Raw genomic sequence first — 72089 nt, 5'->3', positions numbered from 1 at the left:
ACTAGATTTATACTGTTCTGGTTTATTTATATTGTTCTGGTAGCTTCCACACAGCACAAAGCTTTGGTAACAATGTTGGTCTGTAGATTTAATGTGAAGCACACTTTGTCCTGCTTCTGTAGGTGTTAGTTTTTCAGGAGTGTGTGTGTGTTTGTGTGTGTGAAATCTAGTTCTTCTATAGCCTGGGCACTGCAGAGATATGACAGTCTACAGTCAAAAGAATCCAAGAACAGGAACACAGGAGACTTTAATCTGTTTTCTGAAATCTGCCACTTGCTCTGAAGCAGAAAAAGACAATTTCTTGTGCAAGCTTCCAAGCTCCTAAATTGCTTGATGCTCACAGAAAAACTTACCTGGTTGAAGGCTCACAGTTCTTGTCAGCAGTATATTAGATTTGGCATCACATCAGATTTAGGTCATAAGAACCTACATTATAAAGAGATTCAAATATAAAATAGATGAAGGAAATTAAACCAAATTTTCAAAAGAATCTTCAGTTCTTCTACTTCTATATTCATACAACATTTTTTGTACAACACAGAATTTGAAAATATGATAAATACTGGCTCTCTTATTTATTGCTGGCATTATAAATTATTAAATGATTTCCCAAGTTAAACTTTGAGTTCACAGATCATGTCAGAATCTAGTGGTATAATTTGGAACACAATTGTCATTTTCCTGGCAATTTAAAACCAGTAATGATTAAAAGGTGCTTACTCACTGAACAGCATATCAATTAGTGCAAATCATAAAATACAAATATTTTATATTTGACATGTTGACAAATTCACAATGATGATTCTTCATATTTCTTTCTATTTACCTTCATTAGGAAAACAGAACAAATCTGTTTTATTTTAAAAGATTAAATTTAGTAACAATTTCAAATCAACATGGGTAAGGTTTTCTTTCCCTCACCAAGTACAACCTGTTACATTCATCCTCCAGGCAGATTCTCCTATCTGTGTGGCACGGAAGGACTTGATCCTTCTGTACTAACAGGTAAAACTACTTCCTGGTCCAGAATGACTAGTCCTGATGAAGCTCTTCATGTGAATTACAGTTATATCTAGAAAGGTGACTGGAGACACTTCAATGAAGATTATTAACCACAAGGAACAGCTAAAGTAACAACGTATAATTGAACTTGCTCTTTTTATGTAGTGGTAAAACTTTAAATTCTGTTTGTTCTGAAGGAAACATAAAACATTGACGCAGATGTGTGTTTATGAAAATTGCTTATTACTATTATAGAACGCAACATTCTAACCAATGACTTCTATCATTTGATGTTCTTCATAGATGTTTATTGCTAGAAAAGAGGTTCTACACAATCACTATGTAAAAGTAGGTGTTTAAGGCATTAAGATAATAAGTATAACCTGACAAAAGAACTGTATGTGTACTGTACAAAACTATAACGATTTAAAGATTTAAATTAATGTTCCTTAAGATCTGCACCTGCGCCAGAGGTAGTCCCAGAGCAGCCTGCATAGCATTCCAACCCACAGATCTGCATGTATCCAAAACATACTCAGGAGGCTTGCTCTAACTCAAGACACACAGCTTCACCTGCATTCCAGGAGGCCTGCTCCAACAATGAACACTCAGGCAAACAAACACTAAAGACAACTAGATGGTGAAAACAAGTATGAAAACATAATCACTAGAAGCCAGTACAATTTGGCACCATCAGAACCCAGCTCTCCTATTAGAGCAAGCCCTGGAAATCCTAAAATACCTAAAGAGCAAGACAGTGACCTTAAAACTCATCTCATGAAGATAATAGAGATCTTTAAAGGAGATACTTTAAAAATTCCTTTAAAGAAATACAGGAAATCCCAATCAAACAGGTAGAAGTACTTAAAGAGAAAACAAGTCCCTTAAAGAAACACAGAAAATGCACAAGGGATAGATACCCAGGTGGAGCACTCTCTGGACGGACTCTCCTTCAGTTTCTGTCCCACGTTTTGTCTCCGTATTTGCTCCCATGAGTATTTTGTTACCCTTTAAAGAAAAGTAGAAGCACCCACACTTTGTTCTTCCTTGTTCATGAGCTTCCTGTGGTCTGTGAGTTGTATCTTGAATATTGTGTATTGTGAGATTTTGGGCTACTATCCAATTGTCACTGAGTACATACCATGTGTGTTCTTTTGTGATTGGGTTACCTCACTCAGGATGATATTTTCTAGTTCCATAAATTTACCTAAAAATTTCTCGAATTCACTGTTTTTAATAGCTGAGTAATATTTCATTGTGGAAATGTACCACATTTCCTGTATCCATTCCTCTGTTGAAGGGCATCCAGATTCTTTCTAGCTTCTGGCTATTATAAATAAGGCTGCTATAAACATAGAGGAGCATGAGTCCTTGTGATATGTTGGAGAATCTTCTGGGTATATGTTCAGGAGTGGTATAGCTGGGTCTTCAGGTAATGCTATGTCCAATTTTGTGAGGAACCACCAGACTGATTTCCAGAGTGATTGTACCAGCTTCTAATCCCACCAACAATGGAGGAGTGTTCCTCTTTCTCCACATCCACACCAGCATCTGCTATCAACTGAGGTTTTGATCTTGGCAATTCTGACTGGTGTGAGGTGGAATCTCAGGGTTGTTTTGATTTGCATTTCCCTTATGACTAAAGATATTGAACATTTCTTTAGGTGATTTTCAGCCATTAGAGTTTCCTCAGTTGAAAATTCTTTGTTTAGTTCTGTACCCCATTTTTAATAGGATTATTTGGTTGTCTGGAGTCTAATTTCTTGAGTTCACCAAAGGTCAACACTGATGTGGATGCCAGGAAGTACATGCTGACAGGAGCCTGATGTAACTGTCTTCTTAGAGATCTGCCAGAGCCTGAAATACACAGAGGCAGATGCTCACAGCTAACCACTGACCTGATCATGGGGTTCCCAATGGAGGAGTGAGAGAGAAGACTGAAAGAGCTGAAAGGGTTTGCGGCCCCATGAGGAAAGAAACAATACCAACCAACCATAGCTCCCAGGGTCTAAACCACCAGCCTGGGAGCACATAGGGAGGGGCCCATGGCTCCAGCTGTATATGTAGGGGAGGATGATAGTGTCAGGCATAGGTGGGTGAGGAAGTCCTTCGTCCAGTGAGGACTGGACACCCCAGTTTGGAGAAAACCGTGGGTAGGGAGGTTAATAGTGAATGGGTGGGAGGGGGCATATCCTTATAGAAGCAGGAGGAGGGGGGATGGGATAGGAAGTTCCTGAGTGGGGGTGAGGGGATTATGTCTGAAATGTAAAAAAAATATGCAATAAAAATTTTTCAAAAACGAAATACAGAAAAACATAATCAAACAGGTGAAAGAAAAGAATAAAATGGTCTAAGATCTAAAAATTGAAATAGAACTAATAAAGACAACACAAATGAAAGCAATTCTGGAGCTGAAAAACTAGGCAAGAGAACAAGAAATACATATGCAAGCATCACCAACAGAGTACAAGAGATTGAAGAGAGAATCTCCAGCATAGAAGATACCAAAGAAGAAATTGATACATGGTCAAAAAACAATATCACATGCAAAATATTTTCTACTCAAATCATCCAGGACATTATGGAAACTATGAGAAAAACAAACCTAAGTATAATAGGAAAAGACAAAAGTGAATATTCCCAGTACATGAGCCAGAAAACATCTTCAACAAAATCAAAGAAGAAAACTTCTCTAACCTAAAGAAGAAGATGGCCCTAAATGTACAATAAGTTTACAGAACACTAAATAGACTGGACCATAAAAGAAAATCTTCCCACTACATAATAATCAAAACATTAAATATACATACAAAAAACTAATATTAAAAGTTGGAAGAGAAAAAGGCCAAGTAACATATAAAGGCAGACCTATCAGAATTGCACCTGATTTTTTCAACAGCACCCTAAAAGCCAGAAGCTCCAGAATATATACCTTACAAACTTTAAGAGACTAGAGGTGTCAATCCAGACTACTGTACTCAGTAAAACTTTCAATCACCATAGATGGAGAACCTAAGATATTCCATCACAAAACCAATATTGATCAATATCTCTCTACTAACTCACCCTACAGAAAAAATTAGGAGGAAAACTCCAAAACAAATATGGTAACTACACCCAAGAAACACAAGAAATTAGTCACAGCAAAAACCAAAAGAAGAGAATCACAGAACACACATATACTAACATTTCCAACATCAAAATAACAGTCATTGGTCATTAATATCTCTCAATATCAATGAGCTCAATTCACCAATAAAAAGACAGAAGCTTATAGACTGCATATATAAACATGATTCATCGTTCTACTACTTACAGAAAACATACCATAGATACAAAGGTAGATAATACCTCAGAGTAATAGGCAGGGAAAATAGGTTGTCCAAGAAAACAGACAAAATAAACAAACAAAACAAAACAAAAAAACAAGCTGCAGTAGCCATTCTAATATCAAATAAAATGGACTTTCAACTAAAAGTTATCAAAAGAGACAGAGAAGGACACTTCATACCCATCAAAGGAAAAATCTACCAAGATAACATCTTAATTCTTAACATCTATACCCCAAATGGAGGGCCACCCATGTTTGTAAAAGAAACTTTACTAAAGCTCAAATCAAACATTGAACCCCTGAAAATCATAGTGAGGAACTTCAGCACCCACTCTCAGGAATGTACAGGTCATCAAAAGAGGAAATAAAAATCCTTTTATCCCAAAACAAATATATATTCTGTGAGGTTCTAAGCACCTCACAGAAACTTTTCCAAAATTGATCATATAATTAGGCACAAGGCAAGCCACAACAGATATGAGAAAACTCAAATAACCACTTGCATTCTATCATATCACCAGGGATGAAGGGTGCATTTTAACAAGAATAGAAAGAAACAGACAAAAACAAAACAAACAAAAACAGAAAGCCCACATTCTCATGGAAACTAAACAAATCTCTAATCAATGATAACTTGATTAGGGAAAGAAAGAAAGAAAGAAAGAAAGAAAGAAAGAAAGAGAGAGAGAGAGAGGGAGGGAGGGAGGGAGGGAGGGAGGGAAGAAAAAGAAAGAAAGAAATTAAAGAATTCCTAGAATTCAATGAAAATGAAGGCACAACATACCCAAGCTTATGGGAAACAAAGAAAGTAGTACAAAGAGAAAAATTCATAACACTGAGTGCCTTCAAAAAGAAATTGTAGAGAACTCATGCTAGCAATTAATACTACATCTGAAACCTCTAGAATAAAACAAAGCAAACACACTCGAGTGGAATAGACCACAAGAAACAGTCAAACAGAGGGCTGAAATCAATCTAAAAAAAAACCCACAAGGAATCAACAAAATCAAGAATTGATTCTTTTAGAAAATCAGCAAGCTAGACAAACTCTCAGATAGTCTAACTAAAAGACACAGAGACACTATCCAAGTTAACAAATAAGAAATGATAAGGAAGACATAACAATAGAAACTGAAGAAATCCAAATAAATTGTTGGGTCTTACTTCAAAAGTTTCTACTCTACAAAAATGGGAAATCTGAATGAAGAGAATAACTTTCCAGTCAGATAGGAATCACCAAAATATAATCAATCAAAGTTAGGTAAACTATCTAAAGAGTCCTATAACTCCTAAGGAATTAGTAGCAGTCAAAGCTCAGAGACAGACGTTTAAGTGCTGAATTGTACCAGACATTCAAAGAAAAGCTAATACCAACACTCCTCAAACTATTCCACAAAAAAGAAACAGAAGGAACACTACTTAATTTATTCTATGAGGCCACAGTTACTTTGATGCCCACACGACCCAAAGCCTCAACAAAGAAACAGAGCTTCATACCAATTTCACTTATGAACATCAATGTACTATGAACTATCTTCACATAGCTGAGAAATTACACATTTTAGAACTCATACATTTAGAGCTCTTTCCCATAGCCTTAAGGGCTGTCTTGAAGGTCATAATGTTTACCATTTTTCTGAGACATAGATATACCCTTGACTCCTGGACTTGTGTTGTTTCTCATTATCATGAAGTCATTAACATTAAGAGGGAAGACATTCCTCTGAAGGAAAGAATCTTAAACTAGTAGTGCTAGTTACAGAAAATACGTACATTATTACACAAACTAGTCTTATGCCCACAGTAGCCATCGACACTCAGGGGGACCTACACCAGGGCCCTGTCCCATGTGCAGGAACCCTGTCACTCTGTCTTCACCAATGCTACTCAGGGATCAGCAGAAGACAAAGCCAGAGTAGATGTGATCTTTCCTGGCTAGACACTGTAAGAAAAAAATAAAGATTACCTAAGCAAATCTTTTATCCAATGTCATTTATTTCATAAAGTTGGTAATATAAATAATAAATTTGGGATAATTTTTAGATGAGGACAATTTCCGAGTTTTTTTTTTTTTATAAAGTAGTTGTTCTATGTTGCATGCTTATCAGTGAATCAATGTTCAAAAACCTGGGAGAGAGGAAGGTACTTAGCTGAAATTCATCCCAGTCACATTAGCATGTATTCTGTTCGACTTACCAATAAGAACAAAGTGCAGTTAACCATTTATAAGGCAAAGAAGGTGATTTGAATAGTCTCTGTCTAGCCTTGTCCCAGGTGGATGAGGAGGTCTTCTAACATACCAAACTAATTCATACAGGGAAGGCTGACTCCTTGAAGAGAAATATTTTTTGGAACCAAATAAAAAGAGAGAGATTTCTTAGCCATTTCTATTTTACAGAAACACAGGGCTTAATAAATATTAAAGTGTGAAACTATCTTAATTTCAAAAGGAAATGAGCATTGTTTGTGAAGAGGAATGTGCAGTCACAGTGGTCCAAGGTAACTTTGGTTGAAACTGAAGATAATAGTTGTTCAGAAAATGGACTCAGAGTCAGCCTTTTAAGGAGCTGACTGGGTTAGCAATGGTGGAACTGAATGTTGTCTAACTCCAGTGTTTGAAACATATAATACCAAGGCATCCCTGGAATGGAAATGTTAAGAACTCCAGAGATTACCACTACCTTTTGGATATATGCCTTTGATTTTTGACAATTTTCTTCTTAACTCTGTAGAAATCAAGACTGACATTTACTGACTACTAGCAATGAAGATCATTGCTGTCTATAGCTATGTAAATGAATTTAAATCTTCCTCAGTGCATTGAAAATTCATCTCAGTAATATCAGTGATAAATAAATGTATAATAATCTTATTCATATATACTGATCATGCTTTTGGTATATATTTCTTCTTTAAACAATGTCCTTTTATCATGTAGACAAAAATTTCACCAAAAAAATTAAATATGCCTGTTATTGATATAGACACAAAACCTGGTCCCATGTCCCAGTGATCACTACATGTGCAAATAAAAAAAAAATGTGTCCTTTTCATCTTTTCTTGGTGTATAATTATTCTTCTGATGTTGTGATAAAACACCATGACCAAGGCAACTTACAGAAGAAAGCTTACTTGGACTTCTGCTTCCAGAAAGATAAATGTCCATCTTGGCAGTGAGCAGGAGGTTTGGTGGCATGAACAGCTGAAAGCTCACATCCCAAAATGAAAGCAGAAAGTAGAGCATGTCATCTAGGAATTATGCATGGTCTTAAAACCTTAAACTCACCCCAACTAACACATCTCCTTCCACAATAACACATCTCTTAAATCTACCCAATCAGTGCCACTAGCTGGATATTAAGCCTTTGAGCATTAGAGCTTCTGGGGAACATTCTCCTGTAAGTCACAACACTTATGATTTTTGGTGGTTGTATAAAATCACTCCATGGGATAAATATACTATTTGGAAATAACTCTAGAAAATTAGGAAGGTTGTATTAATGTCCCAAGAATTAGCAAATGTCATCTACTCTGTTTTTAGGTAATAGTTTAAAACTTAAGAAAAATCTGCTCCATGTAAAAAACGTTTTGGTGGTGAAAATTGCTATAACAAGGAGATCCCCTATAACACTGAACAAGCAAGTCCATTAGAAACTGGGATGGTGTCTTATGGCAAGGCAAAGCACTGATGTGCAGGCTACATAGTAGATCTGACCCATCACAGCATCACTAAACTAGCAAATGTCATAGATCTCTATTTGAAAGACCATCCATCTCTCTGGAGAAATCTGATGCAAAGAACTACTGCTGTAGCTAAGTAGGAAACAAAACCATTCTATGAAGCCTGTGGGCAGAACCACTGAAGTGTAAGTGCCTCTAATTATCAGTCTATCCAGTAGCACTTTCTATCATTATCCTGAGAAGCTGAAGGAAAGTGAGCAAGTCTACATCTGTCCCTTATATGTCCCTGGCACTTTCTAAATGCTGTCAAGAAATATACAAAAGGCAGTCCAAAATATTGGCCACTTAGTGTCTTAATCTTTTTCTGATTGAGACAGCAGGGCTCTGGGTACAGCCCTTATATATCCTTGCTCTGGCTTCAATAGCAGCAGCCAAAAATGCTGTCAACCTACAAAATTGTAAACCTTACCCCTAGAATGATAAAACCATACTCTGCTCATGTTACATGTCTTTCAAAATCACTTAGTTGTCCCTTTATCCCTATTAACTCACATAAAAACATTGCTCTGGTTTAGGTATAATTCTTCTCCACTTCATTACACTTGCCTCCCCCACACACACAACCCTTTTGGACTTCCCTCCTGATATGTGCCATGAGCAGTACTACCTCCTTTGCAGCCTCTCTGCTTTTAGCAATAATTTGCACATAATGGAACAGCCAGAGGGGGGTTGATCAATGACCTCTGTCTCGGAGATGCTGTTCCTAGGGAAACACATCTGCCAACATAAAGTATTGGAGCAATCACAGCTCAGTGAACGCAGTAATGAGCAACTGTTACTCTGGCGCCATCAGTCATGTTCAGTTACAGACCTGAAAGGAAATGGTTCCACGGGGAGCAATGTCCTTCCATAAATTTGGGCAACAATGAAGAATGATTTGCAATCAAGTAATAAAAGACCCAGAAAGGGTCCAGCATGCATACTAACATCCAGTACAGCTGACAAAGGAAATAGAAAACCTTGGCATTGTTTGCTCATTATGTAAACTACACAGCTGTCTAAGCAATTAAGATATGATTTTGGGAATTCTCTCATAAAAATTTGCTAACAGTGCTTCCACTTGTGAAAGTGACACTCTTCTTTATCAGTAAAGTGCATTTCATTAGGGTAATGCAATTCCATCAAGCTTAATAGTAGGGGCTGTTTAACCTTATGGCAGGAGTACATAAACAACATAAAATTAATGTGCCTCCATGTGTGGGGCATAAGTTTGCATTAGTGGCAGGGTTGATCTGATACTAAAGTAATGCAGTACAGAGTGCAAGTCCAGTGGCTTCATAGCCAACAGCGCTGTTCTTTTCCCGTGCTGGGAACATGTGCAGCAATAAAGTGGCTAAGGTTAACCTGAGTTCAAAGCATTGACAATGGAGGAAAAATATATCTAACTACTGAAAATCTGCTAATTATGTGCTTGATGTTATAACAAAACAAGGCCCCCCCTGCCCCACTGAAAAAGGTCACCTCCGTATACATGTGTAAAAAAAGGACAATAAATGCATATTCCTGATACATCATATTCAATCTGCTCAAGAAGAAATGAATCTGTCAACCTTTTCTGTGCACTAGCAGTCACCTCCTGTCCTGGAAATCATTGCTAACATAACAGTGTTAGAATATATCAGATTAGAAGATTATCAGAAGAGTTCTATTTGGCCACTTGTTATCGTCACCAAATTCAAGAAGGTCCAAATTCTTATCACCAAAAACAAATGTCACTATGGAATTCACACAAAATGTGTCAGTGCTTCGAAGTCAATTTCAGCGGAATTGCTAACCCTTTGTTATATCTAGTCTGGAAACATGGTTTGTCCTTGAAGTATCTCAGTCTTCTCCTCATTATAAGTTCTCATCAAAATTTCATATGATAGGTATGATTAAGTCTTCTCAAATCCTCTTCTGTAATCTTTCATTCATATGAAAGGAAGACATGAAGCCTGCAAGACTAACATTTATATGATTACTTCATTTATTAACCAACCAGTAACTATGCTGTCCCAAAATACCATTTCTACACTGGAAGCATAGCCATTGATTGCTTAAGGGTCTTTGTGTGTGTGTGTTTTAGAAACATTGAGATCATAATTACATTTTTCCATTCCCTTTGCTTCCTCCAGATTTATCTCCAAACCTCTGAGTATTCTCTTTTAAAATAAGTCTCTTCTCTTATTGTTATTGCAAGCATATATGTATATGCATATATACTCCTAAATTTACCCTGCTCAAAATGCAACTTATATGAGCATTTATAGTGTCTTAAAAAGTATCTTCCAGATTGAAGGATGCCTTCTGGATAAAAGTAACCTCATATAGAAGATCGGCTTCCAAATAATAGGAAAAAAATAAAATAATTAATATGCTCTGTATTGAATTTGATAGTATGAGCAGAATGGAGTGGTTTTAAATTGAACTGTGAAGTAGATGGATCATGAGTCTAGTGAACACACTATTCTTGATTGATGAGGATAAAATCATAAGAGATGTTTCTTGAGTCCCTATTTGAACTTGCTCTCTGGGTTTCAATGAAGCAATTGAGAAAAGTATAATCAAGGAATATTTACCAAGGTGTAGACAGGTAATGGAAATGTTTAAATGGAAATTCAATACTCTGAGGCTGATAATAGTAGGAGGACCTTACCCTCTTAAGAATAATGAGTCAACGGTTCAGAATCTTAGAACAAAAATGGTATACAGCAGCACAATATTTGGCAACAACTGAAAAGAACATGAAGGGATATAGCCAACAAGAAAGAAGGCAAAAGAAAAACAGTGTCTTAAAAGTCCTTATTCAAAGGTCAAATTAAATCAAAACCAGGGCTCTAAACGAGCCCAATAAACTAATCAATGTCAGTACTAAGGATACAAAGGAGAGAGGAAAAACGTGTGGACAGTATGCATTGGAAAGGAGCTTTGGTTTGCTTACATCCTCCAAAGGTATTAAAGCCTTGATCTGAGATGCTTTTGGTGGACAATGGTGGACATTGAGGACTTTGATGAGGCATACCTATGAGAAGACTTTTTGTCACTGAAAATGAGTTTCTGAAGCAGTATCTGACACTTGACCAAAATTCCTCATTGCTTGCTGGCTGACTGGGAGATGAATGTTTTGTCACACTACATGGTCCAGTCAAGACTTGTTTCAACCTCAGAAGCAGGTGGCAATTTATATCCCTTCCTCAATCTTAAGTTTAAAATTTTCATAACCACAATCTAAAATAAAGCTCTTCTCTTTGAGGTTAATTACCTTCGGAGTTTTGTTAGAGTAATAAAGCACTTAAAGTAAGAGCAAGAATAACAAACTTGTTCACTATGGTAAGCAACTCACACATTGCTTTAATGCTCAGTTATAAAACTGATAATAAATTTATGTGAAATTAAAATTCCCCTCTGAAATTCTAAGATAAAATTATTTACATCTTTATTATACATAATACATCTTCCTTATATTTAGCATAGGTGAAATGAAAGTAGCTATCTGAGGACTCAAAGGTCCAAGTACTAAACAATACTGGTGATGTAGACAGGTACTAATGTTGTGGTAATTTTAGATTAGATTATGTCTTTGAAAATTGACAATTCTCACCTGAACAAGAATACCAAAGAGAGGATGTCAAAATACAGAATGTGTTATCGTGACGCCATTAATATTTGAAGACAAGTCCTGAGGAAGTTTATCAAATTTTTAAGTGAGATTACAGTTCTACCATAATCACAGGCATCTACTTAATAGAAAGAAATATGAAAATCAGCCATTGGGCCCAGGATCCAATTTCTACTTTAATTTATTGTGTGACTGATGCAAGCTGGGGCCATAAAGAAAGGCAAAGCACACTATACGAGTTTCTTCTACATGTGGAAAGCTGAGTTGTGGAAGAAACATTCCAGAATCACTTAACTCTGAGGATAAAAGAAAACAGTCAAGGTAGCAGCCTTGTAGAAAAGGAAACTATATACTCAGTATGCACAAATCCTGGTTCAAAGCCCAGACAATACATGTAGTTCATGTTCTGACTGTACATGACACTGAATCTTACTGAGCTCAGTCTTTCCATATATCAAAGGAATAGAATTTTCACATCAACTATTTCTATGGATGGCAGTGAAATAGTATATGGAAAGTAGGATTGAAAATCACCACATAATATGTGAACACAAGATGTCATTCTGGATGCTACCTTTTTATGGGATATTTTATTTATTTTCATTTCAAATGTTACCCCCTTTCCCAGTTTCCCCTCTGCAATCCTTCTATACCATCCCGTCTCCCACTGCTTCTATGACAGCGTTCCCCCACCCAACTATCCACTTCCACCTCACTGCTCTTGCATTCCCCTACACTTTGGCATGGAGCCTTCACAGGACCAAGGGCCTCTCCTCCCATTAATGCCAGCTAAGGCCATCCTCTGCTACATATGCAGCTGGAGTCATGCAAACCCCTTCAGCTCCTTCAGTCCTTTCCCTAACTCCTCCATTGGGGTCCCTTTGCTCAGTCCAATGGTTGGCTGCCAGCATCCACATCTATATTTGTCATGCTCTGGCAGTGTCTCACCAGAGACAGCTATATCAGGCACCTGTCAGCAAGCATTTCTTGGCATCCACAATAATGTCTCAGTTTGGTGTCTGCTTATGTGATGGATCCCCAGGTAGGGCAGTCTCTAGATAGCCTTTCCTTCAGTCTCTGCTCCACATTTTGTCCCCATATTTCCTTTAGACAGGAGCAATTCTGGGTTAAAAATCTGGATTTGAGTAGGTTGGCCCCATCCTCTAACCAGAGGCCTTGCCTAACCTCTGGATATGGTCCCTATAGGTTCTCCCTCCCCTCTGTTGAATATTTCAGCTAATCTCATCCCTGTTGGGTCCTAGGAAACTCTTGCTTTCCTGGCATTTGGGACTTTCTGGTGGCTAACCTCAGTTCCCCATCCGCCATTGCTACACAGCTCTGTCCAATTATCTGAATTCTACTTTTTAATGTGATGACTGAAGCCCACAAAACACAACATCCCCCTTGAGAAACATTGGAGAGAGAGAGAGAGAGAGAGAGAGAGAGAGAGAGAGAGAGAGAGAGAGAGGGGGAGGGCGAGGGAGAGAGGGAGAGAGAGAGGGAGAGAGAGAGAGAGAGAGAGAGAGAGAGAGAGAGAGAGAGAGAATCCAGCAGTGTGGGAAGCCATGGCAAGGCCTAACTCCTGGCAAACACTCATCCTTGGCTCTCATATCTACTATTCTTCTTTCTGTTTACCTTCTATGATTTACTTGCTGTATTTTCAGTTCTCAGAGCTTCAAATAAGGCCTCATAGCAATCCACCCTGGTAACTCTACCTCCTGACCTTTAGATTTAGCCAACATCCTGCTAGATAGATGTTATTAGAACCCTGGTAATGGCAAAGCTTTGTGAGAACAACAGGTATAACCTAGTTAGATCCCACAGCTGCAGCTACTTTCCTCCACCTGCAAAGCCCCCTTTCCCGTCCTGCCCCTCCCCATATCCTGTTTTTTAGCACATATAACCTGTGTGAACATTAAAATCTTTGCCAGCTTGATCCGACTTCTTGACTTGCAGTGCCTCTTTATTTTTCTCGTGCATCTCAGTCCTCTCCACAGGGCCTGGGGACAATCCATTTGATTGTCCAGCTGGACTAGATACAGCAGGTTGGAGGACTCAATCAAATCTCTTCCCTCAGAGCTACAGGAATCCTGAAGAAGGTGGGGATGATGAATTAATGGAACCAGAGGGGTTGAGGACACTGAGAAATAACTGCCTGTGAAATCAACTGATCAGAGCTTATGGGGCTTGCACAGACTTTAAGTGGCCATAACAGAGCCTGTGTGGGTCTGGGCTAGTCTGTCTCCATATCTGACTCTATCTAGAGCAATAAGGCAATTAAAGGAAATAAGGGGATACAAATTGAAAATGAAGAAGTCAAAATATCACTATTTGTAGATGATATAAAAGTATACATAAGTGACTCCACAAATTCTACCAGAAAACTCCCACAGCTGATAAACACCTTTAGCAAAGTGGCTGGATACAAAATTAACTCAAAGAAATCAGTTGCCCTCCTCTACAAAAATGGTTTGTTGGGCTGAGAAAGAAGTTAGGAAAACAGTACTCTTCACAATTGCCACAAATAACATAAAATACCTGTGTACAACTCTAACCAAGCAAATCAAAGACCTGTATCTGTTTATCTTAATAACCACATTGGAACATGCTTTCTACAAGTTCACCAACAACTAACTCTACAGAATAACATTAGACTTAAGTGCTTGGATTTCCTCAGCTGTTTAGAGCAATCCACTTAATGATCTTGAAGTGAATTTTCTTACTTTAGTTAATGCTATAAACAGAAATGTTTACAAATGCTATAAATCTGGCAGCACTGTTTTCTTAGGACTTAAAGATGCATTAGAGAACTCAAGGACAGAAAGGTAGCTAATAAGTAAGGGTGGTGATTGTTAAACAAGTTTGGCAACATGAGACCGATCTTTGGAATGCATGTAAGCATTAGAGAACTTAATTGATTCCACAAGTTGTCTTCTGACCTCATGCCCCACCACACAGATATCTTATATGCACATACATGTACACTACACAATAATAATAAAAAAGAAATTTTGGAAGAGTAGTTAGAGAGGTCAATGAAGCTCTAGAATTTCTTTACACAGAATCAGAAAAATATCTGCATTGCCTAAGCATGTTAGGTCAAATCATGACTTCAGGATTTTTGGTTTTGGACATTTCTCTCTCTCTCTCTCTCTCTCTCTCTCTCGCTCGCTCGCTCTCGCTCTCTCTCTCTCTCTCTCTCTCTCTCTCTCTCTCTCTCTCTCTGTGTGTGTGTGTGTGTGTGTGTGTGTGCGTGTGTGTGTGTGTGTATGTGTGTGTGTATGTGTGTGTGTGTGTGAGTGTATGTGTGTCTCTGTGTGTGTACCACAGAACTCAGTGGAGATCAGAAGGCAAATTGGTTTTGTGTCTTTCTACCAATGGATCCAGGGAGTCCAACTCAGTTTAACAGGCTTGACAGCAAATACCCTTTTTCTATTGAGCTATCTCACTAGCTCAAGGCTGCAAATTCTTGTGCCTTCTGGAGCAGTGAGAAATTATTTACAGTGAAATAAATGTCATAACATCAATCTTGTGAGAGCTCTACAAATTTAAAAATTAATGAAAGGAAACACACCAAAAATGTCAACTGCCTTTAATTTTAAAAGCACTAAGGCAGAAAGATGCTGACACCAGAAGCTCATACATCTTATCAGCAGTGAAGTCCTAGATACTCCAATGCACCTTGAGGTAAACGTGATATGATAGAAAGGATCTTAGGCAATTTGAGCCCTGGTATGGAGACCACTTTCATAAAGTTCACAAAGAAATTTTTAAAAGTATTTCTCATAAAATTTGACAGGATGGATTATGGCATGGAGTTTATATATCTTCTACATTTTTATTGGCTATTTTATTTACATTTCAGATGTTATCCCCTTACTCCATTTCCCCGATGCCCAGGGACCTCCATCCCATCCCGCCTCCTTCTGCTTCTGTGAGGATGTGCCCCCACCCACCCACTCACTCCCACCTCCCCACCCTTGAATTCCCTCACAATGGGGCATCCAGCCTTCATGGAACCAAGGATCTCCTCTCCTGCCTATGCCCAACAATCTCATCAACAAAAATGAGTATCTCTTTTATGAAGGTTTCTTTTTATTACATAAGCTAATATCTTAATAAGTTTTGAAGATGATAACATGGTCGTCATGGGGGGGGTCAATTATTTTACAATATCAATAGTGCTTTACATTGGCATAGATAATTAATGACCTTTCAATGAAGGTATCAGAGAACAAAGCCAAACTACCAATAGAATATGAATGTCTGAAACAAGGAAATACCAAAGGACCAAGTTGAAGTGGAAACTTCTTATTGTGTCATGTGATGCTTTCCTAATGTTTTGCTGATGCAGACTCATATAATACTTTGCTGAAGTGGACCCATAAGAGGACAGATGATGTTTGGAGAGAGGATAAGTTGAACCCAATAGACAGTGATGTTGTGCTTGCATTGCCAGCCCTGCAACACATCATTTGTCTCACATCTTCAATGATCTTCACTGTGTTGAGGAAGGAATGGAAGAGAACTTCTCCTGGCATTCTGGCTTGTTCTTATGGCTCCCACTGACTCCTACCAATATAGCAGAGGACTGGCTGTTTCTGCTGGATCATGCTGTCACTGCTGATTCATGTTTGATGACACTTTTTGAATTGTACTGTTGTTATCCTGAAACTACTGAACTGGACTGCTGGTATTCTGAGAATGGAGATTGAAATTGCCCCCCAAAAAATACTCCTATAGAGGTCTACATCCCCATTGTCTACTGCCCATCATTTCTCCTTTACCTTTGGATAGTGAGCTAGAAGAGGAGTTGAAGTATTTAAAACCCCTTATTAAAGTAGGTTTTGAAAAATGTAAGTCTACACCAAATGGCCTCCCACCCTCATAGTAATATTCGGGATGCTTAGAAACCTAATTATGGCAAAATAAAGCAAGGAATCCTAAAAGGCATTTAGAGAAATTAGAATCTTTGTTAGTATGAAGCAAACCATTACTTTTAGAGGTATATACCAAGCTAGTCCATAGGAAAAAAAACTAGTATATATATTGAAGATATATATTGAAGATTAATTGATGGCCATTCCATGTCATTGTTATGATGTTTCCTTGGTGAAGGGAACCTATAAAGTGACATAAAATAAATGTCATTCTGCAAGACTATGAAGGCACATGAATGCATTATCCCAAATAGGGTTCACTGAGTACACTGAGTGATAAAATGAACTCAGCTCTGGGACAGTTTCTTTGGTAATTTAACAAGGTGTGATATTTCATCTAGAAACTTAATTTATGATAGAGAACAGTAGATGAAACATGTGTTAAATAAGAAAAACCGCTCTATATTTACATCTGCACATACACCATGAGGCAATATATAGTTTTAATTGTGCAGTGATACAGGATTGACAGACACAGTCCATGTTATTCTAATGGAATGAAGTCAGCAAAGGACAATTTTTCAGCTTGAATCAAGCTGGGATCTAGGATTATTTACTTTATAAGGTTGCTGGAAAATTGCATAAGCACTTAAAACACAGTGCTAGATGCCTGGAAGTGTCCAGTCCAGCTCTGGTGGCATAAGCAATAGTGTACAATTCCCTTTCTCTGTTTCAAGATGGATATTGTGTTTGTAGATTTTTCCCAAGACAGTTTTTAATTCTAAAAAGGAAAGAAAGTGTCCTTCCCTAGTGGACTTCAGCAGTTAAAGGCAAAGCTATAAAACTGAAGATTAATTCTTTTAAGCCTAGTAAGCCAACAAATTTAGGGCATAACAATTTAATTTCTAATGCTTAATGGTTCACTGCTAAAATGATAGTAATTTGTATACAAATGAAGAAGTCAAAAACAATGAGACATTTTCAATTATGACAGCATAATCCTGGGAAGGCAATAAGGACCATCAAAGGACACAATGGGAGAGATATAGTCTGTTGTGAGTCTGTATACACACACATACACACAGAATAATAAAAACAGAAGAGAACGTGGAATGTATGTCTTTGGGTTGCAGGTATGCTGAAATTTGGGGAAATTAGCTAAATTTTATAATTTGTGGAGTGTGTGTTTGGGCTAGGTTTAGATTGCGGCTAGAGGCCTCTATTTTCCTATCACATGAAAACCATCTAGTCACAGAATACTTTACAAAATACACAGCTGAAGAGCAGAATCTCCTGAGGTGTGTATCTAATGAGGGAAGGAGCTGGAAGCTTCAATTAATATAAATTTTCCTCTGAATTATTCATTCACTTACATTCTTTGAGCATCTCCACTGCTTAAAGAATTGAATTAAGCCAACAGATTTGTCTTCTTATGTAACACTGTTTTCCCACATGTGTTTTTCTCAGAGATGCTTTGAGCTATGGAAAGACTGAGGTGATTTTTCTAAAGCTTCTGACATTGCCATAATGTATATTTACTTCTTAAATTCTCCTTCAGGGTACAATCAAGTGTTTCAAATAATTTGAACTATACATAAATTGTGGGACTGTTGGTTATTTCCTCTATGACAAAACAGCAGAGCTTCAAAAAGAAAACTTCTACTAAAGCTTATTTTGCCTTGCAATACCTGTCTTTTCCAGTCTTTGATCTATTATTGGCTTTATGTCCCAGTGTTACAATTCTATATTTAAAGTACACTTTTAGTACATTGTTTAAAATTATTATTTAAAACCTTTGTTTTATCAGTAGAATCATAAGACTTGGAAGGAGCTTGTCATGAAAGAAAACAGAAGTAATACACAGTTTCCAATATATAGAGCAAGGGAGAGATGGACTAAGGCAAAGGAAGGGAGAGAGGAGGAAGAATGAGAATGGAAAGTGAGATTCTGGAGTTTTCAGCTCTTGAGGATAAAGAAACAGTTTGGATATTTAGAGTACCACCTCTCCTCCATACTTCTATTGTTTCCTTTTGTTTATAAGTCTCTGCCATCCTTCTTTGTGAATTGAATACTAAACTCTCTCTGGAGAGATATTATATTGAGTACAGAATGTTTGGCAGATGGTGTTTTCTGTTGTAACAGAAGGCTGTGAGTATACCTGAACTCTTCAAGAACTTGAACATGGAAAACAAAATAAATGAAAGTACTGAAAAGTTTTCTTTTCCCTTACTATTTACTGGCTACCCTATTCCATATCCTCCAAATCAAATACAATTTTGCCTCTTATAAAATGTCTCTGTCTCTCATCACTAAAGTTTGTGAAAGAATTGGTGAGAGTGTTATATACTCAGAGTACTAGTCACAGTGCATTAGGATGGTTGAATGCCCTGTTACAAGCAATGAAAGAAAGAGTACTTCATCAGGAAATAGCCATAAAAATAGACTGAAATTGAAGACCACCTGATGACCAAATCTGAGTCCTATGATGTTTTTATCCCTGTAATGGAGAAAAAAAAATCATTCTTTGCCAAAAAGGACGGACTGTACTCTAAACATCCAACCTGCTTCTTTTTTTAAATTTTTTTTATTAATTGTTTGCCTCCTAAAAGTTGTCATCATCTCTATCCCGTTTCACAAAGTTCTTTTCCCCAATCTCCTTCATTTTGCCTCTGAGAGGGTGCCGTAGCCCGTGTATCACCCACCCTGGAACATCAAGTCTATGCTGGATTAGTTGAATTATCTCCTACTGGGGCCAGACAAGGCAGTCCTCTGCTACATAACTGCTGGGGGGAGGGCTTGGATCAACCTGTATATGCTCTTTGGTTAGTGCTCAGTCTCTGCGAGCTCCCAGGGGTCCAGGTTAGTTGACATTGTTGGTCTTCCCATAGGATTCAACTCCTTCAATCCCTCCCCTAGATCTTTTATATGAGTTGCCAACATCAATCCAATTCTTGCCTGTGACTATCTGCATCTGTCTCAGTCAGCTGCTGATAGAGCCTCTCAAAGGACAGATATGCTAGGCTCCTGTGTGCAATTACTACATAGCATCAGTAATAGTGTCAGGGATTGGTGCCAGCCCATAGTATGAATCCCAAGTCAGGCCTGTCTCTAATCGGCAATTCCTTCAGTCTCTGCTCCATTTTTATCCCTGTATTTCTTTTAGACTGGAGTATACTCACTGATGAGTGGATAGTAGCCAAAAGTACAGAATACCTTACAACCCACAGACCTTAAGAAGTTAAACAATATGGAAGGTCCAAGTGAAGCAGAGGGAAGAAGGGACCTGGGTCCGAGAGGGAAGGAAAGAGGTTAAATGGTGTAGGATCAGGTCTGGGTGAACACAGAGGAGAGACCTAGAAGGCTAGGAGAAAGAATGGAAAATGTAGCTGTTAGGAGTGAGAGAAAAATCCCAGAGACCTGGGATGTGATCAACTCCCAGAAATCAATGTGGGTAACTTTAGCTGAAGTGTATAACAATGGAGATGAGGAAGCTGAAGATACAACCTATGTAGTCAGACAGGACTCCCAATAGAGGAATGGGTACATCAACCCACCTACAAAACATTTAGCTCAAAATTGCTCCTGTTCAACCTGTGTCTTTATAGTCAAGAACTGAAAAATCCAGAATCTTTCCATTCTCATTCTCCTCCCTCTTTCTCTGTATTTGCCTGGGAAGCTGATGAGGGCTTCTCCAAGAGTCTCAAAACCTTGAAAACTTTTCTATTTTTCTCTTCCTAATGGTCTCTGGGTTATTTTCTGGGATGACTTATTCAGTCCTTGTCCAAATTAATTCCTCAACTGTTCTATCTTCTATAGACAAATTAAAGCTGCAGTGGCATAGTAGAATAGATGGTAAACAAGTTCAGTTAAAAAGAATTCCATACGCTACAGAATTACCTCAGATATATATTAGAAAGTAGTCTAGTTTCCTTTCTATATGTGTTCTCTCATACACAAATGAATGAACGAATGAATGAATGAATCCTGCAATAAAATATAATTTGAAGAATAAATACCACCCTCATGTACTCTTACTACATTCCTTTTCTCTAGAAGATACCTTTAAAAAAAAGTGCTCTGTTAGAAAAGATTATACTGTTGGTGATTTGATCTTAAACCGTTCAGTTTCCAGAACCATGAGGCATAAATTTCTGCTGTTATGAGTACTCAGTACTGTTGTATTTTGTTAAAGGTGACAAGACAGATCAAGGCATTACTTGTATATACACATATAAAGAGTGTGACAAGGCATAAATATCACTGGCACACTGAATAGAAAGAAATTGTAAGCTACATGCATGATTCCAAAGTTTGCAGAGTCTTCACAAACCTTCAAAGGAATGAGGTGAAGCTGATGTTAGTAAAATATTTTATTTAATCCAATAATAGTAATCCTATAATAGTAATATTTCAACATTTAATAACCAAAACATTAAAGAGATATTTTATATTATTCCACATTTCCAAAATCATTATTAGTTTTATAATTTCAGAAGATCTCAGCTCAAACGAGTTACATTTAAGGAGCACAATAGCTACTTCTGACTGCTATCTCTGGGAAGTTGGAGTTGACAGTGTAGTTTTCTGATGCATCTTTTTAGTAAATGAAACTAAATGTCATTGTCATGAATTCTTCATAGATTTTTTTGTTTCCTCCAATATACTCTGACCTTACGCTGTATAGCATATTTAATATTTTTATGAAGATTATTTTGAAATCATTGTTTCCTATGTTGTCATACAAAACAATTCCTCTTCCTTATCACTCTTTATCATTTCCATAAAGGAAAAGGCTTTGCTCTTCTACTGTCATGAATCTTATATCTCCCATCTCCTTAAAAATTAGAGTTCTTTTGTTCTTGTATCATCAGGTAGACTGAGAGGGAACTAATACAAAGAAAGTTTACCACTAACAAAAAAGGAACATGGTAATGGTAACACCTAGATTCATCTGATTTGAAAAATAATAATCAAAATGCATGCCTTGCAGGGCATGCAGAAATGGCTCCAAACAGTAGTCTTAATTCTAAATGGTTTTACCTGTCCCACTGACTGTGGAAGATGGAAGAGCTGCCCATGGGTGTTGGGGGCAGCCCTGCTTATTTGCTGAAGGCCTAAAATCAGCCATAGACCTGATATACATGCCTGCTGACACAAAGTGTTGGGTCTTTGTGGAAAAACACTGAAACAGATAGCTATAAGCTATTGTAAACAAGCATCTTTGGTGGAAAATTGCCAGCATGAGTAGTCATAGACCTTGTAGATAGGTAGCCTTGGTGGATAGTACCAACTTAGATAAGGACAAGTGAATCATAGGCAGAGTCATAGTGATCTGTCCTCTGAACCTTCACCCAGCTTATACTCTGTTCTGGAAGATATCTGTACTCCCCCTGAACACCCATGTTACAGTGTCATCCACTTCCCCACATCCTGCCTCTATGTGCATATAACCCCTGTGTGAAAAAACTAAAATCAGAGGTTTGATCAGACTATAGACAAGCTGCTTGTTCTTTGTATCCACCTGTCTCCCCCACTTTCTCTTTCAGGTGACCTCCCCGGACCCCTGTTTAATGCCCTGCTTGACAGGACACACGGGTAAGAACTAAAGATAAACTATGTCCATGAAAACTGCAGGAGTCTAGGGCAGATACTACTGAACAGAGGACAAAGGGGAATTGAAAAACAGAGACAACAATGAACTGAGAAGGATAAAAATAGCAGAGAAAGACTCCAAGAGGAGAGGAGAGGAGAGGAGAGGAGAGGAGAGGAGAGGAGAGGAGAGGAGAGGAGAGGAGAGGAGGTATTTGGAGGAGATGTGAGAAAAGGTGAAAAGAGATGAGATTTCCTTGTTAACCAGATAAACTCTAACTGAATGTAGAAAATTTCTTTCTGTACTGTCACCCAGGAAAATGGAGGCCTGTCCTAAGTCTTGAATGTGTGAAAGGCCATGCCCTGTTTCCCTGGAATTCCTTGTTTCTCTACAATAGAACAAATGTGGGGGCCAAAAATATTCATGGCCTAAAACCTGTGCCCTCCTCCTTTTAGAAATCATGTGTTGCTTGTTTATCTATATGGTATATAAGGACAATTTTCTTGTTTCTGTCTGTGACAATACAGTGAAGCATCTGGTGGCTAACCCAAGACTGGCTATTGGATGGAGAGACAGAATATGAAGGGAGTTTGACATTTTAAGGATGATTGTCCATGGGTATTCATGAAAAGACGTTAAAGGTCTCTGAGGTAGCCAAAAGCAAGATGATACAGCCTAGGATGTAGCCCCACTTCATGTACCTTTTTGTTCTAGACTCTACAATTGTCCGGGTCTGGTGAGATTTCCTGTAGAAGAGTCAGTTCAGACAATTATGGTAGTTTTGCCAAGCACAATAAGTGAAAATATATGCTCATTGGGTAATATTGCTCTTAATGATAGTCATCTATTATTTGCAGCATCTGTGGATCTCTGTCTACAAAATTAGTTTTAACTAATTTAACTTCAGTTTTAACTTCAAGATACATGGAGGAATGCAAGGCCCACTCTTTATTTCTCAAGAAAATATAAAACCACCTGTAAAAAAAGTTCTCTATTGAAAGCCTGAAATCAAGATCAAAGATATTCCTTCAGTCTGTCAAGTCCAGTGTCAGTCATCAGCGTGTGCAGACATGCTCTCAACACAGAGTAGGCAGACAGAAAAAGTTAGAGTTTGTAAGCGATATATGGAGGAATCACTTAAAAAGAAGAAAAGTTAAAAAAGAACTACCTGAATCCAACTCAGAAATCTTAAACACCATTTTCACTCAGTGAGTTACTTGGGCTTTAGGGATATAAAGGTAATTCAGAGACAAGAACCTCTGGTGATTTAAGCATATGGAGTCCTGAGACACATATCCATTTTAGGTTTCTTCTCCACTCACATTTTGGAAAATTGATCCTACCAATTGCTTCTTGATGGAGACATGAATTATGCTTCCTGAATAGTGATGAGAAAATTTAAAAGGGTTCAGGCCTGAATGCATGAATAGCCAGACAGTCAGCTTTTTCTTCCTAGCTCATATTTCCATCCTTCCTAACCACTAACATCATATGAGTGACTTACATAAAATATAGTTGTGACTTCAGTGCAATTTGCTTTAGGCCATGTATCTCACAGAACAGCATCATAAAACAAAAGATCAAGACAAAAGAAAATGCCAAGAATAAGTTAATATCCTTGGTTAATTCTTAATACAGATATTAATCTCTAATAAGTAGCAATAAAGTTGACTGTCAGACTATTTACTAAGTAAAATATTGTTCTGCAGAGTGGTCCCTAAGTTACTTATCTGTTTTTTCATTCAATGTTCATATTCATTTAAAAATTACAGGAAAAATAAAAATATCCATCTCTTTAAATGTCTGCTAAAACTTTTGAACAATTTTGCAATCAGTACAAATCACACTACAAAGGCTATGTGTTCACTGCTTAGCAGCAGCCTAAAGAGTATAGTTTGAATACTATTTGTCAGTTTTTTGTTTTCTGATATGCTTGTATGTATGACTTCTGTATGTGTATATGTGGCCTCTGACTTCTGTATGGGAACATGTATATTTCTATTTTTATGCTTCTGTCTAAAGGTCTTCAAGAAAGTAAAGATGCACTTAAATTCAACTTTTGACTTTTACTTGAATATAAGATTTATTTCTTTTAATCAACAAATGCTGTGGAATCTAACTGGGTAGCATTCTATTAACATTAACTAAATATAATATAGATAATAAAATGTGAACAAATGGCTATTATCCTTTGCATGAAATAATTTACTCTTGCTAGAAGGAAATGTAGAGTGCTAGATTTAAAGAATAGGATAGAATGAAGTAGATATTACACATTTCATGGGGGTTTATTTGGTTGTATTATTTAGTATCTGTAACTTCAGGAGAAAGAAATATAAGGAGTATGAGCTACAGGTCTAAATTTTTCAGGTATTACAGTAATAAGTTCTATAATGTATCAAGTAAATAAATGAAATACAATATTACTCTAATCACTCTGTAACCCCTATTAGTCATATGGAGAAAAAAAAAAGAGCTTTGATCCTTACAGACTGTCTAAAAGGATAGGCAATAATGCAGCTACTTGAAGTACCTCACCCAGAGTTCTGAATGATACCCACATATACTGTGATACCACCTCTGTCTCATCCAGAGTCAGTAAGAATATAAGAATATCATTGTATCTTCCTATGCCTGCTGTACCAAGCTGCAGTACACCTGGATATTTAAAAGAATAGAACTTAAAATCCTATAATCCTGAGTGTAGTAAGCACTTATAGGATTGCAGTCAAGGTGTGTGTGTGTGTATTTGCAGATGTATGTCTGTTTTCCTGTGTCTATTTCTGTGTCTGAATTTGTATGGGAGTATGTTTGTGCATCTGTGTGCATATGTAGGTGAGTCTGTGTGTTCATGTGTATGTTTCTCTCTGTGTATGTATAATATCAAATCTATCTCTACCTTATGTGCAAATATATGGCTCTACAGAAACAATTGGATTTATGGTCTCAAGGTTGAGTGACAGTTCTTTGTACTCCATCTATATACACTCCTAGTCCTCCTTTGTTCCGGTATTCCAAACCTCCTTGCTGGTTTACTTGCCAGGGTGAGCTTAGATCTCACACTTCTCTTCTTATTCTCTCCAAACTCTGAAAACTTAAAGCTCTTGATTCATCCAACTATGCTTCTCAAGCCAGTAGTCTCTGTATAATCGTCCTTGAATAGCTAAGGAGAGACTTACAATTTCTCTCATAGATCCTGACTTCTCTCCAGAGATATCCAGGAAGTTCCACTATTCAAATGATTCTGATGCCTGAGATACATAAGCCAATGTTTGAGAAATGCTATTCTGGGTATTACACACCTGTGGCTGAAATATCTTACTACCATAGCCAAGTAAACTTGAATAAATTCAATTTCAGCATTGCCAGATGCCAACATGCCTGCTTCCTGTCATAGTATAACTGCACATGCTGGTATCCAGAAGTACCCTTCTCCCTCAGTTCCTTTCCCACATAGCCTAGATTCCAATCCAGTCCATAACTGGAGTCTATTGAGCCTTCAAAAAATGCACTATGTTTAAATATGCTAAGGACTTTGGAAAGGACAGGATCTAATCCCAACCTAGTTTATAAGACCAGTCCTTTCAACTACATGAGGGTATATACAGAAACTCAGAGGCATTGAAGGGACTTCAGGCATCCAGGCCAAGAATCCTGATAGGATTCTAGGAATGGTCTAGTTCAATAGTTCTAAGTAAGCAGGGACATGGAGCCTCCAGCTCTCCCCCTATCAACAAATAGTTTGTTTTTATTACCACCTAGGCAAAGAAACATTTCTTTAGTCTCTACTTCAAACCAATGCTTTTTTTTTTTATGAACACCAAAATCTGGAAAGTAAAAAGAAAAATGCACCAATAATAAATACTATAAGCATTTTCTATAATTATTACAATTTAAAACAATGTCAGCACTGTTATATTAATTATGGTTGTGTTCATAATAATGATTATATAGGCTGCTAGGAGCATTTTCCAAATTAAATATTTCCTAGCTTGAAATCTTTATTTACCAGCTTACTAACTTTGTAGATTTATGTCACACTTGACATATCTTTAGCTCTAAGAGATTTTTTTGACTTTTAAAGAAAATTGCAGACATCCCAGTCTCACAGTTTTTATGGAGATGAATAAACAAGCCACAGATATCAGTAGCCTAGGATACATTTTTGCACTTACCTGAAAATAAAGATTCTACGTGACACATACTACATAGCCAGCATGGTGTTATTATTATAAAATATCTATTGAGCACTAAAAAGTACTCAGGCATTGAAGAAAGATAGAAAAACAGTTGCTCTGAGCCCTAATAGATTGTGAACTATATATTTTAAGAGAAAAAGCTCCTGAGTTGCTTGACACAGAATGAAAGATTCAAGACTTTTAGGCAAAGAGAAGTCAAGTACACTTAAAGGAAGGTGATAGCTCAGTTTATTTGTTGCTTAAATTCTTGATTGTCCTCATTCAGTGGTGTCACATTAAATTTTTGTTGCTTATATAGCTACCTAGCTGGCTAGTTAGTTAGTTAGTTAGTTAGTTAGTGAGTTAGTGAGTTAGTGAGTTAGTGAGGTAGTGTACTGTCAAGTGGCATTTCATGTTGCATATGGAGGTCAGAGAAAGACTTGTGGGAGAATTTCTCTGCTTCTATTGTATGAGTTTTATGTATAAAACTCAGGTCATCAAGCTTAGCAGGAAGCACCTTTACCTACTGAGCCACTTTATAGGCCCATCATTTTTATATAAATAAAGCATCTGCAATGATGATCCTTATGGTGACCCAAACATATTTTCCAATTAAACTAACCCTGTCATTGCTTAATCCAAAGATCTCTTGTTAGATTACAGCTATGAAAACTATCAAAAGTTCTAAAGTGTTAGCACGGGACAGGTTAGATGGAAAGAAAACATACAATGAAAGTACAGAAAGCATTTAAAGTAATACTTCAGAAATTTCAAATTGAGAATACTTTTATATATAGCATCATTAGTATCCTTCCTTTTCTTTAGAAGAAAGGGGAAATGCTCTTTAGATAAATCCTATTTAAATTAATCAAAACAATGTATTTAAGGCTTCATTCAGTCAAACAAAAACCTTTCATATATTTCTACTTACATTTCATGCTCATGTGCAAGAGGTCCTCCTAGTTATTCTGAAAAGACACAACTTCCTCAAATCAGAAAAATTCTTGTTTGGACAATCTAATCATTTAATATTGTTCATGTGTGTGACCTAGAATCTTAAAAATATGTGATTGGTTCTAGAGAAAATACATGGAGAGAAGAATCCTCATTGCAAGACACTGTCAGCCAATTAAAGTGGACTTATTTTTTCTCTTAATGCTGTCTCTCACTCAGTGAAAGTTCCTATAGTGACACCTAGTGCATACATCAGATCTGTGATAATGTGGGAGAGTGAGTTAAATTAGATGCCTGGCAAATTCCAGTTTTCATTTCAGCTAAAATGAGCTAATTCAAAACTGAAAGGCTCACAGTTTTCTCTGATGCCAACATGCATGCATATGCTAATTACAATTATTTAAAAATGTATCATGTGCCTGGACCATAATTCCAGCTCAGTTTGTTTCCCACAGTCAGAATCATTATATGTCAATATAATATAATCATTATATATCAATGATCAATGCTATATCATTAATGTACATATGGAAGTAGAACTGCAGTTAAGGGATTCAGTTCATAGCTTCCCTCACCACCTATATACAAGAGACCTTTGAAATAGACTCAGCAGAATTCTCTCTACTTTTTCTAAACATTTCTTTGATGCTTATAACTAATAATCTCAAGAGACCCGTATAAACTTCTGGTGGCTTTCTGGAAAGTACACTTCTAAAAATATACTAGTCAGATGCTCTCCAACTCATATGCTGTTGTGACTTAAGTGAGGATGTACTTATAGGCTCATATTTTTGAATACTTGGTCTCTAGTTGGTGGAACTATTTGGGAAGGATTGGGAGGTATGATCTTGCTAGAGGTAGTATGTCAATAGTGGCAGATTTTCAGGTTTCAAATTATCATATCCTTCCTTGTGTGTCCTCTCTCTTTTCTACTCGAGACTGGAGATGTGAGTTCCTAGAAATTCAACCTACCATGTTTTCATGTCACCATCATGGCCTCTAATACTTTGGAGCAATAAGCCCAATCAAATGCTTTCTTGTATAAGTTGCCTTGTTCATGTTGTTTTGCCACAGCAATAGAAAAGTCATTATTACAGATGCCTTCTTATCAAGAAAAATTCAGAGATTGCTTCAGTGGAATTGGAAATTGGATGGTTTTAAAAAGTATTAATTACATTGCTTCTTAACCTTCATGATGCTACAACCACAAAGAGCTCCTTACACAGAGGTAGCACTCAGTAACAAAAGACTCACTACTTAACACAAAGGCCTGGTAGAAATTTTCCCTATTAGTAGGCCCACTTTTCAATGTGAACTAGTTTGACAAGTTAAAGGCCAGATTAAGATGTGTTTAGCACAAACTTGTGGACCTATCAGCCTTTCTATCTTTGTTCAAACCAGTTAACAGTAAATTTGCCAATCAAGACTACCTACAAAGATCCTTAAGACCTCTGGAACTCAAGAAGGGCCTAGGTTTTGGCATCATGAGATCCCCCCTGCTTTGCAGAGGGTCCTTCTTTCTGTATGCATTGTTATAAGTGGGTATAGCCTCACTCCTAATAAAAGACTCTCTTTACTGGTTGATTCTGTTTACTGTCTTCTATGTTTGAAATTTCCCCACTAGTATCTTTTGTGCTTGAAATTTATCCTGCCTTCTTGCTCTTTAACTGGCAAAAGAAATTAAACACATCAAGACACCTAGACAGTAACAGTCTTGGAAAAGGGAAGTTGAGGAATTGCCTCCATCTGATTGCCTAATGATTGATGTGGGTAGGTGGTGCTACCTCTAGGCATAGAGTTTGAGAGTATATAAGAAAGCAGGCTGAGAAAGCCATAAAGAGCAATATAGTAATCAGTGTTTCTCCATGATCTTTGATTCCATTTCTTTCTGTAGGATCTGCCTCATGTCCCTGCATTGACTTCCTTCATTGATGGACTGTGACCTGAGGGTTGAAAATGAAGCAAAGCCTTTCTTCAAGTTGTTTTTGGTCATGAAGTTTATCGTAGTAATAGAAAGCTAACTAAATAAACAAAACATGTTGCCAGCAAACATGTCAGTAAACTCAAAATGCCCTTAGATAAAACAACCCAATATCTAAGAACCTATTCTAAGTAAATAAAATGGTAAAGCATATATAAACTAAATATACTCACTGTAGCACTATCCATTATAGCAAAGTCAAAAGATTATGATATAGGAAAGTATATAACCTAGTGCCCTTCTAGAAGCTCTCTGGGATTTCTGAAATCACTAACTGTTGTTATAGTTTTTAGATTGCTGACAGCTTTCTATATAGGATTTCTGTATCTCTGTCTCTTCAACTAAGAACAATCTCTCACCTACAGAAGGGTAAGAAACCAAATATTGAGTGGGGGAACAACTTTGGAAAAGACATATGTGAGTCTACTGACAAGGGCAGGCTTCTCAGTTAAGACGGACATGATGGTGGGGTGCTTTTATTTCCCTGCTGTGGTATACTTCTTCTTTCCCTATTCCAAGAGATAAGACTCCACAAGAAACATTTTAAGAGCTGCAGGATATTCTAAGAGAAGAGGTAAGATTCCTGCTTCCCTGCCAAAAGGACAAGAGCATTATCTGGTGCTAGGAGACAAGTTTATTACAGGACTTGATACACTCTCTAGGAAGCTTATGGCACAGGTGGGCACAACACATTTCTCCATACAGTTCATACATTTCTAAAAGATAGGATCCTTGGAGGTTAGGTAGTTCAACAAAACTGGAAGGGCCTAAGTTGCCTAAATGTGGGAGGAAGCAAGAGAAGTTCTCCCAGATTCAGCTCTTACTAGTCTTTGGAAAGTGTAAAGCACACCTCATTAACTGCCTAGGCTCCTCATGAATATTTATCAAGACTCATGAAGGTGCTGGATCTTGGGAAATTGAAGGCATGTCTAAGGAAGAAACATCAAAAATATGAACTCTTCTTTAACTTCTCATATACAGAAGACAAACACTGAAGAAGGAGCCCTTCATAAGAAATTATGCTGAACACTTCCTTGGAGAATCTGGATCATAAAAGACATTTAAATAAGCATTTTCCAGTATCTGATGGAATGGAAGAAACCAGACAAGGTGGAAAACATCTCTTTCCTATGTCCCTAGAGTCAGATCCTCCATACACACAATAAACTCAGAATAGTGAGAAAATGATATCAAATAGCCATCATGAGATCCCAGAACCAGACTCAAAACACTACGCTCTTCTGGAACAAAAAAAGTACCAAGCTTTGAAAACTGGGATTTTAAAAACAAATATGATTCAATTGTCCTTTAAAAATAAAACAAAAATAAGACAAAACAAAATATAGAAATATTTAAGGAAAATTGTAAAAACCTAATGGGTTGCTATTAAGTGCCAACACCTTATGAAGTAGAAAATATTAATTGAAAATGACTAGGAAAATGAGACTGTTTGAGATGTATATCCCTTGAAATTTTAGAAATCTCTGTAAACTGCCTATATACAAAATAAAAAGATGAAATACAAATGTCTTAGAGTTTCCATTACTGTGAAGAGACACCATGACCAAGGCAACCCTTATAAAGGACAACATTTAATTGGGGCTAGCTTATAAGTCCAAAGGTTCAGTCCATTATCATCAAGGTTGGAGCATGGCAGCATCCAGGCAGGCATGGTACTGGAGGAGCTGAGAGTTCTACATTTTGTTGCAAAGGCAAACAGGGAAAGACTGGCTTCTAAGCAGTTAGGAGGAAGGAAGGTTTCTCAAAGCTCACACTCCACTCACAGTGACACACTTCCTCCAACAAGGTTGCAACTCTTAATAGTGACACTCCCTGGGCCAAGTATATTCAAACCACCACAACATGTCATAGCAAAATATATAAGAAATTAAATGAAGAATATATTATACAGGTTGATAGAGTTGATTAATGATGACTAATGAATTGGAGAGACAGAGAGAGACAGACAGACAGACAGACAGACAGACAGACAGAGAGAATAAAAGGAAGGATGGATTGAAAGGTGAATATATAGAGTATATAACTTGACCATTTTTGCCCATTGATTGTCCAGCACTGATAAGAGGAGAACATTTGTTAGACATTTAAACACCAGATAGATAGATGATAGATAGATAAAATAGATAGGTAGATAGATAGATAGATAGATAGATAGATAGATAGATAGATAGATAGACAGACAATAGATAATAGATAAAATTCTCATAAGGACTACCATTGTATTGCTCAGTATTGGTGTTAAAAGACAAACCTTGAGCAAAGAGCAGCAAAGGAGTTATAGCCCATGCTGACGTTTAATAGTCAAGTCAAATAAACAACACAGATAGTCTGTGAGGACAAAAGGAATTAACAGGCCAACAGGGGTTGGAACTCACTTTAAAGACATGTTTCAGATTTTTGTGCCCTTTCTGTTTGGGGTAAAACAGAAGTATTTAGTCTCTCAAGCCTAGATATGACACAGAGGCAGAATGACCACAGTGGTTATTGTAGACACAGATTGAGACCAGATCAGCTTGGATTGTGACAGGAGCTCTACATCTTCTTAGCTATGAAAACTTAGATAAAATAATAATACTTCCTGTGCTTCAGATTCCTGATTTGTAGCCTAGAACTAGTAATAGTACCCACTAACATCTGAGTTAAGATTTAAGTGTGTATACAAGTCACTGGTAAAACATAGAAATTACTTCATCACCTAGGCTCTAGCTAGCTAATCGTGGTCATTCTATGATACTGACATCTCCAATACACTATAGTCGTCTACTTCAACTAGGCTGCCCTTTTATCAATAATCTCTCATAGGCTCCCTTTATGGTGCCAAGCCTCAATTTCTTTGCATGATCCCTTCAATCCTGGGCCTTCAACCACCACTGAGACTGTACCTTCTCCATTGCCCTTTCCTGGCCTCTCATAGTGCTAAGCCCCAGCTATTCTCCATAGTCCCTTCATGCCTTCAAAAATAGTTCCACATGTGTAATAATTGCATATTACCAAGTTAAGCTGCTAGCATAAAGAACAATTTTGGCTATCTCTTAAACACAGCTTTTTTGTTCTCTCAGAATACACTTCTCAGAAGACTAAGTAATGATGGTCTATTCTTACTCAATACTAATTTCTTAGCTCAAGCAAGCCAGCATCAATTTTCTCAATAACACAAATGTTTCACTTTAAGATTTCTGGTATCTTGGTAAGCACAACGGTTTCTTCATCCACAGGTAACAAGAACCACAAAATCTTGAATCAAAATAGTAAATGCTCTGATAGTTTTCAGTCTTCCCAGTGAATATTTTTGTCTTATGTCTGTCCCTAACACAGAGCTTTGCTTTGTATTTACTGGACCTCACAGAAAGCATGATATTGGAGACAAATTAAGAATATTTTGCAGTAGTCTTGAACAGTTTTACAAGGAAAGAAGTCATTTTATTGATATCAACTAACCCAGAGGCACTCAGTACTGCAGCTAAACAGTTATTAACCTATTCCCATGTGGGTTGTAACAGCTATGGTAGATATTTGTTTTAAGGTTGTTCTAGCCTTTTAGTTATCTTCAACAAATAATGACCAATATATATATATATATATGTTATTTTTTCCCTAGGGCAGGAAGAGTATACAATTTAAGAGTAAATCTATGCATTAGCTTAGGTTGTAAAGGCTGATTACATGGGAAATCCAAGGCAGTAAGGTTGGTTACATCATTCAGTTAAAGGTAGGCTACTCTGATGTCCTCATTCTAGACCCAAAATGGGATCCAGATCAAGGTTTCTTTTCCACGTTCCACTCCCTCCATTGCATACATCTATCATCTCACTAGTGGACATATTCAAATATTTGTTCTTCACATCATCTATTGCTATCGAGCCTTGCAATTTCTGTCATGCTGCACATGTCACTTTAAAGCATAACATCATTAATACCTTCAGTACACTAATTGATGTTTCACACATGAATGAATTAATGGGATGTGTTACTGTTTTCCCTCACAGGACATTAACAATCTACCTCATGCTGCATCCCTGAAGCCCTAAAGAGATGCTGAAAACTGCCAGCTATCACATGAGCCCTCAGTTCCACCTCAGTAACTTTAAGCTCAAGTTTATCACTGAAGCATCACTCACGTGCGAAGAAGATACATGCCTCTGAGGGCTTTGGAGCCCTGCTTCAGTTATCATAAAGAATAACAAGAGGCAATGAGGACAGTATTGGTTTTCTCCCCTAACTTTCCAGTCTAGGTTTGCACAACTGACATATTACAAAGGACCTTTAAGAAGTTTGTGTGCACAAACAGTGTATAAATGAACTTCCTTATGCCCTAAAATAATCTTTCAAGCTGATTTGCCAAATGAAGCCCGTCTGGAACTCTCTGCCATCCTGCACAGGTTGCTTAAATAGAGTTGTAAAGGTGCTCTGTTTATATAGCTGCTCTGCGAAACAAGAAGAAAAGCAAAGGTAATTCCATTTCAACAGCAGGATTTCTTCTTAATTAAAATTGAAAGCTTTTCCAACTGGTTGTTAAAGCCTTGTCTGGAGATATGGATTTTTCATTACTATGTAGCTAAGCATAAACTCTGAGGTGTTTGGCTTAATAGCAGAAAAGAGCAAGGAACAGGCAAAGGCCTTCAGTCTACAGCTGAGGAAGCCTTTGTTATTTGGCTAGTTTTTAGCATGCTAACTGCTCTTTCACTTATCACCCTGTAGGGTTCTTTTCCTCCTAAGTTGGGACCAGAAAGATCCAGCATGAAGGACACAGTCACCTGTGCCAGTGAATTATATAGCACAGCAGTAGTCAACAGTGTAAAACTCTACAACTCCCTTTATTTATGTCCTGGGGAGCCAGCTTAAAAGTAGGAAGGAAATATAACCTCTGAATGTTTCTAGTCACTAAGCCTGTACCCTAAACACAAGCTTACAACCACAATTAAACATCTAATTATAAAATCTTGGTTGAGAACAAAATTCAGAGCTTAACTCTTTCTTGGACTGTGTGGATTATAATAAAAACTTTATTGAATAGCTCTAAAACCCAGGCACCTTCATCTTTCACATCTATTCCTTACAAGGAAGAGAAAAGCCAAGTCAATCTCCCAACCCCCATGACCTAACAATGTTAGGCTGATCCTTAAAAGTGATGGTACTCTCTTTACAAACACAAACACATGTGGGTCCCTGTTCTGGAGGGTGTCCCAGGAAGATCTCTGGCTCAGCCGGGTGAAGGGGTACCAGGCCAAGGGGATAGAGTAAGAGCAGGGAGGGACAGTCCACAGTCGCCTCCACTGCTGCTGCCTCTGCTTGTGTCTCCCCTGTTGCTTCACAGTCACTCCCAGGTGCTGCACCTGTCCCTCTGTGCTGAGCCGGTCCAGGCTGTGCTGTTGAGACACTGGCTAGCTAACAAGGAGGGGAGGGTCTTGAAGGCAGTTCTGGAGAGCATATTTCTTCCCAAGTGTTACAGCTCTTCTGACAGAAACTCAGACAATGGGATGATTCTCGAACAACTTTACTTTTCCCAAATAGGGCCCTTATATACAGTTTTGGGGTGGATCAGGGTCTGGCAGCAGATAATGCCAATTGACTTGGTCTGAGAGTTTGGAGATACCTCATCTACATGTGGGAGAGCCTGAGGCACTGTTCCTCATGACTGATGGTCAAAGACTTCTCTGTGGGAGGGGTTGTGGAAGGATGAAAGGAACCAGGGCCCAGGAGCAGAGCAAAACACCTGCTGTCCAATTAGGGTCCAGTATTAGAGGCCTGTGCTCAACCAGGCGCCCAGCTTCCTCTCACTGCCCACTGCCCCACAACAATCCCTTTTTCTTTTATGAAGGAGAGGTGTCATCAGAATAAGTGTCTCCTATGTTGGGAACTGTTTGATACTGAACCAAAACCTGATTGGTAGTTACCTTTGCAATGCTACTTATCTGTTGCTTTAGAAACTGAATGAGGCATGGTACCAAGAGAAGCAAGGTTCCAATGGCTAGTATGGGGCCAATGAGGGGAAGAATCCAAGCCATAAAAGGGTTAGAGTACCAAGGGATAGGGGTGTTGGGAGTATAGTGAGCCCAGACATTCCCCCCGGAACTCTTTGAGCATTTGTACATCTTGTTCTACCAGCCCAGATTAATTGACATAGTAGCAACATTCCTCCCCCAGAAAACAAAATTCCCCCAATGTTCAGCAGTCAACAAGTCCAGGACCCTCCGGTTTTGGAGAGAAGCTCCTGCTAAAGAGATTATCTGGCATTGAAGAGATTCAAGGCTGTCTGTAGTAGAGGCCAGTGCCTGGTCAAGCTTGTCCTGGAAGTCACTGGCCAGATGTTGTGTTTGGACAAGGGCTGCTCCAGCAGTTCCAGTAGCACCAAGTGAAACAGCAAGGCCTAGTCCAATGAGCAGCAGGATGAAGATCTCTCTTTTTTCAGCTTCCTCCCATCTGCAAGGTGAGTTCTTCAGGTTCATAGAGATAAACCTGGGAGACAACAATCACGGGGGCACAGGAGCCCTGAAAATGAGGGTTGATACAGGTACCTGTAGTGCCTTTGCACCAGAGTAGAGCAGGAGGGTTAACACTTACTGATTTGGTAATGGTGATGTCATGGGCACATGTGAGATGGGGTTTTGAGGAGGGTCCTACAAGGCAAAGAGGTGGGGGTAGGTCAAAGAGAGGAATGTTTTGTGCTTTCCTCATGGGCAGGGGTCCATGGAGCTCAACAAGAGAAAAGTTAATGGGAATGGCTGTTAATAATGGTCAGGAGAGAGAGGCACAGTAAAAGCTTTGGGAGGAGTTGGGGTGGGTTGTTAAGGGAAGGAGGTCCACTGCATATTGAATGTAATGTAGCAAGGAGAGGGTAGCTTATAGCTCCTCCTGAGACTGGTTTTCCTGTTGGATAATATTAGCATGGGTAAGTGCTGATTTGGAGGCAGGGACAAGTTCATGGGAGATGTGTAGGTCAGCTACGGGTATCTGGCATAGCCATTGGGGTAGTTTACCCATGACTCTGGTTTGTCAACGTTCATTCCACAGATGGAAAGCTGAAAATGAGTTTTAAGGTTGGTAAGCATGGTGCCACCACGACTGGTGGATTCCATCCTGCAGCTCCAATATCTGCAACCTCCATATATGGAGACCTCCTGGAGACATTCACCTGTGTTTTTGTAAGGAAAGCAGAGAAAAGGGCTGGTGATAGTGGAGATGGATTCTGCGTGTAGCGGAATCTCAATCCTGGTTCGACATCCTTCAAGTTGTAATACAGCCAAGATTAATCTTACCACAATGTCTCTGTGTGATGCAGGGATCTTCCAATCTCCAAATTTGTGGGCTCAATCTTCTCTTTTGTTTATAAAGAGATATTAGATAGCTTGTTACAGCAACAGGAAAAAACTAAGATAACTCTGGTTGTCCCTTCTTTACAAAAGTCATTTGTCTCTGGACATTTATCTGAAAAGTGGAGCATAGCACAGAGATCATCACAGGAGGAAAAAGGAACATGAAGTCAGGATATTTGTACTCTGGTTGGTCTCTACTAGACAGTATTTCAATGCTGTCTCCTACTCCACTAAATACTTCCTGCAATTTTCTAAGGGGCTATTATATAAGATGTAATTTTTCTGGGTTCCAAGAACAAATTAAGCATTCTACTACTTGTTATTTGTTTTCTTTGGACACAGCACTCATTGACTCAAGTATGGTACACCATATTCCTTAACGATCCTTTTCATGAGACTTATATTCACACCTTTGTACAGTTCTGTGTGCTTATCTATATCTTCATGGCCAATTGTTTTGGATTTTGAACAAAGAGCTGGAACACTGAGGCTTATTTGTAAAAATATATTTTAATTCTGCTAATATGGAATCAGCAGATCTCCTGTTTAAGAAGGAAAGATAGAAAGAAATTAAAATGGAACTTCATGTATAATGAACATGAGCCTTTTGTATTATGTTTGATTCTTTGTCTTGAAGATAGGTCGCATATTACCTAAATGGGTAGGATTCTAATGTGAGTGAAGGGAGAACAAAAGGGCTGCAATACAGATGTCATGGACATTCTTATTAACACTGTTAGTCAGACATGTGTTAATCTGTGTAGCTGTCTCTTTGTGTTTTTTTTTCTGCAGGATATCTATGACAAGACAAGCAAATAGCCCAAAAGCAGATGCCAGTGGAAAGATTATTATGGTTTCTCTGCATACTTGCATATGTACACACACACACACACATATGTGTGTGTGTATGTATGTATGTAAGTATGTATGTGTGTGTAGAAAAAAATATATATATATATACATTGTATATAAAGACATGTAAAGAGTGAGAAAATAGATAGATAGATGATAGACTGAAAAAAGATGGAGGATGGATGGATAGATGATAGATAGATAGATAGATAGATAGATAGATAGATAGATAGATAGATAGATAGAATTAGAAACCTTCTAAGGCTACCTCTGTGTCTTAGGTAAATACTAACCTAGATATAGCTTATACAGAGAAAAAAAGATATGGAATTAGGTATGTCAGAAAAATACTGGTCCACAAACCATTCCTTTTGCTAGTAGACATTGAGAGAACATAGCACATAGGTCTTTGGATAAAATTCTAAAATCCCCAAGTACCTGAACTCTTCTAAAATCCTTCAGATTTACAAGTATCCAAAATGTTTTATCACTATTTCGCACATTAAGACATTCTAGTTACCTGGATAGTTGTATGTCTGTGAGACTCAAAAATTCAAGAAAAAAAGAGCACAGTGTTTGTTGTTCAATTTTATATAGTTATCATAGAACACTGAAGCTGTCACAGAACAGACATGATTAATTAATAACTATATCCCTGAATGAATGAGCACCAGTGGATTCCAGAGTAGAGGCTCTAAACAGAGGGGATTTTAACTTACCATCTGGTTTCTAAAACCAGCAAGACCAAGTCCAGATATGACCTTGGTATCAAAATACTTTCTCATCTAAATCACTCCCATCTGCCTGTCTACTATCAACATAAGGTCGTGAGGCTGAGACACACCCTCATTTGTTAAGGGAGGGAGAAAGGATGAAGCAGATGGTAAATTAAGGTAGGAAAGCTCATTAATTCCTAATGGAGGCTTCCTCCTGGATGTAATTAAAACAAAAAGGAGAGAGAGCCAATAGATGAGTGTCTGGGAATTGAAGTCAGCAGCTGGAAAAGGTTTATGAAAAGTATAAGCCCTCAGGGAGCTTCCTACTACAATGCTCATACCTCATAAGTACACAAAGGTTTACAACAGGCAAAACACTTCTGCTCACATAATTCCAAAGAAGTCTCAGGGAACAATTATAATACATCAGGGAAAGATTTTTATCTTTGCAATGATTTGAAGAAGATGTTGTGGCTATAGGTGGAGAGGATGATTTTAAATCAAATTCTAAAGGTTATATTCCAGTTCTTCTAGGTTACTTTTGTGCAACAAATATCCTGTCTGCTCTTCCTGCTATCGGTCCTTTACAGAACTTCCATTTATGTCCGTTTCCAATTGGCAAGAGGGACACAAAGGTGCTAATAACCAAGCCTAGGCTTTTATGTTTGTATGTCCCTACAAAACAACAACAACAACAAAAACACATTGTAGTCCATTAAGAATTCCAAATCAGAAAAGGAATCTCTTCCCATAAGACCAGTTAACATTATTCTATTTCCTACCCCTATTTCCAACACAAAAGAAAGATACTCTCATACACAGTATAGTGGTTTGCATATGAAATGTCCCCATAGGTTCAGACATTTGAACACTTGGTACCCAGTTGGAGCTGCAATTGGGGGGGGGGGCAGGTGAAGAGGCACAACCTTGCTGTATAGGGGCTGGCTTTAATTTATGTAGGCTCACCCTTCTTCCAGTGATTTTTCTCTGCTTCCAACTTGCAGTTGAGACGTGATCTCTCAGCTTTTTACTCCTACCATCAAGCCTGCCACTTGCAGTCATGACCCTCACCATGATAGACTCATTCATCTGGAACTCACTCTAATCCCAAATAAATTTCCTTCTATAAGTTGCTTTGCCCATAGTGTTTTATCACAGAAACCGAAAAATATCCAATACACATAATTTCAAGGAATTTTAGAACCAAAAAGAATACTGTGATCTGCTAAGAAGTATGAAGTAACCATCAAAAATATCACCATTAAATGTGGAGCATTAATTAGCAAAGAATCACTAGAACGCTTGAGTGTTCCTAGGCAATCCAAAAAGAAGTTGAAAACTACTTGAAAAGTAACTTCTTGTGTCAACATTAGCCCCTTGACATCTTCCTCGGCTCTCAAGTGTACATAGCTGATGCAGATTAAGAGTGAGTAGAACTGAACAAGGAAAATGCTCTATTTAACCTGCGTCAGTTGCCTGTAGCCATCTACTTCTCAATATGTTTCTATCCTCAAAGAAACATTCATCCAACATTATTATTGGACCAATGCTCAGATGCACTTCATTAATTCATGTAGATATTTTTGCTGGAGTATTGCAGAACTATCATCCATGAATTCAGACATCAATGTTTTTCTTGAAATGTGACAGTATGAATTACAAATAATCCTAAAATGACTTCATGCACTATACCTTCAAAGTGAATCCAGCAGCACTGAATGTCTTCTATTATTTCTATTGCTTAGTGTCACTAGGTATAACAGTTTATTAATTTACCTACATTAGTTTAAATGTATTGGGTCCTTTGGTTTTATCACTTCTACTATGGTATTTTTTAAAATAACACATCTGCAAATCTTACTAGAAATTGTTCTGATTTGTCAGTTTTATCAGTCCCTTCCCTTCCCTTCTAGTCATGCCTTCCTGAGATCTGTTATGGCAGTGGTGGTATTAGAAGCATTAAGAAGCCACAAAAAAAGATTATAAATTTGATATGAAACTTACGTATTTTGCTGATAGAACATAAATACTATATACTTCATTATTAATTTAGTAGTCACTAGCCTTAGAAAATCATCAATACATTAACATGATAAAAAATCATTTTAAATATCCATTTTATTTCAGGCAAGTTATGAAACAAGCAATGTTTTCTTCCTCCAAATTTTCCAACCATCTTTTAGTAAATATATGTGTCTCAGTTGAAGAATTTGAATAAATGAAATACTACTTAGGAAAGCCCATTGATTTACTACATTATTTTAATGGTAATAAGAAACAAAACGTTCTGTAATATCCTGGTTAGAAGGTAGTATAAGATAAAGTCAGAAAGCAACTATGGCTGTTCATTTATTTTCTTATGACCTAACTACAAAAAAAGAATACATTTTATCTTCTATTTTAAAAGAGAAAGAAATGACTTATAAATAAAGATCAACACCACTGAGTTTATTTTCATCTTCTTATATGGTTAATTAGTGACTTGAAATATAAGGGTTTAAGAATCAATATTTACTTGTAGTAGGAAAATTTGTCTGAAGCATTATTCAAACTAAATGATTAAACATGAATAAATATTACACAAGAATGGCAAAAGTTACAAAGACTGGAGATAAAGAAAGCCCATGTGCACAGATGGCAACTTTCCAGGGGTGTATTAGAACCTTTACAGTGTACTTTACCTTCCTTCTTCGTTTCAAAGGCCACACTTTGAGCCATAAAGTTAAAGTCTACTCTTAAATTTTTGAGAAAAAAGAATGTCTGTCATTCTGGGTCTGTTCAAGTGTTTTGTAAGGGTGCATTAATAAGGTTGAACTCTATTCCACGCCTACTTGTTCATTAAAATTGTTTTGATAATTGTCTTATAATTTGGGTTTCTTTGCTGTGAAGAGATAGATACTATAGCCAAAGGAACTCATATAAAAATAAACATTTAATTTAGGCTGGCTTGCCTTTTCCACGATCATCGTGCTAGAAAGTATGGTAGCATGCAGGCAGACATGATGCTGGAGGGGCTGAGAGTCCTACATCTTGAGTCAAAGGCATCCAGGAGGAGACATTTTCCCAGGCATCCAGGAGAAAAAGGTCTCTTTCACACTCAGTGAAGCTTGAGCATAGGACCTCAAATCCCACCCCCACAGTGATCCACTTTCTCCAACAGACCCACACCTACCCCAACAAGACTATACCTCCTAATAGTGACACTTCCCATGAGCCAAGCATAATCAAACCACCACAATAATGAAGCATATCTTCATAAATTCCTGAATGTCTTATTTCTGAAAGTGCTTTTATCCAAAATTGAGTTTCATAATTTTTTATTGTTCAGTAGAACAAAAATATTTGAGGTCATCTAGTATCTAGTAGCAACAATCTAAAAGAAAGACTTGACCAAGAGTACAAAACAATTCATTTCTAAAAAGATGCAATTTAACCAAATGATAGGATACAGTGCCCTGAACTGGTCATTTGGTAGCTGCCATAAATCCTTGAATAATGTTTGGTAAAGAGAGGTGTTAACATGATATTATATGATTATCTTTTCTAGTTTCAACTTGATTGGTAAACTTTAGAAATCAAAAATTTATACTTTTTAGATTATTTTCACATAAAGCTTGCTCTAATCAATAATTGTTTTTATTAACACAGAGAATCAAAAAACACAATGCTTGAGATACTGGCTTGCTTATTCATATTTTAGGAGTAGATTAAGGTTAGTTTTGAACACTATAGGATTATGTTTACTTTTCAGGAATATTGAAACTAGTTGGTAATATACAGAAAAGCAGAGAATACCTTCTAAAAAGGGCTGGAAATATTCTTGTACTGTTTTAGTTTATATGTCCCTGTGTTCTTGAGTCAGAGTGGTAGAACACAGTCAGACAACCAAAGTCAATAGTCAAAAACTGAAGCAGGAATTCTCCATGGAAATCAAACTGTAAGGCTTTAGGATGGAGTAAGGTCTAGGATAAGATACAAAATATGGATCAATTACAAAGGGAATGATGGATGTGCCACCATGCTCTCTCCAGTGATGATAATGGCCTAAACCTTTGGAAATGAAAGCAAGACAGTAAGAGCCACCCCTCCATGGTCTCTGCATCTGCTCTTGCCTCAGGTTCCTTCTCTGTGTGTATTTTTGCGCTCACTGCTTTTGATGATAAATTGTTATATGGATCTATAAGCAAAATAAATCCTTTCCTTCTGAAATAAACTTTTTGTTACATTTGTGTTTCATTACAGCAAATTAACCCTAAGACAGTGTCCAATGAAAGATATGACTGTAGATACTCTTGTAAAATGAGTCTTTTGTTCTTCTTCAATAGCTGAGCAAACTTCACTGCCTCTCATCACCAAGAAACAGAATAAGAAAATAAAACAGAATAAAATGGGAAATTTAAATATATGTTCTTGGGTAGCACTTATGGTTATGAAACATAGACTAATATAATATAGTAACCGTATTTGCATTATACCTACAACTCACTAAAATACTATAATCAAATGATACTTATATTTATGCTATAGAATAATCTGAGTTAGGAAAATATACTGTTTATTTTAAATTTATTTATATTTTAATTATATTTATTTTCTAAAGAAAATAAACCAGCTCCTCAAAAATGGTATATAGGAAAACATACTTGAACTTTAATTCATGTTGTATTTTCAAGGTAGAAGAAACTTTTAAAAGGTGGCAGGTGGTTTGTTACTTCCATGACTTAATTTATATAATAACCCATCCTAAATTCATTAAGATCTTTGAGTATCTCTTACTCCAACAGATTAACCAAGCTGCATGTGTTTCAATAACCCTCTACATGGAGGCATGTGACTACAGTAAAACATATTTTATCATACTTCTCTGCACATTCCTGAATTGGCATCTCAAACATTCTAGCCAAATGCCTTCCTCTCTGAAAAAAAAATCTATTTTCATATAGATATAAATCATTATTGGCACCTGATCACACTATTGAATAAGTTGGCCATTCCCAATAACTCTGGATATATTATTTCTAAATGATCACACTTATTTAACTTTGTCATTTTCATTCATTATTGAAACTATGGAGAGTGCAAATGACACTATGCTATAGGAAAAGTCTTACAGACAAACAATAACCAACTGTTAGATGTGATACCCCACTAGAGAAACCACTCTTAGATAAATGATTGTTGATGTCCAATAAGAAAAAAGAAGACTGAAATAACATCATAAACAGTGTGAACCAAGATACCTGGTGAAAATGGTTGTGTTGAAACATGCACCTGGCATTTCCATTATGATCATGAAAACTAAAAGCTTGTCTGTCAATATACATTGATTCAATGGCTGAATATTTCTCCTTTATCAAGAAATAATTTATCATTATCTTTTAGTGGGACTTCCATGTCACCTTGTACTTGAAATTTGTCTTATAGTACATATGGGGTTTATTTAGTCACATATATTAAGGGAAAATTTACGGTGATCAATATTCATTCTTCATAGTGCACAGTTCTAGGAGTTTTGACAAGCAGATGTAATCACACAGTGGCTCCTATAATCAAGATGAGGCTTACTGTGGCTTTTAAAGCTTCCCATTCCTCTCCGACTATCTCATTTGCTTACTCTTTTCCTTAGCCCAAAATGTTACACAACTGTAACCAAAGCTTGTTTGTAAGGATTCATTTTGGCTTTCCTTATGTAGCACAGAGCATTTGAGGTGTGTTCATGTCTCTGCATATCAGGCACTCAAGGAAAATGGAATGGAATTTTTTGGTTTTGAGACTTCTTTCCTTTCTAAAGGAAAAATTAAAGTTAACCTATAAAACCCTCATCTCTGACCACTGGAAGCTTTGCCAGTGGTATATGAGGAGGTAAGAATATAGGTGCATCTGCACTGGTGGTCTGCATGCCCATACAGTACCATAAGCAACTCGTACAGGCCTTGGACATTTGCTCATAAAATCTAAGTGTTTATTCATTAAGTGATTGGGCACTAAAATTAATCACTAACCATTAGGCAAAGCCTGACTATGTTTTTAATTATATTTTCATTACTGTAACAGTGACATCCACATTTATGACTTGAGTATATAAGATATTAGTTTTCTTATCTGGCTCACAGCTCATCAAATTACCATTCAGGCAGTATAGTCATGAAGGCAGATCTCCTACCATGGGAGATGATGAATGGGACTCCCCATTTCACATGCTTTCATTGTCCATGTACAGTCTTCTTGGGCTGTAGTCTGCTCACATATCAGCTTCTCATTTATTTAACAACTAGAACGGTTTATACTATTACTAAAGTAAACATTTTAATGAAGTTTTTCTATTAATCAAAATCCGTGGAGTATAATAAAAACTACTATAAAAATGTGTGCAGCAATTTTAAGACTCTTATTCCATACATCACTCCTACTCACACTGAATATCTGAGCATAAGCGGTGGAGCCCACACATGTTCACATATTCTTTTGAAAGCCCTGCACCTGCAGTAATGTCCTCTGGTAAGCAAGACCAAATCCAGTGTGATATACTTCCTACATAAGCTTACAGTTGGCAGAGAGTGTGTGTCTCCTTATCTTAAGTTCTAAAAACTGAAATACCACCTTGGCCTCTCAAAAGTTGAAGATTTTGTTTACAATAGAAAATACGCACATCATGACTCTGTGACTGTATTGCCTAACCAGTTGTTCTAGGGCTCTGTGTAGACAAACTTCACATTTTGTAAGGAGATAGGTGTCCTCTGATCCTTGGTCACTGTGCTTCCTGAAAAGACAGTTGGACTCTGTGGAATTAATTGCTTAACCTATTTGAAAGAGACTACAGCGCTTATCCTGATTCCTGTTTAATAAAGCTATCAAAACGATTAATGAAAGGAACAATCTAGAAGGCTCCACACTCCTTCCAACAGGCAGCAGCATAACAGCATGTGCTCTGTGTGAACACACATTTGTCTTCCTCTTGTGGACTCATCCTGAAGGACATCCAGCATCTAGCATGTAACTAATGGGCTGATTATGTTGTCACTCTTGAGCTCTTTGCCAGATTGTGGGGAAGAGTTTTCTTGGAAACCTTAGTTTCCAAACTTTCTCCAGCTATGCAGTTTAATTATATCTAGCAGAATGACAACAGAGCTCATAATTAGCCTGGAGATTAATTACTGCTGAATCAATCCAAACACAGGTGCTTAGGCAAAAAGAAAAAGAGTCTTCTCAACACCTGGCAAAAGGTGGACATGAGATGTAGTTTGTGATTCTTCCCATGAGCTTAAACATATAATCTGTGCAAAATGTCTTGGACCTTCATTGCCAAGTAGTCCCTAAGTATTTTGAAAAGAACCAAACCACAGACAATCAAAATAGTGATATTGTATTTAGTACATTATATATACTAACATCTACAATGGTTGTAACAAATATTCCTTCTACACAAATACCTAGAGTTAGAATTCCTTTTCCCTTCATTCACTTAATCAACAAAATGTTAACCAACAATCAGTCTTCTTCTTTACAAGTGAACTATAAATGGGAGATATTGTTTAATTGATAAACTTGTTAAATAACTGTTCCTGTAACAAATGCCAAGATAAACTTGGCATCGACTTAAAAAGAAAAGAAGAGATAAAAAGGACCTGTTGTACTATCCCTTGCCAGGTCATGCCTTCAGTGACATGACTTCTTTCTGTTTAGTCCTACCTCCATAAGGGTTATACTACCTCTTACTAGTACTGAAGGTCAGCTGGGACCTAAGCCTTCATCATGTGAGCATGTGTGTAACACTTCAACCCAAATCATAGCCAATAGCACAGTTTCCATTAAGTAAGGTAAGTTCTAGAGGTATATTATGCAGAATATATCCTATAGTTAACAATATTATGTCTCTCACTTAAAACATTAATATAATAGATCTCATTTAACATAAGTTAAATCTTATGTTAACATCATAGAAGATAAAAACACCAAAAACAAACGATTCAAAATGTATTTAATGGTAATGGCTGTGCTTTTGACTTTGGTGCTTGTGATGGTTTAATCAGTGAGTGTTTATGTCCAAACTCATCAAATTACAGGAAAAGGAACAGGCTAGATTATCTGGATGAAAGCAGAAAAGAATTGATACCATTTACGTATGTGTACAATTTATACCATCCTTTAGCTGTAAAATAGAATCTTTTCATGCACAAATGTATAGGGTTTAACAAACCTAAATTATAGTTCCAAGTGTTTCTAATATGCAGACAGACTTCAGAATGACTGGCCTGGAATCACAAAAAAGTTCAGTATATCATACAGTTACCTAACACATGAGAGAACAGGCCAAAGCCGAACCTGGAAGAGAGAGAGAAAATCAACATAGGCACCAGAGAGATTGAAAAGATGCAAATCAAACTCGAAGAGGTTTGTGTCTTAAGAAAGTTGGATAGGGTCACACCAAAGACTACATGGAGTAGTCTACAGGATACTTGTTAGTTTCATTGTGTATTTGCTTCTGCATTCAAACATTTAGAGAAGTAAGAATTTCTTCCCACTTTTTCACAAGTCTATTATCAAATACAGAAGTAAGTTACATTCATAAAGTCCAAAGAAATAAAGAAAGGAGAACTAATATCTGGAAAATGCTTATGGAAAGTTTTAAATGAATGGATGCAAATGTGTAGCTCTCTTCCACCACCCCAACCTACAGCAGCATGTCGGAGAAGCTGCAGAAAGCCATTTGCTTTCACAAGACTGGAGCAGAGAGGACATGGCTGCCAGGAGAGGAATGTTGTCAGAGCAACTTTTGAACGAGCACAGCAGAGCTCTACAGTGCTGAGAGGCCCACCACTGTGTAACCAGCCGCACCACCATCTGTCCAGGCTGTTTTCTCTTCTATGACTGGGCTAAGCCCAATGTATTCATTGCGTTACCATTGGAGAAAGTGACAGACAACTCTTTAGAACACATTTCTGTCAGGAGAGTTTCAGGCACACAAGTACTTGTTACAGAGCTGGTACAGCCTGGGGATTCACATGTGGGTCTATCCTCAGCTTACCAGGAGTGATGGCTCACAACCCCTTTTGAAGGTATGATGTGCAACCTAAAAACACAAGTTCAACATACAGTTTGCTTTTTTTCTTCAAGGCTGCTTGAAATGGCAAATTATTCTATCCCTTTTGCTCATTTGGTAAAGGTTTTAGAGACTTGAACATTCATTTTTGACACTGGAAAGGGGCACCGCTCTACACCGCCGCCTTCACAAGTCTGAGGATTTTCTCTAGATGTCTAGAAATGTAACTCAGGCCAAACTGGGAATCATGGCTTTTGTACATAAAGGAATTTTAGGACTAACCAATATTGCAAAGCTGTGTTGGAATTTTTATTAAAGATATTTTATACATAGACTTAGGAATAAGAGTGAAGAATTAGAAAAGTGCTCAGATGGCAGTGAAATACGAGCCCATGTGTAAGCATAAACTTCTCTAAGAGAGAGTAAGCAACTGATTATCTTAATATTATACATACATTCATTCTTTATCCCTCTCTGTGTCTCTGTGTCTCTCTGTCTCTCTCTCTGTCTCTCTCTCTCTGTCTCTCTCTCTCTGTCTCTCTCTCCCCCCCTCTCCACCCCCCCCTCTCTCTCTGATTCTCAAGTTAACATCTGTAAACAAAACTTCCTGAAGAAAATCTGTGTCTGCAGAGAGTGATTGGCTGATTAGAATTTTGTACTGTGGAAAGATTTGAATGTTGCAGTTCCAGGGGCTAATTACCTCATCTTGGGCTAAACTTTAGCTCTCCAGAACAGTCATTCCTTCCTCCTGTATATGTTATGACTAACATATGTGACAATAGAAAAAGATCCTTTCATAATCTAGTAATTTAGCAGACCACTATCTTCTGCCGACCCCTGAACTAATAATGTCAACAGATATCATCTTAGCCTATACTAAAGCCCTCACATTCCTCTATACTCACCCTTCTGAGGCACCCACCTATATACTTTAAACTTGCTTCTATTTGTTACTTCCTGTGTTTTATTAAAAAAACATTGAAAAAGCGCAAGGAAGAGTGTATATGAGAGAGTAGGAAAGGTAAGGCTGAAATGATATAATTATGTTAATAAGTTAAAACATAAAAAAATAACTTATTTATGATTTTTAAAATGATTCTGTCTATATATTTATGGCATATATTTATATTGATAAAATGTTATATGGAATGAACAATATTGTACTTTAATCATAAATTTGATAAATATAAAATATATCTTATGTATTATAATTCATACATAATGGACACTAAGTATAAATGAGAGCTCTTCAAAGATGCTACGCCTATGAAGCTTGATTGACTGATTAGAGTTCAGAGATATGGAGAAGCTGGACTTTTGAAGAACCAGAACTTAAATCCAATTTATCTTGGAGTATGTATCCCCTGTATTACTTGCTGCTGTGATTAAATATTATGAGGAAGATAGCTTATAGAAGAAAGTTTATGTCTTTTTTTGATATTTTATTTATATTTCAGATGTTCTACCCTTACCTCATTTTCCCCACCTCCCACCCAGGGACCTCCTCTTCCTCCCCCATCCCCCCTCTTCCTGCTTCTATGAGGATGTGCCCCCACCTACCCCTCCACTCCCACCTTCCCACCCTCAAATTCTCCCACACACGACTTCCAGCCTTCATGGGACCAAGGATCTCCTCTCCCACCTATACCTGACAGAACCATCCTCCCCTGCATATATAGCTGGAGCCATGGGTTCCTTCCTAAGTGCTCCCAGGCTGGTGGTTTAGACCCTGGGGGCTCTGGTTGGTTGGTATTACTGCTCTCCTCATGGGGTCGCAAAGCCTTTCAGCTCGTCAGTCTTCACTCTAACTCCTCCATTGGGAACCCCATGATCAGTTCAATGGTTAGCTGTGAGTATCTGTCTCTGAATATGTCAGACTCTTGAAGACCTCTAAGAAGACATCTATGTCAGGCTCCTGTCAGCATGCACTTCCTGACATCCACATCAGCATCTACCTTTGGTGACTGCACGTGAAATGGATACCCAGGAATGGTCTGCAGGCGGCCCCTCCTTCAGTTTTTGTCCTACATGTTGTCTCCATATTTGCTCCCTTGAGTATTTTGCTACTAACTCTAAGAAGGACCAAAGCACCCCAACATGGTCTTCATTCTTCATGAGCTTTATGTGGTCTGTGAGTTTAATCTTGGGTACTTCAAGCTTCTAGGCTAAAATCCAATAATCAGTGAGTGAATACCATGTGTGTTCTTTTGTGATTGGATTACCTCACACAGGATGATATTTTCTAGTTCCATCCATTTACCTAAGAATTTCTCGAATTCATTGTTTTTAATAGCTGAATATTATTTCATTGTGGAAATGTACCACATTTTTTGTATCCATTCCTCTGTTGAAGGACATCTGGATTCTTTCCAGCTTCTGGCTATTATAAAGAAAGCTGCTATGAACATAGTGGAGCATATGTACTTGTTATATGTTAGAGCATCTTTTGGGTATATGCCCAGGAATGGTATAGCTGAGTCCTCAGGTAATGCTATGTCCAATTTTCTGAGGAACCGCCAAACTGTTTTCCAGAGTGGTTGTATCAGCTTGCAATCCCACCAACAATGGAGGAGTGTTCCTCTTTCTCCACATCCTCGCCAGCATCTACTATCACCTGAGTTTTGATCTTATCCATTCTGACTGGTGTGAGGTGGAATCTTAGGGTTGTTTTGATTTGCATTTCCCTGATGACTAAACATTTCTTAAGTTGCTTCTCGGTCATTCGAGTTTCCTCAGTTGAGAATTATTTGTTTAGCTCTATACCTCATTTTTAATAGGGTTATTTGGTAGTCTAGAGTCTAATTTCTTGAGTTCTTTATATATATTGGATATTAGTCCTCTATCAGATGTGGGATTGGTAAAGATCTTTTCCCAATCTGTTTGTTGCCATTTTGTCCTATTGACAGTGTCCTTTGTCTTACAGAAACTTAGCAATTTTATGAAGTCCCATTTGTCAATTCTTAATCTTAGAGCATAAGCCACTAGTGTTCTGTTGAAAGTTTATGTCTTATTTCTTTATAATAACAGTTCATAAAAAATAAAAAAAAATAACAGTTCATGATGTCACAGCAGAGTCAAGATGGCTGGAGCTTGAAGCTGATAAGTAACATTGTTAGCTGCACACAGGAAGCACAGATACTTTCCCACCAAGCTACCTGAAAATTCTGTAAGGAGATACAGAGGCACAGCATTCATGCATCTATGAGTCACCCAGGATCCTCTGAGTCACCCTTCACCTATACTTCTGTAACCCCAATAAACTCACTAGTTCACTATGGAAGATATGAGTGTAATCATTTCCCTACCTTGTCGTCCATTCTCTATCCTCAGAAAAGTCACACAATAGACACAAATCAAAGATGTCTGACAACAAAATTCTCCTCCCCTAAAAGTACAAATAATAGTGAAAGAAGATGTACTAAGATGGACTCCAGAAAGATCAGGATGAGGACTGTCCTGGTTAGAATCTGTTGTCAAGTTGTTATAATAGGGAAGCCCAATTGAAGAACTTCCTCAATCAGATTTTGTGTAGCATTTTCCTTTTAAAAAATGATTCATTTGCATTATCTTGTGTTTGTATTTAGTGTGTGTGTGTGTGTGTGTGTGTGTGTGTGTGTTTGCGTGCACGCGCGTGCAACAGTACAGGTGCCTATTGAGGCCAGCAACATCAAATTCTCTAAAGCTGGATTTATAGCAGTTGAGAGCCACCTAATGTGAATGCTGGGAATTGTGCTTGAGTCCCCAGATACAGTAGTACAAACTCTTAACTGATGAACCATCTCTTTAGTGCCTATATACTATTTTCTTGTTTGCTAATTGATGTTGGAGAGCCCAGCTCAGTGTGAGCCATGACATCACTGAGCAGATGGTGTTAGGCGTATAAGAACACAGGCTAAGTACAAGCCAGAGGAAGCAAGCCACTAATAAACTGGTTCTATCTTTGCTTCTGATTGAATTCCTGTTCTTCTTACCCTCAATGATGGCTGATGACTTGGAAGTGTAATCTTAAAGGGACCCTCTCTTTCTGAAATTGTTTTGGGCATAGTTCTCTATTACAGCAAACTTTAACAGATATTGTATGCAGAAGAGAATGTAGTTGGGCTGAACCTGGCCATGTTGCTTTGTTGGAAAATTATGACACTATTTAGAAATTTAAGCTTAAAAAGATGGTAACTGTTCAGAGATAAATAGGATGATCTGTGAGGGCCCACAAGATAAGAAAACAGAGAAAAATGCTAACAATTGAGGACAAGGTTATAAAATTTCAAAGCAAAGCTTTTGGAGTCAAAGGACCCTTTCATTGGGGTTATAAATCAAGTACTTACATTATGATTCATAACAGTAGCAAAATTGAAGTTGCTAAAGTTGCAACAAAAATAATGTTAGGGTTGAGGTGACTACAACATGAGAAACTGTATTAAAGGGCTATAGCATTAGGAAGTTTGAGAAACACAGCTTAAGAGTCTTTCAAAGACTCTTTTAGGAATACTTCTGTGATATATTTAAATTAAGAATCTATGAAAGTGAGACCTTTTATGCTTCATAAGGACAGAAGACTTCACCTGGGGCTGAAGAATCATCTATAGTTAATATGTGATCAGTATCATTGAGACAAATCAGCTGGGAAATATTTTTTCATAATCAATATACAAAGGCTATGGTTCAGCAACTGAGGAGGAAACAAAGCCACATCTCAGGACGGTAGCTGAAGTTGGTATTATCTAAGATTCATCCACATAGAACAAGTTTTGAAGGCATAAAGGGGTCTTGGAGCTTAGGCTCTCCTCTTGTGGCATTTTGTAAATGAAATTAAATTGTACTTTTTTGTTTTGAGATGCAGGGTGTAGGCATTATAATGTGTTCATGGATTCATATTATCATTATCACAGGACAGTTCAGATTATTCTCTGTTTCAAAATTCACATGTAACCAGCCCAAACACTGTAGTGAATTTTGAAACAGAATAATAGTCAGTTTCTTGAGTGCAAAGAACACATACATAAACGTGTGTGTGTGTGTGTGTGTGTGTGTGTGAGAGAGAGAGAGAGAGAGAGAGAGAGAGAGAGAGAGAGAGAGAGACAGAGACAGAGACAGAGACAGAGAGACAGAGAAGAGGAGAGGAGAGAAGAGGAGAGGGAGTTTATCTTTTTGAGAATTCCATGCCATGTTAGTTTAGGCAATGTCTCATTCTATTCAACATTATGCCTCTGAGATTTGTTACATAAGTTACATTCATCAACACTTTGCCTGCTCTTGAGTGCTGTGTGGCATTTCTTCCTATAGAGATACCAGTTTGCTTATCCATTCACCCACTGAAAGAAATTTGAGCTCTTTTACAGTTTGGATTTGTTGTAAGAAGAGCAGTAAGCATTTATGTACGGGTTTCTCAGAATCACAAATCTTCATTTCTCAGTGCATGTACATTACACTCATTAATGGGGCAAGAGCCTATGCCACTTCACATAAAACCACTGCATTGCTTTCCAGAGTTGTCATATAATTTTGCATTTCGACCCGCATAAGATGGCCATTCCAGCACTTACACATCAGCACTTTACACTCTCAGAATCTCTTTATATTGTTTTGTGTTAGTCATTCTTGTGGGTGTGTAATGAGGTTCTCAGTGTTTCTTTTCACTGTGACTGTTTTAGCCATTGTAATAGGTGTATAATGAGGATGTGCTACTGGTTAAATTTGAAGTGTGAAAGAATTAAATGTCATGGCAAATGTAAGAAAATACTTCAGATCTTTATAGACAGAAATGTGAGAAAAAATTACTTTTAAACTTTTTATTCATATAACAAATATTCCTTGAAAGTCTAACAAATCTCCATGTTCATATCTCAAAATCCTAGTCTTGCTTTATGATGTTTCTTCCCATTCTGTTAACCTTATTTTCTGTTCCTCTGTGATACAGTTTATTTCAGTAACCCCAAACTAAAATATAGTATAGGTGATACATTATTATACAGTTGTGTGTAATTAAACTAAATTAATACATCAGAAATTCTTTTAAAAAAATCTTTCCTGCAGAGTCCTAATCACAGAATCTATGGCTTGAGGTGTGTTTGAATGTTTGTGTTTACATAAAAGAAGAAGGAAAGGGTGATGACTTGTTTTAAAACAAAACAGCTTCAGATCAGATATGTAAGAAGGAAGCTTCATAGATCCCCCCAGCCTACAGCATTATTCAAGTTTACTTCTTTCATACACATGAAAAAAGTATGAAAATGCCTTGCATTCTCAAAGAAAGGGGCTTTCAGAAATTAACTGAACTCACCAGTTTGTGTATTAACTGACACTTCATGCAGAAACAACACCAAGGAAGGATAAAGATAAGAAGTATAAAGAAGAATAAATGAGAGGAAAGAGTTTAAATGAAAAACCTCAAAATGCACATTAAAATCTACTCTAATAGAAGAAGCACATAAAAGTTGTTTTAAGGAAAAACTTTCATTTTTATGAAGATCACCTTTACAACAGATATTTTTCAATATTCATTTTCAATAAATAATAGATAAATTTATAAAAATAAACAAATTTAGATAGATAAAATATTCATTTTAAATTTATTTTTTCAATATTTATTTTACAATAGATAAATGATGTTTCTTTTAGTATTTTGGTTGTATAGAAACATATGAGACTACAAACATTCTCATTTTTTCATCAATTTAAAAAATGAAATTTGATCACCCTACTGTGACTGTGGCTATTCATACAGGAATTCCTAATGTGCATTTGGCTTTCAAAATAAGTAAAAATCAAAAGGATTCAAAATAAGACTTTTCTATTTCCAAAGTTCATTTCTCGGCTATGTAGAAGAACTCATTGCTACTTAAAGTTTTTGTACAATGCTTACAAAACATTTTTTATACAATGTTACAATTAAGGTAAAAATAATGAATCTACCAGAGTGCTCCCTGCTCTCTATACCATGAATACAGCCCAGGACAATGTCTCCTGCAAAGATTGCTCTCTATGCTCGAGAGATAGCTAGTTCTGCCTATATCCTCATGCCTCAGATTCCACTCCTTGAAATACTTGAATATATCCCGTGAACCATTGGTTTTTTTTTTAATACTAGTCTTAAAAAGGAAGCATCAAGCCATGTGTCCACTCTTCTCAGGAAATAGGATATACTAGTGTATATGCTTCTCAAGGCATTTTCTGGGTTTAAGTATATGGCAGTTCTTATTTTGCAGCTGAAAAACTCAAGTAAGAAGAATTAAGATCAAAATTCCCAAACTCATTCCCCACATAGAATGCAACTGTGAATTAAGCTCATACTTACATAGAAATAAAACAAAATTGTGGGTAAATTATGTAGAATTTGGTACAGTTATATTACAGAAACAGATAGACTAGAATTTATGGTGAACTTTAAATTGGAATGACTAAACATGGCTTTGTGTTATTATTAGCTTCACTCTGTAAGCTAGTATTAGAGGTACAAATCAAATGACTACCAGTATTGGAAGGAAACTGTTGTCTTCCTATATGGTCAGTTGTGTACCATCTGTAATTAGCCCAATATTTGCTCTTCATTCACGTTATACTTCTTTGGAACAGTCTTTTTATAGCTCATATTTTAGTGGCAAACAGTAATATGTCCTTTTTACCACCTTTACAAATGCTTTTTGAAGGAGAGTTTAGTTATATTAACTCTGAAACAGTGCGTGTGAATTGCTGTTAGGTCTATTTGTTTCTAATCCTCCCAATAAGTGATTCATTCAACTGTCACTGTCACTGACAAGGCTTACTGGAGGCTCATAGACAACATATGGATTTTATGGGCCTTCTAGCTTTAATCTTGTCAAGCTTAAGGGATGTTTATGCATAAGAGCTTCTTAAATTCTAGTGGCTTGCCAGCAGGTCTCATTAAATTGCAAAGTCAGGTCTGGTATTCTGTGGCCCAAGATTCTGTATTTCTGACAAGGTCTTGGGAGATGCTCCTACTGTTACAAAGACTGAGCAGTGATGGCCTGACAGATTCTTCCTTACCGGCTGATTATTCTCAGTATAAATTCTCTAATATTCTCTTCTGGTTTTTCCCTTTGGCTTATAAAATTTTAATATATGACCAATATTTTCCTACAAAGTTTGGGACTTTCCAAGTTTATTTTCATGTAAACATAGCACTTCTATGTTTTCTTTAAGACACAATAACTTACAAATTTATTCAAAGTAGCAATTCAGGGCAAATGAAAAAAAATAAGAGTTAATCTTCAAAAATATTTAGTCCAGAAAGAAAAAAGTGATAAGATTTGGACTCATGTTTGTTCTTCTTTATCAGGTGAAAGTAGAACTCAGAGGAAACAGAAAATAGACAGGAAGAGGGATTTCCCTAAGGGAGTCTGCACATCTAAGTACCAAAGTAATTACTGCACCTGACAAATTCCTTTTCTTTACTTTCGCCAAGTTTTAATAAAAGAAGATTCAACAATGGTTTATATTCCCTGGCATTGCCTTTAATATCATCAAGTTATAATATCCAATATGAAGACTAGTTACACTTCCACTGAAACTGATTTTTTCTTTCAAAGTTCATTTGCAAAGGCAGCTGTCAGGGCTTTAATCATTGTCTTCAATCTTTCACTTCTAACACACTATGATTGATAATGACTCTCCCAGGTTCCCCTTTACCTCAGCCCCAGGTAGTGAAAAAGAAAGCATCTATTAGTTAAGATAGATAGGCTATTCCCCTTTACCTCAGCCCCAGGTAGTGAAAAAGAAAGCATCTATTAGTTAAGAACAGAAAGGCTGTTTCAGGCCCACATGCTATAAAAGAAACCTTTTGTGTTAGTACCATTCAAAGGTAAAATCCTCCCTCCTGCCAACCAGTTTGCATGGCCCTGCTTTGGCAATGACAGGCACCCTTGGCATTTCAGAAATTCTACTGAAATGGGGAGTAATAAAATGTTGTTTGTACTTGAGAGCTCAAAGCTCTTTGAGTAACCTTCTCAGCATAATGAAAGTAATAGAATTCCAAGACTCAAGCACTGAGGTACTGTCTTAATTAGGGTTCTATTGAAGTGATAAAACCCCATGACCAAAAGCAACTTGTTGGGACAAAGGGTTATTTCAGCTTGTATCACTATCCATTACTGAATAAAGTAAGAGTAAGAAGTGAGGCAGAGGCCATGGAAGATCACTGAAAATGCATAAGGGCTTGCTTTTCAGTATTCTTACATATAAAAACCAGGGCCATCTACCATGGATTGGCATTGCCCATAGTCTTCCCACATAGTCATTCCCACATTGGTCTTCCCACATCAATCATTAAATAAGACAATATCTATATAGACTTGCCTGCAGACCCATCTTAGGAAGGCATTTTTTCTTTTTTTTTATTTTATTTTTTTTATTTAATTTCTTTTTTTTGAACATGAAATGCTCTTTTATAGCATGTTTTACAAGGGGAGGGGGTAAGAGCGCCAGGTGGTGGAAAAGTACAAAATCTTCTTGGCCTGTGCCTTGAAACATGTCATGGTCTATATGGTACACTGCCTTGAATTATGATCTACCTGCAGTTCTTCAGAAGATATGGTACACTGCTTGAGTTATGGTCTCCCTGCTATTCTTAAGAAGATATGGTACTCTGTTTTGAGTCTATCTGCAGTTGGTAAGCAGGATCTTGCAGTTGCCAAGCTTCAGAGGACATTGTGCAGGTGGGGAAAGGTAGAGGGTGAGGGTAAGGGCGAGGGTCCTGGCTTCTGGCATCTCCCCCTTCTCTGTTTAGTTAGAGAAGGCGTCTTATGATCAATCCCAACTATGTGAATTTTCAATTTGGATGTCTAATTATGGGGGGTCTTAGACAAGTTCACAACCCCAAAACACTGATGTGAGACGAGTCACATCGATGGTCGAAGGCTTTAGGCTGTCGACGATGGGCAACGTCAAGGGACTCCCATGTGGGTGAGAGGAGGGTGAGAGCCCTGTCTTAGGCCATGTAGGCTGCACCCACTCCCAGCACCACACACTCCTTTTCGGCTGCATTGGGCATTTTTTCAGTTAAGATTCCTACTTCTCAAATGACTCTTGCTTGTGTCAAGTTAACAAGAAAGTACCCAGCACAGGTCCCTTTGTTTCAGTGAGCACTTAGGAAACTGCATCTTTTATGCTTCTAGAATAAGGTATTAGCAATAATCTTACCTTAAACCTTATTCACTAAGTCTTCTCTCTAAAACTCTTCATGTAGCAAGAGAGTCTAAATTGTGTATAAGACATAACTGTTTCTATTGCAGAAGTAGAAGTCCACCATTGAAATACATTTGAACTGTTAACATGGTGACATAGTGCATTTACAATGCTTAAAAGATTTCATTCCAACATTTATTGGTTTGTTAGAACAGTACTGACTACTTTTTTTATTTGAGATAGTTATGTGAAGAGCTATGACCTACTTGAGCTTTTTAAACCAGGAAGTTGTCTAGTTTCTAGGGTAATGCCTCAGATCTTTACACTTAAATTGTTATATTAAGAATGCTGAACACCATGTAAAGAATGAGTTCACCAAGATGGTCAATGCTAACAATGTAAACATATAAATAAGTAAACAGATGAATGAATAAAGCAAACAAACAAATAAATAAAATTCTGAAGACATCCTAAAAACAATTCTGTACCAGAAAAGACAGTAAAAACAAGAAGAGATAATAAGTGGAAATTCACCAGAGCAAAGAACTAGAAGTTTGGTAAAACAGAGAGGAAAAACAAAGACTTACTATTTCCCCATTGAGTTGAAGGAAAATCCTTCTAAAATCTAAAAGGACTTGTCAGATCTGTACATGTAATAGGGTCTTTAGATAAATAAAGCAGATTAAGTTCCATTCCCCAGGGACTTCTCTGAACCTTGATGTAGACCCAAATTTCTTCCATCCTGAGAACTTTCCAGCACACCCTTATTCTTTGGTGTCAGCCTCCAACACCTACAAATATTCTACTTGGGATTCCCAGTGGTCTCATTTCACAAGAACTCAGCAGGTGATTTGATTCATACTATCCTTCCTGTCTACATAAGGATCTCTCCATTCTCACCATCAGCCAGGTAACAACTTCTCTCGTTGAGATCCTTCACTGGAGACTCCAACACTCAGTATAGCAGCATGATCAACCTAACCTATTTATTCCTCCCTTTGCAGATTATTCTTCGCCTTACTGCAACCTTCTAGGAGGGTATACTTTTCCCACAACATCTTCAACTTTGTGAGAAACCTGCCTCTTGGTGTAGACATCATTACCTTATTTCTTTTCTATCAGACCTTTTTTTCCCCAGGCCAACTCTATTTCTCTCTGCAATTCTCTGGACTCCATATTCACTCTTTACCAGGCAACCATGATCCAGAGGCAGCAAAAGAAACTAAAGAATGGGATATTGCCCTCCTTAAAAAAAAAAAGACTTAATATCTAAATCACCTGATCATTCCAATTCCAGATGCCTAGATACCAGACCAAAAAAAAAAAAAAATTAACAGCCAAGACAATATGCTCCACCAGAACGCAATAATCCTATTAGAATAGACCCTGAGAAATGCAACATAGCTGAAAGACAAAACAAAGTGTTTAAATTTGCTAATATGAATATGCTCAAGGACCATACAGATATGAATAAATCCCTTAACGAAGCCTATGGGAACACAAAAAAAGCAGTGGAATGAAATAATGAAAATAGTTCAAGACTAGAAATTAGAAATATAATCAATAAAGAAAACCCAAATTGTGATAAACATTTAAATGAAAATGTTAGGGACACAACTCAGAAACCTCAGAGTTAAGATGTACCAAAATGTACAAGATATGGAAAAGAAATTTTCAGTCTTGAAGAAAAGGTATAAGAAATGGATACTTCACTCAAAGAAAATATTCAATCTAAAAGAAATTCAGACACATAACAATAACATCCAGAAAACCTGTGACACTATGAAAAGAAAAAAAATCTACAAATAACAGGAAAGAAAAGAAACCCAGATCGTTAGTACAAAAAATATTTTCAACAAAATCATGGAAGAAAAAATCTCCTAATCTGAAGAATGAAATGCCTATCAAAGTACAAAACATAGAGAATAGAAATAAGACCAGAAGAGAAACTTCAATCACACATAATAACCAAAACACTAATTGTAAAGCACAAAAAAAGAATATTAAAAGCTGAAAAAAAAAGCATGGAACATATAAAGAAGATGGATTAGAATACCACTTGAGTATACAATAAAGACACTAAAAACCAAAAAGGCCTGAACAAATTTCTACAAACTCTAAGCATACATAGACGCTAACCCAGATTACAGTACTTAGCAAAATTACCAATCACAATAGATGAACAACAAAAACCATTCAGTGAAAAAAAACAAAATTTAGGCATTATCTACATTAAGTACTAGAAAGAAAGCTTAGTTTGAAGAATTTAACTAAAAATACCCAAAATACACAAGGAATAAATACACTCAGACCAGGATATGAAAGGAAAGACAAAAATCCAAGCCACAACAAAATAACAGTAATCAACAAATATTGTTGATTGATAATTTTCAATATTAATGGTCCCAACTTCCCAATAAAAAGAGATAGACTAAGAGATTTGATAAGAAAACAGGATCTATCTTTCTACTGAATACAATAAACATACTTTACTGACAAGCATAGATATTACCTCAGAGTAAAATTTATTTCAATCAAATGGACCCAATATACAAGGAGGGTCAAACCAAAATTAATCAGAAGAGGTAGAATAGGACACCACATATTCATAAAAAGAAAACCTACCAAGAACACATTGCAATTCTAAACATTTATATACCAAACACTAGGGCATCCAAGTTTACAATAAAGAAAGAAAGAAACAAACAAAAGAACTCTACTACTAACTTCACATAGTGACATTCACATGGTAATAGTGGGTAACTTCAAAGCCCCATTCTTGTCAAAAGGTAGTTCATTTAAAACTAAACAGAAATTAAACAGAGAGTTCCTGGATTAAAATAATGCCTTTATTTATTTTTATTCTCTCATATATAACATCTCTTCTGAAGTTTCCTCTCCCTCATCTCCTCACAGTCCCTTCCCCCTTCTCAGCTTCCCGTTTCTCCAAGATCCATTCATCCTGCATTTCCTTTCAGAAAAAGACAGGCATCCCAGTGATACCAACCAATACGGCATACCAAGTTACAGTAAGACTAAGCATTTCCCCTCATATTAAGGCTGAATAAGGCAACCCAATGAGAGGAAATGTATCCCAAAAGCAGGCAAAAGTATCAGAGACAGGCCCTATGTACACTGTTAGGAATCCCACAGGAACACGAAGCTACACAACTGTAACATCCATTCAGAGGACCTACATCAGAGACATGAAGCCTTCCTAGTTATTGGTTCAGGTTCTTTGAGCCCTCCTTGCCCAAATTAGTTGATTCTTTGGGTTTTCTTGAGGTGTCCTTAAACCCTATGGTTCCTACAATCCTTCTTTGCCCTCTTATGTAGGTTTCTCCCAAGATGCACTTTTTGTTTGCCTGTGCCTCTCTGCATAGGTTTCCATTAGCTGCTGGATGAAGCCTCTCTGATGACAACTGTGCTAGGAACTAATCTTCAAGTATATCAGAGTATAATTTAGCAGAATATCATAAGGTACCACTTCGGTGACTTACTTTCTCATAGTGTTTGATTCTATTCTAGGTCTCTAGGCTATTCACCCTCTGGTTTCTGTTCTTGAAGGCAGTGTCACGGGTGGGCTCCCTCTCATGACATGGGTCTCAAATTGGACCATTAACTGGTTGGTCAATCTGCACTTAACTCCAGCACATCTTACAGGCAGGAAAAATTGTAGGTCAAAGATGTTGTGTCTAATCTCTCTTCTGGAAGCCTTTTCTGGTTACAGAAGATGGCCAGTTCAGGCTCCATATCTTTCACTACTGGGTGTCTTAACTAGAGGCACCTTCATAGATTCTTAAGTCAAAGAGACCAGTTATTTATAGAATATTTCACCCCAACACAAAAGAATATGTCTTCTTCTCCACAGTTAATGGAATTTTCTCTACATCTATCCACATACTTGAACGAAAAGCAAATCTCATCAGATACAAAAAAATTTTAAATAACATCCTGCATTCTATCTGAACACCACTTATTAAAGCTGGATATCAACAACAACTGAAAGTATACAACCTCTTACAAACTTAATATAAGACAAGAGAAAGTAGGGAAGAGTCTTAATTTCACTGACAAACAAAAAGACACTCTAAACAAAACATGGATAGCACAGGCACTAAGACCAACAATAAATGTGATCTTGTGAAACTGAAAGGCAAGGACCCCATCATTTAGACATAGTGGCAAGCTATATAATAGTAAAAGGTCTTTACCAGTTAGATATCCAAATAGAGGGTAAATATCTAAAATATATAAAGAACTTAAATAAGGTGGACATCAAGAAAACAAAATATAAAGAACTAAACAGGGAGTTATCAAATGGTGAAACACAAATGGCCAAGAAACACTTAAAGAAATGATGAACATCTTTAACCATCAGGAATTACAAATCTAGACTACTCAGAGATTTAACTTACACCATTCAGAATTCCCAAGATCAATGAAAAAAAAATGAGTTTATGTTGGCAAGGATATGGAAAAGGGGAACACTCATCCATTACTGCTGGGAGTAAAAGTTTGTACACATATTTTGAAAATCAGTATGGCAGTTTCTCAGGAATCTGGGGATAGTTAAACCTTAAGATCCAGCTGTAATACTCTAGGACATATACTCAAAAGACCCTACATCCTACTGAGAAGACACTGCTTATCCATGGTCATTTCTTCTCTGTTTATAATAGTCAGAAATTAGAAAAAGCCTAGATGTCCATCAGTGGATGAGTAGAAAAAAATCTGACATATTTACACAATAGAATATTCCCCTGGTGATAAATAAAATCATAAAAATGATAGATAAATTAATAGATCCTGAAAAATGTCAACTTGAGTGACGTACCCCAAACCCCCAAAAATAACATTGTATGTGCTCTGTTACATGCAGATGTCAGCTTTTAAGTCATCGACAGGCATGATACAATATGTATAATCACATAGGTTAGGTACAGAGTAGGGGACTTAGAGAGAGGGTAGCATCACCCAAGAAATGAGAAATACATAATTATAGGGTATATAATCATAGAAAGATATGTGGGATCCTGGAATTGCAGGATTAAACAAAGATAGAAAAGAGGGAGTGGTCTACTATGGTGATCTACCTGAATAATATGCTGGTCCAATAATACCAACACTGTAGTAAAACCCTACTACTCTCTGATTGCTTTTAAGACTCACTCCAAGAAATGAAACTCATACCTGACACTGCTTAGGTGGTCCAAATTTGAGACTAGATAAAATAATCCAAAACCAAATACATTTGTTCTGCTGAAAGAACATAGCAATAAAATGATTCCTAAGGAGATTTGGTATATCCATAAATTAGTGTCTCTCTAAGCCATCATCTGAGAAGCATCAGCTTGTAGTACATGAGAATACAGACTCACAAGTAGGCAATATACATAGAGGGAGACACTTTGGCACACTCGGAACTAAATGATACTTCTTCATCAAATCCCTCCCTTCAAAGCTCAGGGACCTTTGCAGGAGATGGAAAGAATATTAGAGGCAGAGGGTACAGATTACACCAAGTAAGCAGTATCATCAAGAAAACAGAACTGAAGCATATATGAACTCACGGATACTGTTTGAGCATGCACTGGGCCTATACAGATTCAAGCCAGATGGAGTCCAGTTGCTCAGAGGGGCAAGTAGAAAGGAGCTCCCATTCTTAACTGAGAACCCATTTCTGATTGTCAACTGTTAGAAAGAAAGGATGAGCTTTCTCTAATGGAGTCTCACTGGGCTTCTAAGCCACAATTAAAGGTGCTTTCCATACCCAACTGTAGACAGTTAACAGAAAATAAACTAAATGGAATTTTTATAGGGTGTTTTGTTTTGTTTTGCTTTGCTTTGCTTTTTGTCTCAGCTTGCTGTGTTTGGGCATTTTTTATATTACTAATTGTTTGTAAATTATATTTTCCAATTTTGTGGTTTTATAAAGTTTGTATTTGATTGTGTGTTTCTATGTGCTTCTTGTGTTGTTTTTTTTTTTCATTCTGATGTTTTCTTTCATTTGCTTTATTTTCTAAAGAGAGATGAGAAGAAGGCATGGAGTTGGAGGGACAAAGAAATGGAAGGATATCGAGGGTAATGTGGGAAGGGAACAATAGTCAGATTATCTTGTATGAAAACCTATCATCCTTAGTGAACACACATGGTGTGCACTCACTGATAAGTGGATATTGGCCCAAAAGCTCGAAATACCCACAATACAACAAACAGACCACATGAAGCTCAAGAAGAAGGAAGACCAAAGTGTGGGTGTTTTGGTTCTTCGTAGGAGTAACAAAATACTCATTGGAGCAAATATGGAGACAAAGTGTGGGACAGAAACTGAAGGAGGGGCCGTCTGGAGACTGCTCCAACCTGGGTATCCATCCCATGTGCAGTCACCAAAGGCAGTCACTGATGTGAATGCCGGGAAGTGCAGGCTGACAAGAGCCTGATATAGCTGTCTCCTTAGAGGTCTGCCAGAGCCTCATATATACAGAGCTGGATGCTCACAGCTAACTGATCATAAAGTTCCCAGTGAAGAGGTTACAGAGAAAACTGAAGGAGATAAAGGGGTTTGTGACCCCATGGTGAGGGCAACAGTACCAACCAACCAGAGCTACCAGGGTCTAAACCACCAGCCTGGGAGCAAATAGGGAGGTACCCATGGCTCCAGCTGTATATGTAGGGGTGGATGGCCTTGTTGAGCATAAGGTGGAAAAGAAAGCCCTTGTTTCCGTGAAGGCAGGATGCTCCAGTGTGGTGGAATTCGAGGGCAAAAGGTGGGAGTGGGGGGGGGGCACATCCTCATAGAAAGGGAATAATATCTAAAAAATATTTTTAATGAAAAAAATGTAGATTAAATCTTTTTTCACAAAGCATAAATTTTAAAATGAATCACCAGAATGGAAATTTAAAAATGGATGTAGGAACTCTCTTTTAAATTAAAGATACAGTTCCTAATTTCAGTCATCTTCCTCATACAAACAGCTATCTTCACATAATGAAAAAATAAAATGGTTGTATACTGTGAAGCAAAGAGCAGAGTACTGCTTAGCAGGGCCCTGCACATAACTCAAGAATTTTGTTATCCGAATACGAGGTTAAAAGCATGCTACATATTTAAATTCTTTCCTAGAATGCTGTACTCAACACTACACACAGGCAGAATAAAAGCAAAATTATCTCTCTCATATATTTCTTCATAGTTTCAAGACCCTGGCTTCACTTCAGAAAGCAGTTGACTAACCTGAAACCAAGAAAGAAAGAAAGAAAGAAAGAAAGAAAGAAAGAAAGGAAGGAAGGAAGAAAGGAAGGAAGGAAGGAAGGAAGGAAGGAAGGAAGGAAGGAAGGAAGGAAGGGAAAGGAAGGAAGGAAGGGAAAGGAAGGAAGGAAGGAGGAAGGAAAGGAAGGAAGGAAGAAGGAAAGAAAGAGGGAGGAAATTCTGGGTCCAAGTAATAATTGTTCTTTTTCTCTCCATGACTAAGGGGTGACCTTCAGATTTGATACAATAAAGAGGTTTATATATTTAAGCAAAAATATAAATATGTCTTCTGTACTAATATTATGTATCTATAAACAAACAACCTAACCAAACCAGCACCAGAGCTTTGAGCCTAGAAAACAACCTCACCTGACAAGCTGTCCAAGATCTAAAGTCTTGTTAATGAACTTTGAGAACACTCAAAAATGTAAAATTGTTAGAGATATGCTAAGTACCATATGCTAGCCTAAGACTGACATATGTATACACATTCAGTCCTTCATCCTGAATAACTGGGGCCATTAAAATCTACTAATGACCTAAGTAGACACATGTATCTCTACATTTTTGCTGCAGTAGTCCACCCCGACTACTTTAATTCTATAGCAAAAAGTGGGAGATCTGACAGAAATTTACTATAGAGTTACCTATTTCTACTTCGTACAAATATATAAATTCTCATATCTTCATTACATAGAGTATCATTACATGAGATCACTTAGCACATACATTCTTCAGAGGGAGAAACTTTGATTGCATGGAAAACTTCCAACACCATTATTATGAAACAAATACAGTAGGCAGAAAAGCCCTAAGTAAATGTGTATAAAGAACTTATGCTTACATTTTCTTAATTATAGTATCATGTTTAGTAGAGTTAAAGGCTTCATAAGCCTTTTCTTAGAATCTGAAAAGAGAATGAAATTTCAATATAGTGTTTCTATTTAAAATTAAAAAGAGAGAGAGAAAACCAGAAGAGCAAACTACCTCCATCATTACATGCCTCTAGATTTTGCATTTTTATCTCACCCCATATAGCTCCTTTCCAGTCATCAAATTGAAATACAAAGCAGCTGGATTGTCAACATCGATAACTTTGTAAATTAGTAACAATTGCCCCCTCCTCCCCTCAAACACATATAGAATTAAGCGATAAAACTCAATGTTTCCAGACAGTGTCTAAAGTTTTCTTAAGTCTCGGGTAAGTTATATTAAATGGTTTTGGCTGGTGTGAGCTAAATATGACAAACTTTGCTCTAAATTAAAACAAAACACTTCTCAGAAACAGAAAGTCAATGTCATCTAGAATTTTTACAATATATATTATTAAGCTGGCATCAATAGTTGTCATTGTTAGGGCTTCTATTGCTGTGATCAAACACTATAACTACTATCAACTTGGGGAGGAAAAGGTTGATCTCATCTCAAGCTTGTAGTCCATAGTCCAAGAAAGTAAGGACAGGAACTCAAAGCAGGGATTGAAGCAAAAGCCATGGAGAAGTGTTTCTTACTAGCTTGCTCCTCATGGTTTGCTCAGTCTGCTTCCTTACAGCATCCAGGACCTCTTGCGCATGGTTAGACCAGCCCCCCAGAGTGAGTTGAGACCTCACAAATCAAACATCAATCAAAGAAATTCCCTTTAGACTTGCTTATGGTGGCAGTCTCTCTCTTAAGATTTCCTTTTCCCCAATAACCCTAATTTTTGCCAAGCTGACAAACAAACACACAAACAAACAAAAAACTAGAAAGTCTAGTGATATTTTGTAAATGTGTAAACTATAAACAGCTTAATCATGAGGCTATAAGGTAGAAATAGCAGTGAAAAGGAGACAAAGATCTATTATACTAAGAATAAGGATAGAGAAATTATCCAAAATAGATTTTCTTACTATTTTGTGACCTCATTCAATTGATTTGTGTTTCAAATCTGTGTTTGGAAAAGGTGTGAAAAAAGGAAGGACCATTTCTAAGTCAAAGACTGGTTAAAAATAGTATTTAAAAAATGTTGTTTAGCAAGAAAGGATAACAGCCTCGTGCTATGAGGTCTAGGTTTTCCTCTGGCTTCAACATTTGGTTCCCTGTTGCTTTGGAAATGACAAAATTCTCGAGTTTCCATTGTGTCACTGTTAAAACTGCTTTTATATCAACTGCACAGGTAATAGGGCTAAAAGGATCTGTATACCATGCTATGTAAACAACAATATTCTATTAAGTGATTTTCACTAAGAGAAAACTGTTTACTTCTCTTTTTATAGTTAGATTTTGCTCGTGCATTTACTAAGAGGGTGGTAGATAATTCTAACCAAATGACAAATGCCCCACTCTGATTTTCATTTGTGCTTATTAGACTATGCTTTTATGGAGAGACACTAAAGTTTTGCAATGTGTCTATTTATTTTTATGGAGGCATTTCCACAAACTGCTTACCATCATTCTAGTGAATGCAAGCTGGTTGTCACATAGTCAAATAAATTCTTCCTAGACAACTTCTCTATTACAACTCCTGAAAAAAAAAAAGCATGATGAACGATCTTTGCAGGATATTACTGTTACACACACCCTCATTCCTGGATGACTCCAAATTTTACTTTCTCTTCACTTTTCAAATCCATTCCTTTCCTGGAACATCTTCACTCACTTTTTCTTTGGGACACACCAACTCAAACCCTACCTTGTCACCTTCCCACAGATGATGAGAAATTCATAGCAACTTCTTCCAGTTTCTCTGCAGGTGATGACTGTTGGTTCCCCTTGACAGTGAAGGACTATCTGGAAGGAGAGTAAATTACTCTTTAGGGAAGGGGGATTTTTTTTGAATATTTGATTTATTTACATTTCAGATGTCATCCCCTTTCCCCATTTGGGAAGGGGGAATTTAACTCTGCATATCTCTCTCCAACAAGATCAGAGAAATAGATTTTCCTAGGATATATAGAGGGAACTAGACATTTTGATTTGCTTTTTTGTATGTTTGTTTTGCTTTGTTTACAAGGTACTTACTGAAATCACCTTGTCTATCATAACCACAGCATTCATCTTTAGTCACACACCCAGACTACACAGATGCTCACAGAAATCCCTACATGCTAACTGCAATCTGAGTCCTGCAATGGCAACTTCCTTGGCTCCGTTTTTCCCAGCTACAAATGTGTACACAATCATGTGGAACTACTAAGTTCCCAGTGTACAGAGTACACATCATCAGACTGCCATGTCTTTAAACAGGAAGAGAGGTGAGCACTCCAAGGCCCACTGGAAAAGCCTACATTCTGTATGAATATATATGCTTAACAGAGGAATGGCTGATCAAAATCAATTGACATAATAAAGTATTTCAAAAAAGATAAAAGAGAGAAAAAAACAAAGGAAATCACAAACAGACAAATGATCTTCCAAATGAGTTTTCACAAAAGCTATTAAAGAACTGAGATCCCCCTTCCTCCCCTGCCTGGTCCTGTGGGCTGGGGCAGACACAGAGTTGGTCTGCTCCTGTCCTGTGGAGATACTGACTCCTGAGTCATCCTAGAGGAGCCACTGCACTCAGAGCAGACGAGGAGCCACTGCACTCAGAGCAGCAGACACCAAGATTAGGATCATAAGACTACAGAGATATCTGGACTCTGAGGAGCTCTGCAACAAGCAAGATAACTGGAAATACAGACTCCAGTCTTACACAGTGAAGGCAGGCAACACTAGAGTCAACCAGATGGCAAAAGGCAAGCGCAAGAACATAAGCAACAGAAACCAAAGTTTCTTGGCATCTTCAGTATCCAGTTCCCCCAATATAGCAAGCGTTGAACACCCCATCACATCGGAAAAGCAGGATTCAGAATTAAAATCACTTCTCATGATGATGATAGAGGATTATAAGAAGGAATTAAGTAACTCCCTTAAAGAAATACAGGAGAGTACAAGTAAACAGACAGAAGCCCTTAAAGAGGAATCACAGAAATCCCTTAAGGAAATGCAAGAAAACACAAAGAAGGAATTAAACAAAAACATTCAGGATCTGAAAATGGAAGTAGAAACAATAAAGAAAGCTCAAAGGGAGACAACCATGGAAATAGAAAACTTAAGAAAGAGATCAGGAGTCATAGACGCAAGCATCACCAACCGAATACAAGAGATAGAAGAGAGAATTTCAAATGCAGAAGATACGGTGGAAAATATCGACACAATTGTCAAAGAAAATGCAAAATGCAAAAAACTCCTAACTCAAAACATCCAGGAAATCCAGGACACAATGAGAAGGCCAAACCTAAGGATAATAGGTATAGATGAGAATGAAGAGTCCCAACTTAAAGGGACAGTAAATATCTTCAACAAAATTATTGGGGAGAACTTCCCTAACCTAAAGAACAAGATGCCCATAAACATACAAGAAGCCTACAGAACACCAAATAGAATAGACCAGAAAAGAAATACCTCCCGTCACATAATAATCAAAACATCAGATGCACAAAACAAAGAAAAAATACTAAAAGCAGTAAGGGAAAAAGGTCAAGTAACATATAAAGGCAGACCTATAAGAATTACACCAGACTTCTCACCACAGACTATAAAAGCCAGAAGAGCCTGGACAGACATCATACAGACTCTAAGAGAACACAATTGCCAGTTCAGATTACTATACCCAGCAAAACTCTCAATCACAATAGATGGTGAAACCAAGATATTCCATGACAAAACCAAGTTTGCACAATAGCTTCCCACAAACCCAGCACTTCAAAGGATAATTGATGGAAAACGCCAACACAAGGAGGGAAACTACAACCGAGAAAAAGCAAGGAAGTAATCTTCCAACAACCCCAAAAGAAGATAACTATACAAACATAACATTACCTATAATAGCAAAAATAACAAGAAGCCACAATCATTTTTCCTTAATATCCCTTAACATCCATGGTCTCAATTCCCCAATAAAAAGACGCAGACTATCAGACTGGATACACAAACAAGACCCAGAATTTTGCTGCATACAAGAAACGCACCTCAGTGACAAAGACAGACACTACCTCAGAATAAAAGGGTGGAAAACAATTTTCCAAGCCAATGGTCCCAAGAAACAAGCTGGAGTAGCCATTCTAATATCAAATAAAATCGACTTTCATCCAAAATTAATCAAAAAAGATAAGGAAGGACACTTCATACTCATCAAAGGAAAATTCTACCAAGGTGAACTCTCAATTCTGAACATCTATACTCCAAATGCAAGGGCACCTACATACATAAAAGAAACTTTACTAAAGCTCAAAACACACATTACACCTCACACAATAATAGTGGGGGATTTCAACACCCCACTCTCAGCAATGGACAGATCATGGAAACAGAAACTAAACCGAGACACTTTGACATTAACAGAAGTTATGAACCGAATGGACTTAACAGACATCTATAGAACATTTCATCCTAAAACAAAAGAATATACCTTTTTCTCAGCACCTCATGGTACCTTCTCCAAAATAGACCATATAATTGGTCACAAAACAAGCCTCTACAGATACAAAAAGATTGAAATAATCCCTTGCCTCTTATCAGATCACCACGGACTAAGACTGGTCTTTAATAATGACAAAAACAATGGAAAACCCACGTACACATGGAAACTGAACAACTCTCTACTCAATGATGACTTGCTCAAGAAAGAAATAAAGAAAGAAATTAAAGACTTTTTAGAATTCAATGAAAATGAGGACACATCATACCAAAACTTGTGGGACTCCATGAAGGCAGTGCTAAGAGGAAAACCCATAGCTCTAAGTGCCTACAAAAAGAAACTGGAAAGAGCACACACTAACAAGTTGACTGCACAACTAAAAGCTCTAGAACAAAAAGAAGCAAATACACCCAGGAGGAGTAGAAGGCAGGAAATAATCAAACTCAGGGCTGAAATCAACCAAATAGAAACAGAAAGAACAATACAAAATATCAATAAAACCAGGAGTTGGTTCTTTGAGAAAATCAATAAGATAGATAAACTGTTAGCCAGATTAACCAGAGGGCAGAGAGACAGTATCCAAATTAATAAAATCAGAACTGAAAAGGGAGACATAACAACAGAAACTGAAGAAATTAAAAAAAATCATCAGATCCTACTACAAAGGCCTATACTCAACAAAACTGGAAAACCTGGAAGAAATGGACAATTTCCTAGACAGATACCAGGTCCCAGAGTTAAACCAGGAGCAGATAAACCATCTAAATAGTCCCATAAACCCTAGAGAAATAGCAGCAGTCATTAAAATTCTCCCCACTAAAAAAAGCCCAGGACTAGATGGTTTTAGTGCTGAATTCTATCAGACCTTCAAGGAAGACCTAATACCAATTCTCTTCAAACTATTCCACAAAATAGAAACAGAAGGAACACTACCCAATTTGTTCTATGAAGCTACAATTACACTCATACCCAAACCCCACAAAGACTCGACAAAGAAAGAGAACTTCAGACCAATCTCCCTTATGAACATTGATGCAAAAATACTCAATAAAATTCTAGCAAACCGAATCCAAGAACACATCAAAACAATCATCCATCATGATCAAGTAGGTTTTATCCCAGGAATGCAAGGGATGGTTCAATACTCGGAAATCCATCAATGTATTCCACTATATAAACAAACTCAAAGAAAAAAACCACATGATCATCTCACTAGATGCTGAGAAAGCATTTGATAAAATTCAAAATCCCTTCATGATAAAAGTCTTGGAAAGATCAGGAATTCAAGGCCCAGACCTAAACATAGAAAAAGCAATTTACAGCAAACCAGTAGCCAACATCAAGCTAGATGGAGAAAAGCTTGAAGCAATCCCACTAAGATCAGGGAATAGACAAGGCTGCCCACTCTCCCCCTACCTATTCAATATAGCACTGGAAATCCTAGCCAGAGCAATTAGACAACAAAAAGAAGTCAAAGGGATACAAATAGGAAAGGAAGAAGTGAAAATATCGCTATTTGTAGATGATATGATAGTATACTTAAGTGACCCCCAAACTTCCACCAGAGAACTCCTAAACCTGATAAACAACTTAAGCAAAGTGGCTGGTTATAAAATCAACTCAAACAAATCAGTAGCCTTCCTCTACATGAAAGATAAACAGACTGAAAAAGAAATTAGGGAAATGACACCCTTCACAATAGTTGCAAATAATATGAAATACCTTGGTGTGAATCTAACCAAGCAAGTGAAAGACCTGTACGACAAGAACTTCAAGTCCCTGAAGAAAGAAATCGAAGAAGATCTCAGAAGATGGAAAGATCTCCCATGCTCATGGATTGGCAGGATTAATATAATAAAAATGGCCATCTTGCCAAAAGCAATCTATAGATTCAATGCAATCCCCATTAAAATCCCAACTCAATTCTTCACAGAGTTAGAAAAGGAAATTCTCAAATTCATATGGAATAACAAAAAACCCAGGATAGCAAAAACTATTCTCAACAATAAAAGAACTTCAGGAGGAATCACCATCCCTGACCTCAAGCTGTACTACAGAGC

The sequence above is a fragment of the Grammomys surdaster genome, unplaced genomic scaffold (genome assembly GCF_004785775.1).
Source record: "Grammomys surdaster isolate TR1022 unplaced genomic scaffold, NIH_TR_1.0 126029, whole genome shotgun sequence".
NCBI lineage: Eukaryota > Metazoa > Chordata > Mammalia > Rodentia > Muridae > Grammomys > Grammomys surdaster.
This window is presented reverse-complemented; position numbering follows the sequence as displayed.